This window comes from Sorghum bicolor, chromosome 1, assembly GCF_000003195.3.
Source record: "Sorghum bicolor cultivar BTx623 chromosome 1, Sorghum_bicolor_NCBIv3, whole genome shotgun sequence".
Classification (NCBI taxonomy): Eukaryota; Viridiplantae; Streptophyta; class Magnoliopsida; order Poales; family Poaceae; genus Sorghum; species Sorghum bicolor.
The window spans coordinates 62,899,212-62,960,073 of NC_012870.2; the positions used below are offsets into that span (position 1 = coordinate 62,899,212).

Here is a 60,862-nt window from a genome sequence, read left to right on the forward strand (position 1 = left end):
ACGGGGCTGCAGCACCAGCGCCTGTCTCTGACGGACGTGATGAGCGTGGCTTCCGACCAGGACCTGTCGGTGTCGCTGGTGGGGTCGAACCTGCAGGTATTCACCGTCGGGGAGCTCAAGACGGCGACGCAGGGGTTCGTGGACAGCAACTTCCTCGGCGAGGGGGGGTTCGGCCCGGTCTACCGCGGCGCCGTCGCCGAGGGCGCCAAGCCGGGGCTCCGCGCGCAGCAGATCGCCGTCAAGCTGTGGGACCCCGAGGGCACGCAGGGACACAAGGAGTGGCTGTCCGAGGTCATCTTCCTCGGCCAGCTCCGCCACCGGAACCTCGTCAAGCTCGTCGGGTACTGCAGCGAGGAGGAGCACCGGTTGCTGGTGTATGAGTACATGCCCAAAGGGAGCCTCGAGAACCACCTCTTCAAGAGTGAGTAGTTTTTTACTATTTATTTTTTGTCTATCTAATCTCTACTGCATATATGCATGCATGCCGGTTAATTAGTAATATAACAGTACTTTATACACTCGTTAAGTTTATCATCCGTTTGTTATTGATTTACGCATATATACTGCACATACTTGGTTTTAATTCTTAAATTAGTTCGTGCCTACATGCTACTGTTTTTCAGAGTACTGCGTACTGGCATAAAAATAGCATCATACTGTATACTGTATATGAACAACTAGTACTTATATATCTAGTTATTATTAGTTGGGCCATGCGTGCCATGTCAGCAGACAATGGATCGATTATATCACCGTAAATAGGCCGGCAAGCTGACAAACTAGGCTTACTTTTGGAGCCACATGCATATATATCACCTAAATGATTAGAGATCAGCATATATCTTCGCTTAGGGCTTGTTTAGATCCAAAAACTTTTAGATTTTAACACTGTAGCACTTTCGTTTTTATTTGACAAACATTGTCTAATTATGGAGTAACTAGGCTTAAAAGATTCGTCTCGCGATTTAAAGACAAACTGTGTAATTAGTTTTTATTTTTATTTATATTTAATACTTCATGCATGTGCCGTAAGATTCGATGTGACGGGGAATCTTATAAAGTTTTGGGTTTTTGGGTGCATCTAAACAAGGCCTTAGTTCTACTGCACTACTACGTATATACATTTTGGCTTGTACATGTACATGTGCACAGCTTACTGCTAGCTAGTAGACAGCTAATTGTTTTTTACCACGTTGCTGTCAACGGAAACGCGCGCGATGGGGTACGGTGGACGATCCAGGCCAGTGGGTGTGTGCTGTGCTTTAGCTAGTTATATAGCTGCTTTCTGCATCCATCCATCCATATGGCGCATCCATCGTCTACGCAATTTGCAATGTGTACGTGTGTACAACGTGCTCCAGCTAGCCCGCACTAACAAAAACAACTGATCATGGATCGGATTTCATTAGCTGGTAAACAACAACAACAAAAACACTGTCTGAAAGAGCCTACTAGGCTAGGCCTAGAAAGGGAGACCAATTGATATTGACCAAACTACCCAAGCTAGGTGGTTGACCAGTCTTGCATGAGACTGTTGACTTTGTTAATACTAATGCACTCCTAGTTGCCATGGGCCCCTTGGTTTCCTTGCGGCTTTATTAGTTTGTGGTTGAAAAGATGAACACGCGAGTGGGCGGATGCATAACGGTGAATGAATATTAATCAAAGTTTAACACTTGTTTGTACTACGTACTAGCTAGCTAGTATATGTACAGTACGCTCCAATTTCTTTCATGTCCGGCTAACTACTACACTCTGCTGGAGTGCTGGCTCGATCGAAAACCGTGCGAGTCGTCAAGTCCACAACCACCCTCGTTGAAATGACTTATCGAACGCACGGTAGATATACATAAATTCTACTATAATTAATTTATATAGAAAAAACATATCCAAATATCTCAAATGAGGTAAACTTATTTATCGATCGTGTGGATGCATGCCAATAAGATATATCAAATAACTTTATATATTTACGACCATCAAGCTAGATATAAGCTTTGGTCAAAACTAGATAAGACTGACTTAAAATAAATCCAAAATAACTTTAATTTATAACTCATTAGAATGGATGAAGTCTGTGCATATATGAGTGTAGTGCACGCTTTTGCGTTTGGCGCTGCTATAGTTTATTGGGTAGTTTAATTATGCACTACTGACCTACTGTAGATATACGTACATGCTACTATGTTAGCCGCACGGGGACATGGCAGTTGACAAAGCAATATCGATCGATCAACAATGTTAAATTGCAGCTAGCCAATCATGCTGAATATAATGGATTAGTCATATTTAGGTACTGTATTAGTTAAATTGCTGACGAATGCTGCCGTGCCTGTCTCTCGCTCTAACTGATCCCATCCATGCCGGTCCATTTGTAGTACGGTCACCGCATGTACTAATGCAAAATAAAAAAAAAAGATTTTGCTGCACCATATGCATATTGTAGCATGTTGGTTCACTTCTCTCTATTGTTTATTCTGCATGTGATATGTAACAGTTAATAGATAATGATCTTCCTTGCTGATATGCATGCGTGTGTTGCAGAGTTCCCGCCCGTGCTGTCGTGGGCAACGCGTCTCAACATCGCGGTGGGCGCCGCCAGGGGCCTCGCGTTCCTTCACAACCACGAGAAACCCGTCATCTACCGCGACTTCAAGACTTCCAACATCTTGCTCGACCCGGTACGTATTGTACCTTTTTTTTAATTTGTTATTTAATCTCCATGCTGCTATTCTCTTCTCTCCACACAAGAAATTTCTTCAGCCAACCATTTTTTTCCCTTTCTTTTTGATAGGAAAAAAAGGAAATTAAAAAGCTGTATATATACATACCCTAGCTACTTGTTCTAGCAATGACCACTGATGACTGGAGTAATATATAGGTTGACTTGGCATGAATGAATCAACAACAAACTTCAAAGCGATCAACCGTACCTATGTTGATGCGTGCCCGTAGTTGACTTGGTATGCACATCGTCGTACTACGTTCCTACTACTAGTAAACCCTTTATTACCAGCTCCGCTATGCTACTCTTTTCAACTGCGGCGGCAGCGGCGGCGCCACTTGTGGCTGTAGAAGGAGGGCTGACAAAATCAGAGCCCTCTTTTTTTCCTTTGCTTCCCACCGCACCATTGATCGTTCCACTCGTCCTTTCATACTACTTTTTTTTTGTTCCTCCAAAAAAAGGAAATTGAAAAGGGAAACCCCCAAGGAAAGTAGGCAAAACAGACAAGGATGGTTCGAGGCACACCTTTTTGAATTGCTCCTGTACTTTAGTTTCTTCATTCAATTCAAAGGCAGCAAGTCGTCTTCAGACTTCAGGTGTCATCACAGGTTTTATTTTTTTTTTAATTAAAAAAGAAAAAAATAAAGGCACATTGCCCTATTGGCCTAGCTGCAGCCCAGCAACACTTTTAGTAGTTGGGTCTAAAGATGGGCCCTATTATGCTCTAAGTTCAGCCCAGTATGCATATATACTAGGAAGAAGTCCAATTTACGTCCCTCAACTTTCGCAAAAGTCTATTTTTCATCCCTAGACTTTAAAATCGGGTAAAATACATCCCTCAATTTTTGAAACCATGCATATTACGTCCCTGACATGGTTATGAGCGGTTTTGAAGGCAGTTTTATCTTTTTTATTTTTATATATTTTGGTTGAATATTTGTAAAATTATAGTAAATCACATAAAATCGTAAATCTGATTTTGTTGGACTCCATATGAGTAGATCTACATAGTGAACATATAATAGTATGCTTTAAATTTTTATTGTAGCTTTAGAACAATTTTTCTATAATTAATTAGAATAATTCATAGCTATAGTTTGTATGGTCCAATTGTGGTGAATTTTTTTATGTTAGACTAATTATTATTTGTTTAAACTATGGTAAAAAAATTCATACTTATTAGATCATGTATAACTTAGTTATACATTTATTATAATTTAACAAGCATAAACCTAAATAAATCTATAACTAAGTAATACATGATTCAATGAGTATAAAATTTTTACTATAAATCAAACATAGAATAATTAGCTTGCCATATAAATTTCATCACAATTAGACCATAAAAAATGTAGCTATAATTAGTCTAATTAATTACAGAAAAACATAGATCTAAGAATGCATCAAAAAAATTTATACTAGAACATACTATATTATATATTCAATGTGTAGATCTACTGATCTGAAGTCCAACAAAATTGAGTTTTCTATTTTATGATTTTTATGTGATTTACTGTGATTTTTCAAAAAAATTCAGCCAAAATAAATAAAAAGAAAAAGGTAAAACCGCTTTTAAAACCAGGTCAAGGATGTAATGTGCACGGTTTAAAAGTTGAGGTATGTATTTTGTCCGGTTTTAAAGTTAAGGGATGAAAATTAGACTAAGTTGAGGGACTAAAGTAGACTTTTTCCTATATACTACATACGGAAAGATGACTAACAAACGAATTGGAAATTTCTGCAGGACTACGAGGCGAAGCTCTCGGACTTCGGGCTAGCCAAGGACGGGCCAGAAGGGGACGACACCCACGTGTCGACGCGGGTGATGGGCACGCACGGGTACGCGGCGCCGGAGTACATCCTGACGGGCCACCTGACGGCGAAGAGCGACGTGTACAGCTTCGGCGTGGTGCTGCTGGAGATCCTCTCCGGCCGCCGCGCCGTCGACAAGGCCCGCCCCAGCCGGGAGCAGCACCTGGTGGAGCACATGCGCGGGTGGCTCAAGGACCCGCACAGGCTCGCCAGGGTCATGGACCCGGCGCTCGAGGGCAAGTACCCCGCCGCGGCGGCGCACAGGGCGGCGATGGTCGCGTACCAGTGCCTCAGCGGTAGCCCCAAGAACCGACCGGACATGTCCCGCGTCGTGCAGGACCTGGAGCCGCTGCTCACGGCCACCGACGACGACGTGCCCGCGGCGGCGTGCGTGGACGAGGCGGCGAGGAAGGAGAGGACGACACGGAGAAGCGACGGCGGCGGCGGCGACCGGAGAGAGAGAGACAAGGCGCGGCGGCACGAGAAAGCGGCGGCGGCGGCGCCCAGGTCGCCGAACCCGAAGAGGGCCGTTAGGAGGCGGGCGCCGGGACAGAGCGAGGAGTTCTGGGAGTGGCACATGCCTACTGCGGCCGGAGCTGGACAGGGAAAAGCGTAGCAGCAGGGTAGTGTGGCGCGACCTAACTATAGGGTTTTTGTTTTTTTAACAGTGCTTGTTACTGCTGCTTTTTTTGTGTGTATAAAAGAGAGAGAAAAAACAAGAGAGGTGTAGTCGTATAATGGTAGATGATACAACTATTGTCTGCACTGCCTTTGTTCAGGGTTGCACTTGCACCGTACCCCTGCTGTAAGGCTGTAATTCCTTTGTTTCTTTTTTTCCGTTAATTTCTACTATTGGCTTGGCGCCTCTCTCTCTCTCGTTTTTACTCCATGCTCTTCGATGTTTTTTTAGTTTAGGCCTTGTTTAGTTTCGAAAAGTAAAAAGTTTTCGGTACCGTAGCATTTTCGTTTGTTTGTGACAAATATTATCCAATCATAGATTAACTAAGATCAAAAGATTCGTCTTGTGAATTACAGCTAAACTGTATATAAGTTTTTGTTTCCGTCTGTATTTAATGTTTCATACATGTGCCACAAGATTCGATGTGACGGAGAATCTTGAAAACTTTTTGGTTTTCAGTGTGAACTCAACAATGCCTTAGTTTTACAGTGCTACCTGAGAGACTGAGGCTTTGTTTAGTTGATTTTTTTTACAAAATGAATACTAATATTTTGTAAAAAATTTTCGAGAACTAAACACGGCCTGAGAGAGATCCTCCAAACGATTGCTAGTACTATCTTCGTCAATTCTAAGGCCGTGTTTGGAGGGGCTCCGACCGGCCCCACTGTAGTGGAAGCTGGTGGAGCTCTAAAACCATGGCTTCGTATGATTCTTCTCTATTTACGTTGTTTTGTGAAGGAGCTGGAGCCTTTTTCTTGCTACCTAAGTACTCAATCCATCCTAAATTGTAAGTTGTTTGACTTTTTCAATATAAAGTTTGACCACTCGTCTTATTCAAAGTTTTGTACAAAATATCAATTTTTTTTGTTGTCTATTGGTTTATTAATAAAAGTTCTTCAAGAATGACTTAAATTTGACTATATTTGCACAATTTTTTTGAATAAGACGAGTGGTCAAACTTGGGGTAAAAAAAGTCAAACGACTTACAATTTAGAATGGAGGGAGTACAATATTGCATAGTGTTGCCTAGCACAGAACACCTCACGTGGGAGCCGAAGTCCTTGAGAGCCAAAACAAATGGGACATAACTTCTCCCTTTGGGTTGGCCACGTTTAACGGGCTCTGGCTACAAACACTGTCTGGTGAGTAATGAGCACTAATTAAAATGATTCTCTGAGAGTAGCTTGGCAGCTTGCTGATTTTTTTTTGAGCTTCTCTGACTCCTGCTACAATAGTATTATAATTGAAAAGCTATAGTAAACTAGCTTTTAATCCTCAAATAGAACACTTCCAGTTTGATCAAATTTATGTTAAAAAAGTTTATCCGTGTCAATAAATTTGCTATGTATATTTACTCTCTCCATCCCAAATTGTAAGTCATTCCAAGAATTTTGGAGAGTCAAAGAATTTTTACGTTTGACCAAAATTATAGAGAAAAATACTAAGATTTGTAACATAAAGTGAGTATACTATGAAAATATAATTAAGAAAGAATCTAATGATACTTAGTTAGTATCATAATAATTATTATTTTATAATATAAATTTAGTCAAACTTAGAAAAGTTTGACTCTCCAAAATTCTTGGAATGACTTACAATTTGGGATGGAGGGAGTACATCATAAATTTAGTCAAACTTTAAATAATTTAATAAAACATTAATTAATAATATTGTAAATAAGTGATCAAATAACTTGGCATGCATGCGGGGAAAAAACAACTAGTATATTGTAAATAAGTGATCAAATAACTTGGCATGCATGCAGAAAAGCACTGTTAAAACCGTCCATCACATTAAATGTTTGGACACATGCACGAAGTACTAAATATAAATTATTTATGAAACTAAAAACATAATTAAAAAGTAATTTGCGAGACGAATCTTTTGAGTCTAATTAATGTATAATTGAATATTAATTATTAAATAAAACAAAAATACTACCATATCTCTTAAACCTTAACAACCTTAACCAAATACACGGCCATGCATTGCACGGTGCCTGGCGCTTGTCTTGTTTATGTTGTTGCAGTGCAGTGGGTGCTAATAGAGGCGGGCACAGGCACAGGCACAGGCACGCACAGTCAGAGGTAGGGGGCGCTTTTTGACAGTCTGGGACAAACGGTGAGCAGTGGTGCAGGTGCCCGGCCCTACTTGGTTTGCAAGAATGCTATTCTTATTTTTCGATAAGTTAAGGACTTATTTAGTTCACTCCAAAAACTAATTATTTTTTTTAATTTCCCATCACATTAAATCTTGCGATATATACATAGAGTATTAAATATAGATGAAAACAAAAACTAATTATACAGTTTGTCTGTAAATCGCGAGACAAATCTTTTAAGCCTAATTACTCTATGATTAAACAATATTTGTCAAATAAAAACAAAAATGCTACAGTGTCAAAATGTAAAAACATTTTGGATCTAAACAAGACCTAAGTAGTTGAAACTTTAACTAAATTTATACAAAAAAATATCACTCATATATAAAATAAATACCACTAGATTAGTTATGTATCAATATATTTATAATAAATTTTATTTGAAGACATAAATAATTACTTTTCAAATTTCAGTTATTTTAACTGATAAGGATCCTTAATTACTTTTTTTCCTAGATAAGAGGGAGTAATTTAGTGGTGACCGACAATTACCTGGGCCCAAATCTGAGACGCGCTAGAAAACACACGACTTTCCAAATCCTAGTTGCAAAAAGAAAACACATGAGACGCGCTTCGACTGCAACTGCACTCTGGTCTTTGGATACTGTACAAACTTGCACTGTGAGGACAAGTCAAAATTTGTATTCTAAAATGGCAAATAAAGTTGCAAACTAAAAGTAGTTTTGATGCCTACCTATATATATATATATATATAAGAGGCTTTATCTATGTATATATTTTAAATACTGTGATTTTTTTTCCATCACCATCCCTCTCGCTTCCATTCCTTTTAATCCGTCACTCTATCACATCCTCCTGTGTTCCGTCCTTGATATATACTCGATCTATCACAACTATAAAACATTTTGACAATAAATTTGACCACTCAATGTGGGAGGAGTACCTTGAAGCCCGATCGCCTATTGCTAATGCATATGGAATGAGTCTCTATATATGGAAAGGTTTTTATTCTAGGTGGTAATGTCTTGTGCGTCCAAACTCTTTGGAGAAGGCTAAGGACATGAGGGGTCAACCTTCTAGTTCCTTGAGTTGAGAGAGTCAGTTGCATCGATCTATCAAGAGAGATATATCCAGTGGAGCTTCTAGTGTTTTCCTTCTAGTTTTAAACACAAATTTGTAAAATAGAGTGGCCTGAGACCTTTATTTTTAAATATATTTTTGTAAATTAATATAAGACTACTTCAAACTAATATATTAGTAAGATTACCGATTTGCCTGTTACCAAGATTCTGGGCACTAGCATATTAGCCTCCGAAACGAAGCAGAGTGAAGAATATGATGGGCGCTCGACGTTTAGAGCGGACACACGAAATGGTGGTCTCCTACCAGCTTATTATTAGGTATGTCCCCGCCAAATGCCGCGTACATGCATACTTATTACTTTACGTTACGTACTGTTGAGCTGGACCTGCGCGCGCGGTCCGGTGAGCGTTAGCCGTGACTCGTGACTCTACGTGAGTGATCGACGCGTCAGAACTCATGAGACGGGATGCAGCCAGGGCTAAGGGCCCAAGGGAACTGGAAAGGACATCTGGGCCGCACCCACATTCCAGTCACATTCAAGCAGCGTTTGGGCGTTGTTTAGATCCATTTTTTTTTTATTTAACTACTATAACATTGTAATTGATAATTATTGTAGCCATGGACTAACTATGTTTAAAAATTAAATTACAGATGAATTATAGAATTAGTTATTTTTTTTTATCTATATTTAATGCTTTATATATGTGCCATAACATTCGATATAATGGGAAATTTTGAAAAGAGTTTTGAATTTTAGGTCTAACTATAGACAAGCCGTCCTCCCTCTCTCTTTGTTGGATCTCAAAAACGGTTTTTTTTCCCTTAAGGGCATATGTTTCACTCTCCTACCTTTTAAGAAATGTGTAAACACACATCTCAATAACTTTCGTATTGAGATATGCGTTTGCACACTTTTCAAAGCAAATCTAATAAATAGGAAAGTGAGAGCATGTGCCCTTAAGGATAAAATAAACTTTTTATCTTGAATCTTCAATTTGATCTCCGGTAAAATTTGATATTAAACGAGAAATCTTGTAAAAGTTTTTAAATTTTACGTGTGTAACTACCAGTACTAGACATGTAACCGTCCTCCCTCTCTTTGTTGGAACTCCAATCGATCTCTGGCAAAAAGTGGCAAGACCGCGTGCCCTCCCTCCTGCATGCTACAGTCATAGTGGAGTGGAGTACGTACATGCTGATGCTGGCATGCTGCATGTGCCGATCGAACGACACGTACAGGGGTACGTAGCGGTCCCGTGGTCACGTTGACGTGACCTAACTTTACGTAACGAACCAACGATCCCCGCCCGCGTACGGCGTACAGCAGACAGGCGCTGAGGACTGAGGCCGGCCGGCGAGCGAGAGGCGGCTAATTAGGTACTGCCCTGCCTCCGTCCCTTTTTAATTTGTCATTGTTGTTGTGCGTTCTACAAATTTAACTCAATTTGTAAAAAAACACGTGCAGCATTTGTATCTCCAAATAAATTTATTAAAAACTACAATCAAAGATATTTCTAATGGTACTAATTATGTAATATAAATATTAATATTTTTTAATATATAATTACCGGTAGTTGTTTTTTTGTAAGCGCAAGCGACAAGTAAAAAGTAGACGGAGGAAGTAGATTCAGTACACGCACGCACGTACGATCTGCGAACGTGAATCAGTGAATGTGATGATCCACTGATCGACCCAGCCAGTCCAGGCAGAGCACCGTAACGGGTGAACGGCCTAGCCTCAAAAAAATATATATAATCGCTTGTCTTATCGGCGATATTTTTTCTAACAGCCAATAATATTTTTCTAAAGGAGTCTTGCCACACTTTTTAACTCTATGACATGTGGAGCCTAAAAAAATCATGTCTAAACTTAGTTGTCAACCAAATACTTACCAACCTGATTAAACTTGCCTAAAATAAAGTATGATAAACTGTGGCTAGCAACCAAACAGCCCCATAATCACATTCTTTTGTGGCTGGTGCTCTGAGGATATCAGAAGAGAGCCACCGCCCTTTATATTATTTTAGTCTCATCCTAGCTAGCCCGGCCCGTATCACTGTTCCATCACTGCCAATAAAAGACAGAAACCATACATGGCCACGCTCGACTAGCTGCACCCAACTCTAGAACCTAACCTGCTAGACCTACTGTTTCTTTCAATGACTTTTGCCCTTTTCTTGTCGTCAAACAGCATCTCTTGGTCGCTTTAATCAAAAAAAAAAAAACACAGCATCGGTACGTACACGTCGTCTCCTGTAGTATATACTAGCCCCACACGTACGGCCACACGATACGCGTAATAATGTTAGCCAACACTACAAGATGTCGTGTTAGAAAAAAAAAAGAGTACAGATTACTGACTTTGAGTACTCATTTAGCATACAAGGGTCCAAGGCCCCCATTGGAACCTAAGATTAAAACTGACAAAAAATAATTTAGAAATTTAATAGAAATCAGTCTATTTTATAAGGAAAATAGAGAAAATAGAAAAAAAAATTGTAATAGTGTCATGTGGGCAAAGTAGTTTAGTCGCAAAGGCTAAGAACTTAAGAAGCTAAGGCGATCGAGGACAGCTATCCACGGAAGTGGCTCTCTGCTATCAATTAGAGGCCCACCATTAGCTGGTGCTAACTAGAATCATACTATTAGAGAGTGTTGAGAAGTGATTGGCAGCGTAATGTCTGTGTAAGCCCAATAACTGTTGGAGAATAATGAAGCAATAACAGTATTATTCCTGATTCTCCTTCAATAACAGAGCATAATTAAGGGGGGAAAACCTCACCCTAATCCTCTGGATCAAGCTACGAAGATGCGGCTACCTTTGACCTCGACGTCCTTGGTATACCTGTTTGGCTGGCTGATATTTTTGACTGATACTGACGCTAATTTGTTGTGAAAGAGAAAAAAAAAACTATTTTATACTCTGTAATTGAAAAAGGAGTGCAGATAAATTAGCCCGTGTCCCGTGGTGTAGATAGCGCGCTGGAGCTGGAAGCACGTATAGTTGGCAATGAAGCGTGTGATGACAAATCATCTACTACTTTACGATCCAAGGACCAGCATGGCTTTATAGACAAAAGCCAAGCATGGAGCAGCACATGTAGCAGCGCGACAGACGAGAGGACAGAGCACGCATGCAGCATGCAGCGATCGAGTAGTAGTAGAGGGAGTAGCTGCCGGCCGGGAGCCCGGAGCTACAGTATAGGAGGAGGAGGAGGAGGAGGAGGAGGAGGAGGAGGAGTACTCTTCCTAGCTACAGTAGCTGTGCGTTGCGACGAGCTTCTGCATTGTGCATTGCATTGCTGCATCATCCGATCCGTTTGGTTTCCCGCTCGCTCCACCTCCTCCTTCCTCGTCGTCTCCTGCCGGCTGCCACTGCCAACAAAGGGCGCGCCACGCACGGCCCGGCCGGTCCCCCCGCACTACGCAGCAGTATTCCGGAAAGAAACGAGGCGCTGCTCTTGCTGCTGCTGCTGCTCTCTCCCCTCCATCATTGCCGCCCGAAACGGCAACCCGCCACCGTCCCACTGCACTGCACTGCACTGCACTCCCCTCCATCTCCATCCATGTGCTCGCCTGCTGCACCACCTCGCTCTCGCTCCTCCACTACCGCCATTTAATCCACCTCGCCTAGCTCGCTGCTCCTTGCACACTGCTGGCTGGCTGCCTACCTAGCTACTCCTAGCTCCCTCCTCCATCATTATTCCGGCCTGCAAGCACACTTGCTCTTGCTCGATCATTAATTAGTTCGTCGCTCGATCGATCCCTCGCCCTGCACGCAGCAAGCCCCGCCCATTCTGCTACCTTCTGCCTGCGCATGCATCTCCCTCTCTTCCTTCAATTCATCAGCAAAGCCTTGCCGCGCGCCGCGTGCGTAACGTACCAGCTGCTAGTAGTGCACTAGTGCTACGCCGCCGCCGGCTCTCTCGTCGTCGTCGTCGTTGACGATCGTCGTTCGTCCAGTATATATATATATATACACCAATTAATAGGATCGGATAAGAAGAAGAAGCTACTAGCTAGAACAGATAATGGCGGCGGCGCCGAGGCCCAAGTCGCCGCCTGCCTCGCCGGACCCCTGCGGCCGCCACCGCCTCCAGCTCGCCGTCGACGCGCTCCACCGGGAGATCAGCTTCCTCGAGGTATGTATGTATGTATGTATGTACGGATCACTCAATACTAGCTAAGCTAGCTAGCTACCACCTGCATGCCATTCTTCGATTCTAGCTCGCATATATATTATGCTGCAGTGCTCGACCGATCTTTGCAGTTTGCATCACCTACCTATCCTCTTGCTGCCTTGCTCAGCTGCGTTTGCCATTTTCCTTCTCTCTCTCTCTCTCTCTCTCTCTCTTATGTGTTTCAAAAATGCATATATAAACAATCGCATTCAGAAAATGATATACAAGGATAAATAAAGTGTGCGTAGTCAACGAAGTTCAAATTTACCAGTTGCTGGTGGCTCCTCTCCATATGGGCCGGCCGGCCGAGAACTGAAACGCTATCAGCAGTAGTAGATGACACCGTTTAACTTTGAAAGCTTAATTAGTTTAATCCATCCTAGCTGTGCTAATGGTCAGCAGTTTAATCTCTCTCTGCCTCTGGGCACGTGCGGATCGTACCATGGATTTGCGCGCGTGTCAAGCCTCAACTCTGCTCTTTATATTCCGTTTGCCTACCATTTTTTTCCCACGATTCCGACTCGTCTCAGAGCTTGGATTCTTCTTCTCTTCTAACCTGCTGATGATGATATTATACTACGGGCGTGTTTAGATCCAAAATTTTTTTGGATTTTGACATTGTAGCACTTTCGTTTTTATTTAACAAACATTGTTCAATCATGGAGTAACTAGGTTTAAAAGATTCGTCTCGCGATTTACAGACAAACTGTGTAATTAGTTTTTATTTTTATCTATATTTAATACTTCATACATGTGCCGCAAGATTCGATGTGATGGGGAATCTTGTAAAGTTTTGGGTTTTTGAGTGTATCTAAACAAGGCCTACATTACTTCTCTCACACACACAATCTCAAATAAAGCACTATTACTACTACTACTAATGATTTTTTTTTGTCTATCTATCGATCTGGCTAGGGTTTAAGGGATCTAGGATCTAGTACATGGAAGAAGATACAAGGGCCGGCCCACGCTTTGATTATTGCCTTTGTGTCACCTGCGTATATCCTAAATACTACTCCGATCCTATATCCTATCATATGGCTTGGAGGCTTTCACTACAATAATATAATACTACACCCATGTAGGCGTCAGTGTGTCACTATAATGCTACATTAGCGCTAAACCATAGCAGCTGTACTTGCGAAAACATGTTTCAGATCAGCAGGCTCTTCCTCCTTCAAGGCTTCAACTCATCATGAAAAATTTCGTCCAGCCCGGCCTGGCCTTTGCTTGCCGGACACCTTCTCGTTTTAATGCCTTGTTATTATTTATGTTATATCTGAAATAATATATCAGCAGCACGCATACTGGACATAAAGTTGCTTCTCATGGTGCCACATTTCCAACTACTCATCCCTGTCCAGCAGCCTGCTCACTCATCACTTCATCAGAGCTCAGCTACCCAGCAATAAAATATTCCCGAAAACAGATGTTAATTGAACACTATTATTTACTGCCCGATGAGCCTGCAAAAACACAGCCCTGCATTGGTGCCATGCCTACGTGCCATCTCGGTATGTAAGAGTTAATTAATCTTAACTGACAAATTTATTCAAATACTCCACAACTGATGGTTCTACTTCAAACTGATCATGACCTACTAGGCTACCACACCAGCTTGTGTGTATGCGAATGCATGGCTTCCTTCCTTGATGCATATAGTACCTCCCCCCCCTTACATAATAACCTTAGGCCTTGTTTAGTTTCTAAAAATTTTTAAGGTTCTCCGTCACATTGAATCTTGCGGCACATGCATGAAGCATTATATATAGACGAAAATAAAAACTAATTACACAATTTGCCTGTAAATCGTGAGACGAATCTTTTGACCCTAGTTAGTCTATGATTGGACAATATTTGCCACAAACAAACGAAAGTGCTACAGTAGCGAAATCCAAAAAATTTCGCGAACTGAACCAGGCCTTATTAATTTGTTACAAGATTGTTTGTTTCTTCTGTTCCAACACAGCAACGAAGCATTATATCAAAAAAAAAAACGACGTTGCATTGATGCCAAAATATGCTGGCGTACGGCCGTTTGCATATGGTTGCAGACTGCAGTATCTCGTTCTATTAGAATATTGGAAAGCTCGGCCCCCAGCTGGGGTTTTCTTCAGTAAACTCAAACTTTGAATGTGCTGTGTGTTAAAAATATCCCAGACGACAACGCCTGAAAAGTTGACAGCTGAACACATGGCTTTTACTTACCAGCAGTATACAGTAGTATTTACTATTACCAATATGATATTATTATATTATATATCCTGAAACGCTCGATTTAATTTCTTTGCTGCAGGGCGAAATAAGTTCCATTGAGGGGGTCCACGCTGCCTCCAGATGCTGCAAAGAGTAAGCTCAACAAATACTCCATTATTACTACTTTGTGTACAGGGGACCTTATTACTTGCAGTGTTTTCACAAGAATGGCTGAAAATGCTAGTATCAGAAAATAATTCATGAACTTAATTTCTCTTTAATTTAAACTGCAAAACATATTCTCATCCAAATGTCCATGCATCCATCCATTGTTCTTCGGAATAGATACTGGATAACTATGGTTGGATAACTAGTTTTATAGGTTTCTATATGAGTAAATTGAATTGCTTCTCTATATATTGACCGATGACCATGTGGATCGTCGGAGAAACCAAAGATGATTCTCTGTTGATTGCCTCTCTTTAATAAATCTTTGCAGGGTTGATGAGTTTGTTGGAAGTAATCCGGATCCATTCCTAACGATGTATGAATTTTCAGGTTGTGAATTTGTCTTTAACTTAGCATGAATGCTGCATTTTTCTTATTATCTCTTTTTAAAAAGCAGTCAGCCAGAGAAAGGAAGCCATGATCAATCTCAGCAGTTTCTGAAGAAGTTCCGGTACTTCCTTTGCTCCTCACAACTCTTAATATTGTTGGTTCTTACCATTACCAGTAGCACACGCGCGCATATATAGTAATGTTATTTTGTTGTACGAGAAAAATTCTACCATCATTATCTCCTAATAATAATCCTAAAATCATTGTTAGGTAGGAGAATGTACACAGAAAGATAACAGTCTCTGTATATCGTCACAAGACATAAAACTAACACCAGCCTTGTTTACTTCTACCCAAAAACCTAAAATTTTTTAAGATTCTCCGTCACGTCGAATCTTTAGACGCATGCATGTAATATTAAATATAGACGAAAATAAAAACTAATTACATAGTTAGGTCAGAATTTACGAGACGAATCTTTTGAGTCTAGTTAGTCCATAATTAGACAATAATTACCACAAACAAACGAAAGTGTTACAGTGTCGTGAAATCTTTCCCATGAGGAACTAAACACGGCCTAAAACTGAAATGAATGACACATATATCTCTCCATTATTACTGTCTACTGTCCTATTGAGAACACAACCTGTCCATTTTCTGAAAAGTATGCAAGTGCATATTCATTCAGTTCAAGCTGTATGAAGTTTGTGATCATCTGCGAGCCTCAGTCCCACCAGCGTACGTTCTAGCAGCTTCAACGGCTCGTATCAGATCTTTGCTGTTTTTTTCCTCTGCAGCAGCCTGCACCCCTCCACTGTACTACTGCACTACAAACTTTCAGAGCAATTACCTTGTCGTTTACTACTTTAAACTGCCATGCCATCAACATCACATTATCAGCCAGAGCAATCAGTTTGTCGATCGTTGTCTGCACTAACACTTAATTGAGCATCTAAAGAGCTACTTTTCAGAACCGTCACCTCATTGTTACTATAATTGTTTCAATTATTCCTCAACATGCCGTCAGAAACCATCAGCTACTGAATATGTCCGTCAGTAAACCATGAAATGATGCTGCTGTTTGTTGCTAGCTAGCTAGCTTGCATTGGGTTTTTGGGTGAATGATTGACAATCGATCACGGAGCAGATGAAGTTGCTTACTCTTGTGCATGCATGCAGAGCAAAGAGCTGCCTGAGCTACTACCTCTCGTGGATCTGCTGCTGCGGCGGTGGCGGTGGCGGTGGCAGTGGCGGGTGGTGCCCGCCGTCGCTGCAGCTCAAGAGGCCAGCGGCGCCGAGCTGCTCCTGCGCGCCGCGGCTGAGGAAGCTCTGCTGCTGCTGTTGCTGCTGCCGGTGCCGCGTGGTGTACGCCGGCGGCGCCGGCGGCTGCGGGTGCTGCGCGCCGTGCCCGCGCTGCTCGTGCGACTGCACCTGCGCCTGCCCGCGCTGCTGCTCCTGCCCCAGGTGCAGCGCCGCGTGCTGCTGCGCCCCGCGCTGCTGCCTGTGCCTATGATGGCCACATGAGAAATTTTGTGTGCATGCTACTACCCGGAGAACCGTGGTTTTGATGATGGATGACTGGCATTTTGCAGCATGTTTTTTTTTTGTTTAGTGTCGGCGACACGAGTACTATTGCTAACTTGCTGTTCTGGTTCGTGCTGCATGCTGATTGCTGAATGGTGTCGATTCCACATTTCCACTGTGAGTAGGCCATGCCCATGCAGCTCTAGTTTTACGTACAGGACAAAAATATATGCTTAGGTTTCACTAAGATGGATTCAGACTTGAAAAGATTTTGCCAAGGGTTCCAGGTGCACCGTAGTACCGTACCACTTTGCCAAGGTGGTCACTCTTTACTTTCACACACTTTGCAAAAAAAAAAAAAGGTTGATGTAGTAGCTTGAAACCCCGTGATACCTCCAACTGAGCCAACACATTGTTACAGTACTGCTTAAGAGAGACGCAGCACGAAAAATTCTTACAAAAATTAGAAACATTAGACTTTAAATTTGGTAGATTCTAATCATTACTGTCAATAATAAATAGCCGATAAATCTATTATATTTTTCTAAAAATATTCACCTCACGGTTATTATGAAAAATACACAAACTAAATTTGTATCTAAGTTACCCACCTCTACTGTTGTGAAAGACAATTTTAAAAATAAACACCTAATTTGCATCTAAATTACTCACCTATAGCACTATGAGATATACCAAAATAACCCCAATTTGGTTTAAATTACCCACATCCATCGAAAGATAACATAATATCGATATTAACTGCCTATGTCACTTTAAAAACAAACTAAAACAATACTACTACACATATATAATTCTTCGATGTAGCAAATAAGTTTAACATCTTGAGTGACGTAGTGCAAGCCGAAACAATTGTTTATGCCAAGAATAGTCTAGAACCTAAAATCTATTTTTAATAAAATACAAAAGGTTTAATAAAAAATACAATAAGTAATAGAGTGTCAATTAACACATCGATAAAACCGCGACAACAAATAAGATCCAAATTAAAATACAAAACATAGATCCATTATATTATAGAAAGAGTGCGATAGGAACTGCCTTTTGTTTCAACTAAATATACATATTAAAGCCCCACGAATGGTGCAATGCAAATATGACAATGCATATATCTTAATCTTAATATTGTAAATATTGGAGTCTCTCAATGTGGGCTTCATGTTAATCCTCATAAGACACATTATATATATAATATCTAAATATCTAGCCATAATAGGGGTGACTGGTAAATTTATCAGAATCAGATAGAGATTATATAGTATCTAAATAGGTCTTGTATTAGAAAATGGAAACAGAGAGTAAGGATAATCAATTTTAATTATACGAACTAAGGTGTTGTTTGGTTATAGCATCATAGCGTAAAGGGAATGGAATCAAAGGTGTGGACTGTGGATGTTACCATAAGGGAGTGGAAATGAACTAATTTCATTTCCATTTCTGTTATCGTTGCCCATCAAACTTAGTTAACTCATCAAACTGATGTGAGCGCTCATATTTTTTTTGAATTTATTATGAAATCGAATGGCCATATTCTTTCAATGATAGGTGACATGATCATTAAGATCAAGCCACTTGTAATGACTATATCTTGAGATTTGCAGGTTTAGTTTTTCATATGCACTCAATAGGAATAGGATGTGTGTCAAACGTATATGATTGAAAAAAAGATACACATGTATGTTTGAGATAAGACCAAACGGAAGGACTACAGCGGTATAAGGACCTTCATGCCATCTTTGACCCAAACAAGAAGCAGCAACACACCAAGAAGCTCCAAAATCTAAAAGACCAAAACCTTGCAAATTGTTTAGCTCGTTTCTTGTTTAGATTAGAAGTATTTCCCGAAACCGGGGCTGAACAAATTAAAAGGCCATAAATCATGAAGCAGGGCTAACCGTGGGCTCATGTATGGCTGCAATTTTTCTAGCAGGGGGATGGGCCACATTTTAGGTAAATAAAGCTCATTGGCTTGTTTGTTGGGCTGAGGGCTCAAAGAATTATGGACCACAAGTAAGATCCATATTCCTTAGTAAAAAAAAACTATCTTTCTCTAACTACAAAACTTGCGTTTTTAACTTCTCTCAATATTTTAAAACCGTTTGTTTTTACATTTGTTTTTATAGTATTTATTGATATGATGCGAGAAAGTAAATTGAACTAAGCTAAAAATTTTAGGAAAGTAAATCTAACTAGAAATATTTAAAAAATCCAAAAATACAGATAAATTTTCAAAATATATCTAAATACTTTTATAGGAAAAATAACGTAATTTAGAATACTTAAATTTGGTTTTATCTTAAAAATTCATAGAAAATTGTTTGACTTGCTCTATAGTATGGTGCCGAGCTTAAAATTGTTGAATCTCTCGTTACCTATTATAGTTAGTCGATGTTGATTGTTTGACTACGTAGAAGCACTAGTGGAGCATTGTCAGAACAACATATGTGACGATTGGTCGCATCCAACATTAGAAGATACAAAGCTAGTTACGTCATTGTTCGCAGCAAGTTATCTTCGATTTAACCTACTGTTAGATCATCCCAATGCAAGAAGGTTCCTATCAAGCTCACTCACTTACCTTCACTGACTAACTGATCATATACCACGCATCTAGGCGCGATTAGGATAGCTCTACCTCTCAAAAATAGATCTAGAGCATCAGATTCACTCAGAGACACCGTAGAGTAGCTCCATCTCCCAAAAAGAGAGAATGATGTGTATTCTCTCTCTCTCTCTCTAATTGTTATTGTAATATTTGTGCTGATCAAACTTTCTTAAGTTTGACTAGGTTTATAGAAAACATTAGCAACAGTTGTATCTTCAAATAAGTTTATTAAGAAAAATAGATTGAATGCTCTATCTAATGATACCAATTATGTACCATAAATATTAATATTATGGGTATATATTTGGTCAAAACTAAGTATGTTTGACATTTTAAGAAGTGAGAACGATAGTTACAAAATGTATGAAGGGAAGTACGAGAAGAGAATCAGAGGAGTAAGGGTCTTGTTTAGTTCGTAAAATTTTTTGTTTTTGGGTACTGTAGCATTTCGTTTTTATTTGACAAACATTGTCCAATCATGGAGTAACTAGGCTCAAAAGATTCATCTGACAAATTAGAGGTAAACTGTGTAGTTAGTTTTTATTTTTGTCTATATTTAATGCTCCATACATGCGACCAAAGATTCAATGTGACGGAGAATCTTGAAAATTTTTGCGAACTAAACAAAACCTAAAAGTAACATGTGAGAGAAAAAAGAGACTCTGGTGAGTAAAAGGAAGTGCATGTGTTAGGCTATCTTCAGTGGAGTTTCATGATTCAGTTTCTAACACAGCAATATTTTGAAAACAGTGCAGAAGAGTTTTATCCTCATGAAACTCTCTCTACTCCCATGAAACTCTTATCATCTGATCTTCTCTCTCTTTATTAATATGATGCCACATCAGCCTATTTAATGTATATGAAACTCTAACGAAACTCCATTGAGACTAGCCTTAGAAAAATAGCGGTTTTGCCACCCTATGCCTACATGTCGTATAAACTTTTATTTAAAGCCAACACTGATGTATGCTTGCGTTGGGGTTGGTCTTAGAGCAGTATATTTAGATATGGTGTAGAGTTTGATCCCAGCTATGCTCAATTAAAATTCTAGGTCTGTCTTTTAAAAAAACAAAACAAGGACTAAGTTATTGCTAATTTTTCATAAAGGAGATTGTGGTGCTAATAATACATAATCTTGAACTTTGGTCAATGATTGGAGCATCTCCAAGAACTCCTTAAATCAACTTGGTATTCTTATAAATTTGGCAAAAACACAAAAAAAAACCTCTCTAACAACTCCCTAAATCAACTTTGTATTTTTCCCAATTGCGTATCCAGCCTCCTCGCGCGCGGATATTTCCGCACTGCGTACCGCGCGCGTATCACCGCTGCGCCCCACTTGCAGGAGCTCGCCGCGCCGCTCGCCGCCGCACCCTGCTTGCAGCTTGCCGCGCCGCTGCGCCCCGCTCACAGGTGCTCGCCGCGCCACCGCACGGGGACGAGCAGGAGCACGGGCCTCGCTCACAGGAGCTCGCCGCTGCGCCCCGAGAGCTGCGCCGCCGCCGTAGAGGCCTCCTTCTTGTGCTTGTAGTCACGATAGGTGTTGAGGCCTTGGTGCAGATGATTGGGGAGGGGAGAAACAAGAGCGAAGCACATGAAAGAAGCGGAGGAGCTTGCTGGAGGCCTCGCCGGCGACGGCCATGGCGGTGGGAAGATCGCCGGAGTCAGGGGAAAGTGCTGGCTGCGGGGGCTCAGTGGGCTGCGTTCACCTAATCTATTTCATTGGATTCTGGATGCTAGCTGGCTTTCCTTGTGTCGGGTGCTAGCTGTCCCATTTTTTTTAGCAAGTTGGAATAGCAAATTATTGAAGAGAATTTTTTTGATTTACTAAATAAAATAGTAACTCGCTAAAACTTAAGATTTGACAAGTAATTTTTACCTTCGCCATTATTTAAGAGCTGTTGCTGTCCAGCACGGCAGCTGTAGGCGGGCCATAGACGGATCGTGGATGTTAGTGGGCAGGGCACATGCATCAAGGTGCAGAACCAGATCGTTTTCTTAGCCCTGTAGATAACACGTTTGATTGCACCACATAAAACAATAATAATTAATAAACATACCAGCTTTAACTGTAAGTATGAACGCACACACATGTCTACCGTACAGTCTCTCTTTTTTGTCCAATTTTTTGAGCAACCTACATAAAGGCATGTAATTCTTTCTGTTCAGTGTTCACTGTAGTATATTGTCGTACTCAGTTTGAATGATACAATCAGACGCAAAACCATATGCTTCCAAAAAGTCAAATCACAAGTATAAGAGTAACAAAAACATGCCTATTTATTACACAATCATCTTAAATATCCATCACAGATAGACATAGCTTTATACTCCATCACACATAGGAAAGTAACACTGTTCCTGTGGCGAAGCCTCCAACAGCACAAGAGCGTCAGCTAATGAACACAACAAGAGCAGCTGGGTGTAATAAGAAGTTAATGCAAGATATGAGTTTGGTTCTTCGGCCAGCAGTAGCCTCAGATCCTATGCTCTTGAGGATTTCTTTGCCACCAGAAGCATGGAAATTTTCAGCACGCGTCACGAGCCGTAGTGGCAAATTCGATGCCTCGGCTGACGGCTCTCTTCTAATCGGATTTTTGATGCGTTGCGCGGCTTCTCCTCCAACGGCTTTACCCCCCCGGCTAAACTAGCCGTTACAGCGGACCATCACCGATCCAGCCAGGCGCAGGCGTGGCGGGGCCTGGGACCACCCATCCCATCCCATCATCGTCGTGTGGGGAGGGGAAGACTTGCGGGCGTTGCCGACGGGCGACGGTCCATTTCGATGCCAACTTGGCCTTGCCTCCACGGGCGGTTCTCCGTGTAGACGAGGGGCCCCTGGTCTGGTATCCTCACCGCCCTTGGCATTTCCACAGCAGATATTTTGCTCCTCCTCCGACCACAATATTTGTAGCCGCAGCCCGCAGGGGCACAGCGGTATGCTTTGACCTTTGAAGTTAAAAAGAAGAAGAAAAAAAGATAAATTGAGCTCTTATTATTTTTCCTATAAAAAAAACTGAAGGACCGAAAACGACGACTAGAGGGGGGGTGAATGGGAGCCTCAAATTTCTTTCGAAATATTCTTGACCACTGTCCTAATTTGTGAGTTGCAGGCTTTGCGGTTGTTTTAATGTCAGTGTCAAGCCTGTTCGCTTAGCTGAAAGTACTGTTCACTGATTTAATGTGAGAGAAAAACACCGCTGAATGACGAGTAGATTCGGCAGATAATTAAATTTTATCTACCTTTTCATCTCACAGTTGCTATATGTCAACCAATGAGTTTGCTCCATGTATCAACCGAATCTGAGGCTGTTGGATGAACAACATAGGCGTTGTTTGGTGTCGGATCTCATCTTCTGGCTGGTCGTCCTTGTCATCCCCAGCCCACCACCAGTCCGCTGCGGCCACCGCCAGTTCACACTAAGTCCACCGCTAGGCTCGGAGCTTGCAATTGGCGGCCAAGGACAAGGATGGCTGGTTCCTGGTAGGAAACCACCGATGAGGACGCGTGATGGGTTTAGCTCAAGGGGAAGGGAAGGAGGAGAGAAGGAATAAAGTTGGAGAGTGAGCCCACCGCAATTTGTGAACAATTTGTAATTTGTTTCTGAAATTTGTGAATAATTAATGAAAATTTTGACATATATTTATTTGATATCTACAATCCATAGAAATGATCTGTAGTCTTTTTCTAAAAAATTGCGGTCATATTAGGAGCATGGAGGAGGCGAACGCCTCGTGCGGGAGGGAGATCGGAGATAGCGATCGCACGCGAGGGAGATGCCGCCGCACACGGGGAGAGACAAAGAGGGAAGCGCGAGCTATGACTCTGCGAGGTGAGAAGAGGAGGAGCTGAGAAGGTGAGCGGCGCGACCAAGACTCTATAAGAGAGCATCGTAGGTGGAAGGGGACTACGCGGTAGGGGTGAGAAAGTGAAAGTGGCGGTGGGAGGGGGTAGAGTTAGCATGATGAGATCTTAACAAGTCGACCTGCCATCAGGGGCATGCCGTACTTGAACAGTGACCCTGTGTATCGGATTTGTGCCATGCTTTAGGCGGAGCTATCGTACTCCGGCTTCATAGATATTTGAGGCCAGGCTTCATCAGACCAACCTACCAAACATACTCTTAGGCTGTCTCCAATAGGACATGCATTTGGGAACCCAAACACAAAATAGGTTTCCAACACAATACCTATAGCCTCCAACAGAGTACCCATACAGAAAACCCATTTTGGGTATCAGGAGAGGCATAACCCAAATTTGGGTATCCTCTCTCCTCGAGACCCATTTGCAGAGAGTGTTGTCTTTTAGGTCTTGTTGTTAGAGAAGACTAAAAATAGGTATGGAACCTTTTACCTGTAGCGCTACCAAAAAAACAAATAGGTTTTGTATTTTGGGTGCATTTCGGCGTTTCACTATCCATGGAAGCCCACCTGCGGAGACAGGCAACGTCCTAATCCCGAGTGGACCACGTCGATCGGAGCACGAGAAAAACAACAGGTCTCCATGCCCGGCCGGTAACCTCACCGCCCCTGATACTAGCACCAGGCCACCATGCTGGCTGTGGCGGGGCCTCGTCTCGCTCTCGTCTTCCTTCCCACAACCGCGTGACTCGACTACTCCCACACATCATTCGCCTGACCTCCCTTCCTCCTCCAGTTAAACCACGCCAAAAACCAAACCCGCTCGCGATTCCGTGCTCCTCCCACTGATCCGCCCCCTGCCGGCCGCCATTCCCACCGCGCCTCCTCGCCCTCCTGCCTCCGCTCCCCAGCCGCTACCACCTCTTCCGGGCGGCCAGCCATGGACGAGGCCTTCGCGCGCGCGGTGGAGGACGGCCTCAAGCTCACCAAGCGCCTGGTCCTGCCCAACGGGGGCGGGTTGCCGCCGCCGCGCCCGCACCTGGCGATGGACCGGGACAACGACCCCGCCGCGGCGCTGCTGCAGCTCATGCCCGCGTCCCCCATGGCCTACGCGGTCGTCGTCGACCCGGGCGCCGTCGACAGCCCCGACGTGCCCAGCTACCAGCCCCACGTGTACGGCCGCCTCGACCCGCCCGCGCTCATCCCGCTCCAGATGCGTGAGGTCGACCTCCGCGTCGACTGCGCCGCCGCCGGCTGCGCCACCGCCGAGGTCGCCCTGCGCGCGCGCTGGTGGGTGCACTGCATCACCCGCAGCCGCGCCTGCCACTGCCGCATCGTCGTGCCCATGGGCCACCAGGTCCAGCTTAGCATCCCCGCACTCCACTCATCCTTTCCTTGCTCTTTGCGTTTCCGATCGGTTTGGGGGTTTTTTTTGCTTCCCTTTATCATCGATTGTTGCTACTAGTACTGTTCAGCTAGATTTGGATATGGTTAGGCGTTGGAATCATAAGCATTCACTTGCATCCACCGGGCACCTTGATTCGTGTTAGGTGGATGGGGGGCCCCAAATTCGCTGTCGCTTTGGACTGCGTGCTCTCCGGATCACCGCAAATCAGGACCTAACCCGGTGTCAATTATGTCTTTACTCCTGACCTACATTTGCCTGGAAGGATCATGGCTGCCATTGGGGCCATCGCCCTGCCTTTCTGTTGCCAGTGGATTCCAGCATGGTTTTGTCACAAAGCAAGACAAATTCCTTGCTTTCCCTGCTACAAGATAAGCAACGAGAAAGTTGCATCTGATTGAACTTGCTAAAGGATAGCTTGTCTTTGTACACTTGTCCAACAAAGACTTCCACTACTGGATTCTTTTGTGCTCCTCATTGTTGTACAGTATTTGGAGAATTGCTTCCACTGGAACCCGAAATTCTGCCCCGTCCCCCACCCAAAAATATTGCACGCATTCAACTGTGATTTCGAGGGACGGAAATAATGTGGACTACCTTTTATTTTGAAGTGCTACTGTATTTTTATTGGCATTAGTTTCCAATGCTTATATTTCTTTGGGCATCAATCTAAGAAAAATTTCACTAATAGGGTTCAATTCTAGGCGCTGAGGTTACTGTTGGGAAAAGATCATACAATACTCATGTAATCGATATAGAGGATAACTGTGCAGTGAAGATTGAAATCCCTGAGAGTGGGGGTCTTTTAAAACAGGAACTATTTTCCTTAACAATACCACAGGTATTTGCTACATACTTTTCCAATCGTTGCCAACTACTATCCTGTGAAGCTTGAAGCTTCTATTAGCCACATTGTTTTTTGTTGATTAGTTTCCTTTGTGTCAAGGTTGGAGGCGGAGAAGATATATTTGCCACAATCAGATGGTCACAGAAGTTGCTATATCACAACGGACAGTTTTCTGTCGAAGTACCTTTTCGTTTCCCACAGTATGTGAACCCTTTGCCGAAGGTTTTCATGAAAAAGGAGAAAATACAGTTGACTGTCAATAGTGGTGCAAGTAAAGAGGTTATATTGCAGGGAACAAGCCATCCCTTGAAGGTAATCAAGTATTTATTGCTTTTTCTTTGCAACATATAATTACCTCTCAATCCTCTGTTGTGGTTTCAGGAAAAAAATCGGCAAGGTGAGAAATTGTCTTTCCTGCACGAAGCAGTTGTTGAGAATTGGTCAACCAAAGATTTTACCTTTGCATATACCGTGAGTTATCCAATGTCTTCTCTGAGTCACCTGTACCTGTTTGATATTTTCATTTATGCCTGTTAAATTCTTCCACTTTACTTCATACTTTCAGTGGAGATGAGAATGCACTCATTTGCCCAACTCTTTTTTTGTGGTGGTGTTTATAGGTTTATTCTGGTGATTTGTCTGGTGGAGTTCTTGTGCAGCCCTCAACATTGCGTGACTATGACGACAGAGATATGTTCTGCCTTTTTCTTTTACCTGGAAATAACGCGAACAGAAAGGTAGTTCCTCTTTTTGGGTGTCATCATGTTGTCTTGACATCACGAATAAAACACTTGTTAGTGGATACAATCTGATGGTTAAAAATGGTTGGTTATATTTTTGCTGAGGTGAAAATTGGGAGGTAAAACCGTAAAAGGCTGTAGCAAGTTGAATGGAAAATTAGCTCTTTTATATTTTCTATTTTGCAAATAACTCTAAATTCCTGGTGCTATTAATTTACATTATTTCTCAGACATTGATATCTTTTTAATCTTAGCATGAAATCTTTTGTTTCTTGGCCACTATTGAAGATGTAGTGACTCTATTTAATGGTATTAACAATATTGATTTAACATGAAAATAATATATATTTTGTGACCCCTTTTTATATTCATAAAAGTTCGTTTTATGGTAATTTATCTCATTTGAGTAATCTGATAGGTCTTCAGAAAGGCTGTTGTTTATATCATTGATACAAGTGGAAGCATGCAAGGAAAGCCTCTTGAGAGTGTTAAGAATGCCATGTCCACTACTCTCTCTGATCTTATGCAAGGAGATTACTTCAACATAATAACATTTAATGATGAGCTTCACTCATTCTCATCACGTTTGGAGCAAGTAAATGAAAGAACAATTGGAAATGCTATTGAATGGATGAACCTAAACTTTGTCGCTCAGGGTGGCACTGACATGATGCATCCTTTGAGTGAGGTATGAAGACAATAAAAAGTTATCATTCGTCATATGTTTAATGTCACAATTGTTCATGTTTTCCCTCTTTTTTTGGTTATAAGGCAATGGCTTTGCTGTCAAGTTCTCATGATGTCCTTCCACAAATCTATTTTGTTACTGATGGGTCAGTTGATGATGAAAGGAATATCTGCCATACTTTGAAAACTCAGCTTATTAAAAGTGGATCGAAGTCTCCTCGAATTTCTACTTTTGGGCTAGGTAATATCTTGTACCATAACTGGTTGTGTATCAATGTTTTCAGGTCGTCCGATTAATCGCGATTATTAATCGTCCTGGTCGGTCAGGAGTGCTCGATTAGGAGGTCCGACCCGACCAGGTCGACCAGAAACCTGGTCGTCCGATTAGTCGTCCACTTATCGCGATTAATCGTCCGATTAGGACATGGACGACCAGGTTGTGTGCTCTGTTTTTGGGCTTTTTTGACTGGGCAGATATGTGGGGGGTATGGAGATGCTGTTGGTTGTCCCAGTTCTCCAGAAATAGTTAAGAAGGAGATGTTGGTTTACATCAAAAAGAGTTGAAGATGAAGAGGAATGTTGGTTTACAGTAATGCAGTCTTGATGCTTACTTTATTGTGTATAATATAGTGTATATATAGAGGTATATATATAGGTCGACCAGCTGATATGCCTGGACGACCAGGGGGACGACCAGGGTCGATTAATCGACCTGGTCGCTGATTAATCGCGATTAATCGCCTGGTCGGTCCCAGGTCGACCAGGATCGACCAGCCGACCAGAAAACATTGTTGTGTATTGCTCAACTGATCCAACTACTACTAAAAAAACATATCAAGCTATACCATGTAGGAAAATTCTCTGTTGTTTTTTTAGAGTCATGTATGTATCCTTTAGTCCAACATCTTTCTATGGAGATATTTGCCTTTTAAGTTAATTGCTTTTGAACCACTCAACTTTGCTAAGGGTACTCCTTAAATCCTGTGAAAGAACTAAATTGTGACTGTATTGTTTCTTGTTCTGTGTAGTATGTGGTGGGCATAAAATTTGATTTTCTTACATAACTGCTGATTTACTTGTCAGATAAATTTTCTAATTGTTATCCATAACGCTGGAAACAACATATTAGGTTCATATTGCAACCACTATTTCTTGAGGATGTTGGCATCAATTGGTAAGGGTCACTATGCTGCTGCACTTGATACAGGTATGGACATGTTTCTCCCTTTTATCTCAGAAGCCAAATGCCCCCCTCCTGTTCTGCACAGTATATATTGATGGAATTCAAGTATTGCATTATGCTCTTATATTTTTAGTCCCAACTTATAGACTTATATTGATGGAATTCAAGCCATGGATGAAAGTACTGTTTGCTGATTTATTGTGAGAGAAAACACTACTGAATGGCTGGCAGATTCGATAGATAAGCTCAAGCGAACAGGCTTGCCTAGATAATCCAGCTCATGCCTTTTCAGTTACCCTGGCCTGCTGATATAAGTACTCCTTCTGTCCGGAAAGGATGCAACTCTCACTTCGCAAGACAAAATTAGTGACCACGCGAAATTACACATCTATCCCTTCTTTGTGCTCTCCCAGTCCCATGCACCAGCCTTCTTTGCCAATCACCAGCCACCCCATCGCATCCCAAGGTTTCTCAAATCCCCTCCCTGTGCTCTCTGCCCACCACCACCACCACCTCATGCAGCCCTCTCCATGGCATTGGGAGAGGTCCCTGGTGGCTGGTGGTTGCTGCCTCCGCGCTGATCGAGACCACTGGCGAGGGCCGGCGCAGCACCTGCATTGGATGAGGAGTTGTGGCCGTCACGCAAGGAACACGCCCGCCGGCGAGGAGCGGTGCCAGCTCCTTCACGACGACCTTGGGTTCAGCAAGGTGGGGCGCAGGGTTCAGTGAGGCAGGCGTCTGGATTCGCCATGGCCTGGGTCATAGGTGTTTGCACACGAACACGTCACCGTGTGCCCAACCAGGCCGAGTGAACAAGCAAATTTGAGTGTCAACAATAGGCACCTCTGCCAGTGGGTCATGGAGGCCTCGTTTCCCCGCTGGCCGCCGTGCTTGGTCCACCTTACTGCAGGCGTTGTACGGGGGAGTTGCCCGGAGGCAGAGAGGCGCTAGATCTAGACGGCAATGGCTGAATGGGCGAGGAGTGTGGTAGGTCGATAAGACTGATTGTGCAACTGTGCTGGGGAAGTTGATTTGTTTACTCGATGGGCCCACACAAAGCTGGTGTAATTCTGAAGTTCATGTTTATTTCATGGCAGAATTGCACTCTTTTACGGACACCGTTCCCAGCCTAGAATTGCACCCTTTTCTGGACAGATGGAGTAGAAAGCAACATGATGCATATCTCAGATACCATCTTGGTTCCTTGTAGATCATAAGTCAAGACAAACTTCATTCAATTGATCATGAAAATTGTTGCTCTTGCGTGATCTAAAGTTAGCCTAATTCAAGTTGCCAGGACTAAAAGGCTTTTTTTTGTTGTTGCTACATGATCAAAAGTTAGGATTTGCTACGATAAAATGTTTTTTGTTTCATTTGTTGCCAAAATTAGTATCATGCTTATTCATATAATAGCCCTTCTGATATCTTTTATTGTATTTCCATTGAGTCCAGCAACTCTGGGTTCAAAACAAAAGGCATTATGGATTCCTATTGAATAAAACTAATGCATATTAAATATGTTGACTGAAATATATCATAAAGGGATTTGAAGAGGTTAATCAAATTTTGTAAAGCTGAACTTTCTTTGTTCTGAATTTTACCATCTCAGGATCAATTGAGGGTCGAATGCTTCAATGGTTCCAGAAAGCCTCGAGCACTATAGTGTCAAATGTTTCCATTGATGGCATAAAACATATTCAAGGTTTTGAAGTGAGTAATTTTTAGTGTACTTCACGTATCTGTTGCTGCCTGTGAAAGAGCAACCCATGTAATTACCTTTTCTATTGTCCTGATGATAATGTTATATCTACTATACAATCTGATATGGCCTCCTTTCAAAGTAGCTGTTCAGCTACCTTGTGCACACAATAAGAAACAAACTGTCCACATCAATTGATATATTGGGCCAGAACAGAGGATAAAGAATTAAAGATGGATCTACTATTGAAATGATGAATCCTATAGCTTAGGCCATTGTCATTGTAACAAGCAAGTTGATTCTGTACCTTAGCCGTTAGTCGCCCTATCTGGTTATACAGCTATGTTTCTTACTTTCAAGTTTTTCTTTTCCAATCAGGTGGATTCTGAATATATTCCAGACATTTCAGCAAAATATCCATTGTGTGTTTCTGGAAGGTACAATGGCAAGCTTCCGGAGACACTTATCGCCAAGGGTCACTTGGCTGACACGAGTGAAATATCTATTGAATTGAAAGTCCAACATATAAAGGATATACCTCTTGATAAAGTAAGATACTCAATGCTCTTTATGTAGTTATTTTCAGTTGATTTTTATTACAGTTACTCTGAGCTGCTGATGTACACCAGTCAATGAAATAGAGGGTAGTGGAGGTATCAGAGTAACTTTGATGGTCAATTATTTTAAATTACTGATACAGATACCTTGTACAAAATAAGAATGAAGTTATCTACCTTAAGGCTGAATTCTATTGCATACAGCACAACCAGATATGTTGGAAGTTGCTTACCCATCTGTTTTGTGCATCATTCCAATTCCAAGTGTCCAATTAAGGAGTAGTGCAGTGTGAGCACTAAACAAGGTAGCCAAACAAAACATGTAAATGCAATTTGTTAATTTGACTTAACTTGTTTGAACCATTGCCTCTCCTGCCAGCTGGCACACTTAGACATACAACCAAAGTTCCATGATTTGCATGATTATGACTATATTACTGGTGTACAAGGTCATAGTACCAAATTGTTCCCTATTTGAAGTATTTTATGGGACAGTTGCATATTGCCTTTGTCTCATTCAATTTGCACTTATGCCACTGAATAAATGCATAATTGCAAATGCAGCATTGCAATTGCATGTAATTGACTGCACTTCCATCATAACTTGTGCCATTTGGGTAGAGTTTCTTTACTATGAGAAAGACTCAAATGATTTGTCCATTGTAAAGCGAAGCTGAAATCTCAAATAAATATAGTCACCCACACGATGCTTAAAATATTAACCACATTGCTTATTATTAAATTGCCAGCTATTGTTGGTAAATGAGTTCATGGTAATGACCTCAAAGCTTTGGATACCACTCCTGTCCTCCAATGGCTCCACCTTTTGAAACAAAGCCCAATGTCTGAACTAATAAACTTTCTTGGAGATTATTCACATAAAACATGTATAGCCCAGCATAGAGCAGCTACCTGAACAAAAAAATCTTTAATTTTGCTTAAGTCCCACACCTAATAAGACAATCCACCAGCATGTGTGCAATACTTGTAGGTGGACTTGTACCTAGAGCAATCTTTAGGTTTGGACAATATGCCAAACTGATCTAGCAAAATGGCAACTGAAGAAAGTTGTTGAATACTTGAATAGTTTCTTTGTGGTCGCAAAAGCAACACCCTCGCCTTCCATTCCAACACTTCTGACCATGGTGATACTTTTCTTATCCCATTATATTCGTACAAAATTGTAACTAAACCCATGGCACAGCAGAGCATAAACAAGGCCTGTTTATTTCAGCAATATATTTGTAGTCATCCGTTTTTGGTAGGAAAAATCACTAAATATTGGTCACAAATGCACTGAATATGCAATTTTTTTTACGAAGGCATTTCTTTTAGAGTTGTTGAAGGGATTAATCCCGGTCTTAAGCAATGCCCAAGTCCTTTAAACAGTTTACATCATCCTGGATGGAAAGACCACTGACCAACCAACTCAAAGCCATTCTAGACACTCCAGCGAATCAAAACCCCAAACAACTAGTAACTAATCAAACCAGGAACCAAAATACTAGCAGGCACAACCCCAAACTACCCTCACAGGCAGATTAACTGAATGGGTGAACACCGCTTTGTCTTTCAGATGCAGCCCCATCTGTTATGAAAGCAATTGCTCCAATTACACGCTGAATATTGGATTGATGTGTTTGTTGCTGAAGTCTGTAGTCATGAAAGTATTTGCATATCGTTGATTAAAAAAGGATTCAATATTCACTAGCCACTTCAATTTTTGCTAAACCCCTCGATGTGTCACTGACAATTTGGATTTGAGACAAAAGTCAGTGCCACAATGGATGGCATATCCATCCTCAGCTTGAAATATTGTTTGCAGTGACCTATAAGAAATTAATTATCCCTTGAACTAAACAAATACTCTTGGTCTACTTACATTTTTTTTCCTAGTCTACCCCAACTTGTTTGGGACTAAAAGGTTGTGTTGTTGTATTTGCTGATTCCACTCTCAGGTATTGGCAAAGCAACAGATGGATCTTCTCACAGCAAAATCATGGCTTATGGAGAATAAAGAGCTTGAGCGCAAGGTAATTTAATTCATTATCACTTTGTATGATATATGTTCTTTCTTTATGAAATTATACACAGCTTTTTCTCGAACACGCAAGAGAGCTGTGTTTAGATACACATATGTCCTTCATATTAGAGAGAAAAAATATGCTAGAATCACAATCACCTCAGCTAGTGGCTGAACACTGAAGGTCCTTAAATGAAGCACGTAAACCTTTAGTATGACTGTTGATGTGCTTGTTTTAGGCCAGTGCTTTGTGTCTATATTGAAAATAAATTATTTGAACTGTGAAAGAATGACCAAAACGACGAGATGGTAACTGAATGTTATTAATTTACGAGTGGCGAATTTATCTGTTTTGATGATGGTTTGACAAGCCTTGCATTTACCTATGAAACAAGCATATCACATGAGACTGGAAGAAAGAATGTCACAATTTGTGCTCGTAGTTTCATACATCGCTTTCTTTTCTGCCATTGCCTTTTGTAAGGAATTACGAGTACTCAACTACTGATCCTTTGAGATAGTCCTTGGAATCAGTATCTGATGTTGCAACTTTGCCACTACTGTATCGATTAGCTGTTCCTATATTTTTTTTTCTCGTGTCAAGAGTGAAATAAGGTCACTGCACTACAAGAATACATCATGGCTACTTTTGCCGACATTTAGGGTTGCTGCAGTCTAACTCTCTTCGTTTTCTGTGCACTTAAAAATAATGTTTTTATAACATTGTATCCTCTTTGCTCTAATTTACAGGTTGTGAAATTAAGCATACAAAATAGCCTTCCTTCTGAGTACACACGCATGGTACTACTTCAAACCAGCTTGGACAAAATAGATCCAGCACAACAGGTTGAAGTTTTTTTTTCAACAAAACTTATATTTCTATAACTAAATTTTGATCGCTGTTGTCAATCCAAGTTAATTAAGACTGTAAAGTGTAAGATCAGAGCAACATACATTTTCATTGGTACATTTGGAAGATGGACTTTGATGTTACATGAAACTATATTATCCCAAGAGTTCCAGAGACAACTTTTATACTGAGACTTAAAACACACTGCTTGAACCAATCTGATGTCTTAAGCTAGCCAAAACATGTATTTAAACAAGAAAGCCCCCACAATCTGTGACTAATATTGCTGCATTTGATCAGGCGAAGAATAAACCAACAAAACAAAGCAGCCCAGATGAGCTACCAGCTATGCCGCTTGGTGGCCTAGCACTCGGATTTGGTGATGTCGCGGCAACAAGGGAGAACCTGACAACAGGATTCGGAGACATGAAAGCACCGGAGAAGTTTGTGATATTCGAGAAGGCCGTTGGCTGCTGCAGCCGCGTGGCGGATTGCTGCTGCTGCATGTGCTTCATCAAGGCGTGCAGCAAGATGAACGACCAGTGTGCCATTGTCATGGCGCAGGCCTGCGCTGCCCTCGCGTGCCTGGGATGCTTCGAGTGCTGCTCAGAGTTGTGCTGCGGCGGGTCGAACTGAGTCACATGAGCAAGTCGGTGTGATTGTGTTGTACATTAATGTAAATACTTAATGTACACTATTTATTAATGTACAGAATAGGCATCACGTGTTTATCTAACTTGACTTTGATCAATAAAAGCATCTGTTGTCCGTAAGTACATCTTTCTAGAATGAACTATATATAAGTTGTATGCAGCGTCGATGTAATTCAAATCACTGTATTAAGAGATATGACTGAAAGTACTGTTTGTTTTTATGAGGATATGGCTCAATCCCAGAATAGATGGGGAAGAGTACATAAACTATGTACACGTTTTCTTTCCACATTCGTTAGCTTTATGCAATTCTTCAGATGCTTTGGGTGCGCACTAGTGATCATCGTCCTTCTTTGTTCTTTTGATTTCCACATCAGTCTCAACCACGGCGGTTTTCCCTTCCTCGCCACCATCGTGCACCTTCTGTTCGACTTCAACCTCTGCGTTGACTTCAACAGGTTTGCCATCCACCACATTCTCAGTTATGTGCTCCTCCACATCAACTTCAGGTTCTTTCTTATCCCCTGGCTTCAGCGAGATATGATGGAACTTCTCTTGAATCTTCCCAACGCCTTTTTCGACGCCTTTCTCCACAGGCCCAATCGCTTGCGAGATTGTAAGGGCAACATCCTTGACAACCTGAAGTAGTCAGTAGTAATATGTTAAACATGAAGAATTCTGAATTCAGGTGCCAAGCTATTGAAATTCAGAAGCCATCAGTTTACATGATGGCCGCCGACGAGGACAACATCCTGCACGCTCTCCTTGATGCTTGTCCCTGGAGCTTCAACATGGGTCTCCTGCTGCTCAATGGTAGTTGGTGTACTGCTTGTATCATCGTTGACATCTAACTTCGCCTCCATTTTACTTTCCTCGCACGTGACTTCCCCATGATCAGGATCATCCGGTACAGGGATGTGCTGGTATGGCTCCACAGTGAAGACATAGGCGTGCGCTACAGCTGCGATAGCCATCTACTACCAGAAAGGGATTAGAGTTTTACCCCCCAAGTAACGAGGAAGAGACGGTTCGCCAGGAGGTGACAAGATTACCTCAATGCAAATGAGGAAGTCCTGTAGTGCATTCTGCACTTTTCCCTCTTTGGGCAGGAGTCCAGTTTGGCAAATGATTGCAATGCCAACTCCTTGCCACCAAGTGGCAAATACAATGGCCTTAAAGCTTATGAACTTGGCTAGTGGCCTTATTGCCTGTAGTTTTTCATGTGTTGCATTGTAAAATTTTACAAGACAATACAATGCCCATGTCTGGCTGAAATTTATGACAACAGCAATATAAGGATATCTGCATATAAAAGCATAACATGTTAGAAAACAACATAATAGTGAAACATAATTATTTGCACGCAGAAAGAAGTAAAATACTGAAGAGTTTCTTTTGTTTAGTAGAAGATAGAAAGAAGTTTATAAATCTGATGCAATAAAAAGCTCATTTTGGGTCTCCTCAAGCTCAGCTGTTTTGCTAATTTCGATAATCAAAAAAGGTGAAAAAGACAGTAACCCGTAATTCCACTTGAATTCACCATCTCCATAGGCTCCAAAAGGCTCCAAGATCAACGCCAAGAAAGCACATAGTGTCTTCAGAATCATCTGCAATTTTGTCAAAACAAAGTTATGGCATGCCATTATCTGCCAGTGTCGGGTGAGGGAACATATTCTCATTATAAAATAGCTCACATATTGCACAAGACCGAATTTTATAATCGTGTACAAGTTCTCTCCCAGAGCATTAGGGTCGCAAAAGAAACTGTACACTCTGCTTCGGTTATGAGCATGTGTCTTGTCTTGACTCTCTAGCAACTGCTCGCTCAGGTCGTCCCTTCTTCTGTTCTCAAGCAAATGGAACACTTGTTGTTCCCCGCCTGAAGTATAATGTAACAACAAATGAGTGCAACTGATAATCCAGAGAGCTGACAGAGTGGGAGCATAAATATGTAGCTGATCATCACAAGATTACAATGATTCCTCTGAAGAACGAAAAAGATTACAACATGCTGATGCAGATTACTATGCAGTTTTACCAAGGCAAGCGACCAGGTATCGTCCAAAGGCATACAGAGCAAAGGCTTCATAACAATTCCGCAATATATCACAAGCCAGAGAGAGCTTTGAATTCCACAGCGAAATTATCTGAAAAGAATTGGAAACTGGAATGGGATATCAATTCATGTCAGTACCTTTGCATTTGCATTATAAGGAAAATTAAAGGAGATCCTAAATCAAAGCATCCGAACTGCTCTGAAAGGACTAATCTTGACAACCTCACGTCCAGTCACCCACACCACTACTTGAAGCCAGTTAGTGAAACACCATTCGACCATTCATGTGTTGTTCGTGAAGTAGTGAAGAACTACACTGATATATTCTTAAGATAGTTCTCTATTGATGCGAAATGATGACTACTTCTAGTAATAGCATTTCTCTGCCTCGACTGGGCATCAGAACAAGCGGAGCTAGTGCTTACAGATTCAGAAGCATAAACAGGCACCATGAACAGCACAGCTATGATCCACTTCTGCTCCTGCAGGACTTCAGCAGCAGGGTAAGTACAAATGTTCAGCACGGATAACAACAAACAAGCCATAAACATCAGTTACACTTATTACACACCAGGGGATCACAACTGTTCATGGAATTAATGTAATGTAATGTGGCGTAATAAAACTAAAAACATCAGTTACTTACGGCTGGATCGTTGTAGGATCTGAGGTGCTGCAGGATGAGCCAGAGCGAGATGAGGAGCGCGACAAGCGCAAACGCGGCGCCAGTGAGCACCGCGGGGCCGTGGATGTTGCCGTACAACTCCCGGAAGCTAGAGGACGATCCATCGGATGCCGCCGCTTCATTCCACATCTAATCCAAGGACCAAAGGCTCTCTCTGCAGCAGCAGCTTCTCTTGGCTGCAGCCTGCAGCACGGCACAGGGGAAGGAGGACTCGAGTGACACTTGCGGAAAGATTTGAGTGGCGGCGGCGGCGGCAAATGGAAAAATAATTCTGCAGAAGGAACGGAACACGGAAGCAACGGCGAAAGAGGAGCCAATCGGAGGTGGGGCGGAGATCTCCCGTCCACCACCCCGCACTGCAGCTGCAGGGATGGAGGAGGGAGGACACGACGGCGGCGAGAAGGAAGGAGGGAAAGACGCCTGGCTGGGGATGGACGCGTGGAGCACTCCGCGCGCGGGACAGTGGCCACGCCGGAAAAATGGTCGGATCGGATACGTCGACAGGCGGCGACAGCTGACCATTCCGTTCCGCATCGTAATTGTAACTCTGCTGTTTTATCAAGGTTCAGTCTGCCTGTAATAAAGTATTGATGGCTCACTTAGGCCACTCACAATGCAGACTCTATCATAGAGTCTAAAATTATTTATTACCTCGAACAATGTGGACTTAGAGTCTAAATAAGACTTGGAGTCTTGTTTTTTCTACCTCTTTCTTCAATAAATATGCTGTCACATCAGCAAAATACCATAAATAATATGTAATTAATTGTTTTGGACTCTGTGATAGAGTCTTGCATTGTGAGTGCCCTTATAGTATAACTCTAATTTCCAAAGAAAAAAAAGCTACACATTTCGCTTCTGAATTGCGGAATGAAAATTATCACAAAGCTCCTTGTCAACAGATTACAAGTCTACATCATGGGACTTTTCATCAAAATCAATATGGTTTTATCAAATCAAAGACTATACACAGCAATGTGATTATGTGTTGTATGAGAATGATATGTTTGAACTTTGTGTGACCTTTAGGTCAGCTTTTTGGCGAGCGCGCCACATTGACACTGTAACGTTTGTTATTGATGATTTATGTAAAGAAGAGAAACCTCTTTTCTAAATAAAAAAATTAAGTACTATATAAGATTGCCTTGCTTGCCTTTTGAATACCTTCTGCCATCACTCCAAGAAAGAACTTATCATTCTTAAGCTCAACTTTGAGAAGGCATTTGACAAGATTGAGCATAAGGTTATGATATGGATCAAAGGTTCTGGACCCAAGTGGATGAGATGGATGAAAATGATTTTTTTGATCTAGCACCTCTTCAATTCTTCTCAATGGAACACCTAAAAAAACCTTCCAATATAGAAGAGGAGTAAGACATGGGGACCCTCTCTCCCCACTCCTATTTTTTTGTTTTGGCTACAGACCTCCTGCAATATATGTAGCCACAAGATTTCCCAATTACCCAACATGCAGACGAAACTCTCATTATAATAAAAGCCTATGTAAGGGAGCTTTTTACCCTAAAAGCTTTACTCAACTTTGCTGAATCTATAGAGGCTGGAGAGTAAATTACGCAAAGTCAACAATGACCCCCATTAATGTTACTCCTGACAAATTAGAACTGTGGCGGCTACCTTTGGATGTGCCCAAGGTACTCTACCTTTCACTTACCTAGGGCCTTCCACTGGGCTTAACAAAAACCACAGCTGATTGATTTTCAACCCCTTGTTACAAAATGTGAACAAAGACTTAATTATCTCCACTTCAGGTTTCTTTTCTCAAGCCGAGCATCTTCATTTGGTTAATGTGGTTTTCTCTTCTCTACCGACCTTTTATATGTGTACCTTCAAACTGCATGCCGATGTAATTGAGCAAATTGATAAATACCATAAGCATTGTCTTTGTCATGGGGTAGATATCAACAATAAAACTCTCACAAAAGTTACATGGTCAGTAGTTTGCACTCCAAACCCTGAAGGTGGTCTAGGTGTTCTAAATCTAAGAACACAAAATGAAGCCTTTCTGTTGAAGCACCTCCACAAGTTTTTCAACAAGGTAGATACCAAAAGCATTACACTAACAACAGACTCCCCAGTCACATTATGAAAGGTTCCTTATGGTGGAGCGATATCTTGAGACTTTTAAACACTTATAAAGGGCCACCTAAACTATTGTTCAGAATGGTATACACTATCCTTTTATGGGAGGACTTATGGAATGACAAAGTTCTCAATCAATTTTATCCTGAATTCTTTGCAAAGAACGAAAAGATTTCCATCTTCAAGGCAAAAAATCCAAATAGTCTGCAGCTACTCTTTCATCTGCCTTTGTCTATCATAGCCTTTGCGCAACTATAACTTTTGTCTTTAGATCTTCAAAATCTCCACCTTACACATGATAATGACAAGTGGACTTACATTTGGGGTTCAACAAACTTTTCAGTTGCCAAAGCATATAAAACTCTCTCTGGTCATTTTCTCCCTAGTCATTTACCAACACACCAAGCTTTCAAGTGGTTGCTTCTCACTTCAGCCGAAGCACAAAGTCTTTTCTTGGCTTCTTTCTCATGGACGAACTTAGTACACGTGAACCTTTGAAAGGTCCAAATGGCTAGAGGGGGGGTGAATAGCCTATTTAAAATTTCTACAAACTTCACTAAGCAAGTGAGTTAGTAAAACAAAAGGCGAAGCTATTTTAGCACTAGCACAACTAAGCTATGCAAGCCACCTATACAAGTCTAGTACAAGGCTAAACACTAAAGCACAACAACAAGAGAAGGCTAGTTACACTCCTAAACAAGAAGACTAAACTAAACAAGCTAAACAACTAGCTAGGTATACAATTAAGTAAAGGAGTGGAGAGTGATTGTTATACCAACGTTGTAGAGTAGAGATATATCCAACCAATCACTCACAATCACAAGAGAATCCTCGACAAGAGATGACACAAGATTTTTTACCGAGGTTCACTTGCTTCCCGGCAAGCTACTCCTCGTTGTGGCGATACACCCACTTGATGGATCACGAGCTAATTGGCAATCCAAAGCCAAACCCTCAGCGGGTGCCGCACATCCACTCACAAGATGGGGATCCTCCAAGCCACGAGCAATCCACTAGAGTAGCCAATTGCGATCTCCCGCGGGGAAGGCTCAAGAACCCCTCACAAGTCACTTGGTGAGGCTCGAAACAATCTCCAATCACGAGCTCAACACCACCGCTGCTCCAAGCCGTCTAGGGCGTCGGGAAACACCCAAGAGTAACAAGAAATCCGTAGCAAACTCAAGAATCAAGTGCCACTAAATGCAACTCTCAAAGCAATGCACTTGAATCTCACTCAATCTTACTAGGATGAGCAATCAAGCAAGGAGATGAGTGGAGGGAGTATTCTCTAGCTCAATGTATGCCTCAAGTATTCAAATGTGCAAGAGTTAACCTCCCAAAGCCGGCCACCAACTATTTAAAAGCCCCTCAAAGAAACTAGCTGTTGGCTGTTTTCACTGGGCTGAAAACGGGGGCACCGGACGCTACTAAGTGAGCACCGGACGCTGGACTCCCTGCGTCCGGTGCACTGGAGTTGGCCACGTGTCCTCTTTGAAACTCGCGTGTCAGATCCTAACGGCTACCTGCAACACACCGGACGCTCTGCAAGTCCACACCGGACGGTCCGGTGCTCACCGGACTCGTGCGCAGAGAGGGTGTCAAACTCGCGACCTCACCGGACGCTGGGCACCGGACGGTCCGGTGCTCACCGGACTCGTGCGCAGAGAGGGTTGCAAAAAAAAACTCCTCACACCGGACGCTCTCAGAGTGCGTCCGGTGCTCAACCCTTGCAGGGTCAAGCACACCGGACGCTGAGGCAGGCGTCCGGTGCCTCCGCACTCAGCGTCCGGTGAGTGTTTCTCAGAGAGAAAACACTCCCGTGACTTCTCAAAATTTCCCACCGGCGCAATAGAAAATATACACTTATTTTTCTCAAAAGCGCTAAATCCCGCCTCGCAAGCTCGGCGGGAGGGAGAGAGGAACCCACACTCCTCTCAACCCTAGGAAATCCACCTCCTTTGTAAAGTGCTAACACCAACAAGTGTCCACCACCAAAGTGCACGTGTGTTAGCTTTTCACAAACATTTTCACCAAAGGAGTTAAGTTAGCACTTTACTAGATCCTAATGCATATGCTCAAGATGTAGACCTAGTAGCACTTGGTTCGAGAGATGACCGTGATTTCCCCTCTTGATAGTCGGCTATCTATCCTAAACCCGGTCAATCACTTCTCTACTCATCTTAGACCGGCAAAAGTAAAACCCTATGTTTATACCTTTGCCTTGATAACTTTGCTCCTCGTCTATCACCATGATCTTCACTTCATGCTTCATCCCTTTGTGATCATGTGGCCACCTTTCCATGCCATCATGCACCTTCATCACATGTGTTGCTATGCCTAACTCAAATCACTTAAACACAAGGCATTAGCAACTAGGTGTCATTAATTACCAAAACCAAACTTAGGCTTTCAACCTTAAAGCACAAAAATATGGTTCTCTAGTCTTATAATTGTGTACATTGCACATCTTCAGTTGAGGAATCTGCTGCACACCTCTTCCTTCACTACAATTTTGTGACAACTTGTTGGCGCTCTCTCAATCTACAACTTGATGGGCTTCAAGAGCCAAAAGACACCTTTAGATCCTTCAAGCATCAACTCCAAGTATTGTTCTTCATGGAAGTGATTAGCCTCTTGTGTTGGAGCATCTGGATGTCAAGAAACAATCTTGTTTTTAGATGAATAACACCAACCCTTCAGAATTACAAATAATTTTTTAGAAAAGAATTCACTTTGATTATTCATCGAGCAAAAGGCAAACACTTCCCTCTAATTCCCCACTGGCTGAAAGCCTATTTTTCGTCTCCTTCTTTGTTTCCTGACTCCCTTAACAAGTTGCTTTTCTTCACACACACACACACACACACACACCTAGTAGGGGGCAAACCCCCTGATTCTTTCAAGAGGAAATATTGAACAACAATATGAAGACTTCTATCTTGACTTGGGTGTAAAGTAACATTTTCCTATATCACAAGCTCATGTAGCTTTGTTACATTGGTTTGACTGTGGCTTGTGTCTTCTCCACAAATTGCTAAACACCAACTGATAGGCGCACAAACAAGATGATAACTGGGGCCAAGGAAATGTAAGTGATGCATGACATGACTGTGAAACACTCAAATGCCCTGCTCGATTACTGGTGTCTTAGAATTGGAGATGATGGTGTATGCCAATCATAGCAAAGGCATGATCATTGGGATTAGCAACATGAACTTGATTAGGTTCAATGTGGCATCACTGCGCACCAGCAACAACAGAGAGGGTGTATACTACAAAGCAATACAACATGTTTCTGAGCATAGGGTAAGGAATGCAATGTTACAGCTACGACGTTGTATTATGTCAATCGGCATGCTCCATATATAACTAACTTCGTGGAAATCCTAGAGCAACATTGTCTTTTTCGGACGTCTAGCCCTAAGCTGGTCCTTTCCCCATAGTAAAAATTATCAAAATACTTTTAGTCTCAAGCCGCTCCTTTCCTTATTGTGCTTACATTTCGCCATTTTTCAACGTGCTCTTTCATCATAGCCCTAAGCTTGATGAGTCGTTCTTTCCCCGTCTTCCTCGCTGAAAAGTTTTAGCATCACCATCAACGTTGATAAGGAAAAGAAAACATCTAAATAGACGCATCGATTCCAACAATCATGACTCAACTTCGATGACATTCATTCCTAGTGAAGGAACGTTTCTAGCAGCCGAGGTTATGGTTAAATCATGAAAAGCATATCGACTCTTGATATTTTACATAAAATTTGTCCATCGATTATATTGCTCGATGGCGCATGTGTGGCAAGCTCACGAGCAATGCAATGGATAGTGTTTAGCTCATTTTTCTTCATGACAATAGTTTGTTCTCATCAGATTGTAGTAATGAAGAATTAACCTCAATATATCCTGTGAAGGTCGCACGCAAAGAACAGAGCACATTGGAGCCAGGGTGTCTCTTGAGCCCCGACATGGGCTACGTGGCCACATGTTCTGATGTTCAAGTAGCTTGTCTAAAAGTTATGATGCTCTTGCAGTATCTCAGATAGGAGTACTATATTTGGCTTTAAATTGTACTTATTATATATATTCTTTGTGTTCTCCTACGTGGAAGGTTCTCCATGGTTTGAACCTAGTAGGGTCGATTGTGACCGAATCGAAGTTGCCAAATTCCAAGGCGGACTAGTTAGTTTACTTGCGTTGATAGAATGACAGTACCTTTTCGTTTCTGATAGTACTGTATATGTATATATGTTAAGGAAGGGAACGAAAGGTTGCCATTAGTCCAGCAAGTTACCTTGATTGCTCATCATTAAGCTTAAGCACTCCTGGTCACAGCCGCATGCAAGCGCTCTTAATCAAATGTACACTCAAGTACCCCCCATCTCATGCACTGGTTGGCAATATATATTGTAGTACCAGATCGATGTGGTACTGACGATGATGCAAATTAATAATTCTACCAGATGTCTAGGCTCCAAATTATTCTAGGACAAAGTTTATTTGGTACTCCATCCGTCCTAAATTATAAGTCATTACAAGAATCTTGGAGGATCAAAGCATCTCAAGTTTGACTAAAATTATAGAAAAAAATTATAAAAATTTATGACATCAAATGATATTTAGTTAGTATTGTAAATGTTATTATCTTATTATATAAATTTGGTCAAACTTGATGTTTTGACTCTCTAAAATTCTTGGAATAACTTATAATTTGAGATGGAGGGAGTACATTTTTAAAAATAATAATAACGCACACATAATTCTTTGGTAAGATTATAAACGCCAAGGGCATCAAAACAACTATTTATGTCGAGTGCCAGATTTTCCAGATTCCACATTATTTGACATTTCCAAGAGGCAGCATTATTCGTTAATTAGTTACAAGAATTTCCAAAGGATTTTGTTGCATTTTGTTGAGCAACCAGCTGGTACAAGATATACTCCGCTGCATATGCCTGAATTTGGCGAACCGAGGTGCTTCAGAATGTCTAGGATTTGACATGCCCTAAATTCCGATAGGCTGTCTCTTTTGTAAACAATGGTGTGGTGGCGGTGGTTGCTGCGTGTTTTGGTCAAAAGGGCTGTGCGTGCGTGCATCAGCGCATGCGTCAATAGCGCACCGGGGAAATCACTAGTGTCTCTACACAGCATGTGCCCGAATCTTGACGCAACATGCATGCATCTTCGTGCAGTGGCTACCTCATCGATAGGAGTATATATCAAACAACGTATCACTCGTAAACTAATCACTCGATCGCGCTTATCACAGCTAGACAAAAAAGGTGCCGATCTGGAAGCTGTTAGAATGATCCATCTCACATGCATTGCACAATTTCCCTCCTGTGTGTCACAACTCGGGAGAGGCGCCCATATGGAAGATGGTTTGACTCCTAATCTACCGCCGCACACAGAAAAGCAGCTGTACTCCTCGCATTTCTTTTTTCTAAAAAAAGTTGTACTAACGTTGGCACGCCCCCAGCTGGTTGGGTTCCACCGTTCCCGCTATACTTTCGTAATATACTTATTTATAGATGAAAATATTGATATTAATTAATATATTTTTAGTGAAGTTTAAAAAAATTGATTTTTGGAAACTGAAATGTGCATTTATTTGTAGACGAAGGAATGAAGTATGTTTTTGCCAGAGCATACCGTTTGTTTGGTGAAGTTTCACTATGGACTTCTTAGGCCTTGTTTAGTTTGCAAAAATTTTCAAGATTTCCCGTCACATCGAATCTTTGGTCGCATGCATGGAGGATTAAATATAAATAAAAATAAAAACTAATTAAACAGTTTATCTGTAATTTGTGAGATGAATCTTTTGAGCCTAGTTACTTCGTGATTGGACAATGTTTGTCAAATAAAAACAAAAGTGCTATAGTAGCCAAAAACCACAAATTTTGCAAACTAAACAAGGCCTTAGTTCTCTGATGATTCCGGTGTGAGTATGTGTGTGTGGTGGGGGAGGGGGTAGTAGAATGGGGAGCAAGCGAGTTTGAAGTAATTTTGGTGAGGATTGAATAAGGAGTAGTGAGAAGTAACTTTTTAGCTTCCAACTCCTAGTATAAATAGAGAAGTGATTCTTATTTACCTCCAACATAATCCATGCAAATTTTTATTGTTTGGTTGAGGAGTGATTCTCTCAAAGAAGGTGCTCTATGGGCACTGTCAAATGGCCCCAGTAATTAAAGATAAAGATAGAGATAAAGAGTGAAAATACTATAATAAGTACACTCTAGGTATTCTCAACGATCATGTATTGTGGAATGTTTTCTCGTGGAGGCTAGGGACAAGTGTTATAGGATGAAGGGACTAGTTCAAAGTACAGGTGATCTCCAAAAATCTAAGCCTTTGAGGCCCCGAGAGAACCATAGCACTAGAAGTTCGTCGCCGAAGAAAGAGTAGGCCTTTGGGAAAGCCAATGAGGAACTTTATTAACTAAATATAAATATCATATATGAAAAAAAATCAATAATTCAATTATATTAAGAATGTAATATCACTTACTAAGCTACATAACGTAACCAAAAGTAACTAATTTTGAACATTTTGCAATGCTACTAAAATATATAATCATTTAGGTGAACCATTTTTATGCAAAAAGTACATGAACGACCCCCCCCCACACACACACAATAGGAGAGGGCATTGTTTTCTAATCCACCATAGTCAAGACGTAAACCAGATCTCTAACTTAAATTGGAGTTAGGTTTTGATCTAAACGATCTCCATACAACTATATCTTGGTAGATGTGATGTACCAAATGGGATCCCAATTTGATCTCTAACTCATTCAGTATTTTATCACAATGGGAAAATCACATTCTTAGAAAACCTAATGCAACTTAGCAACTAAATCTAAATACCTATGGATTATGGAGGATGTTACTACCTCGTTCGGAGCACTTAGGGAAGTGGATTCCCCTAAATGTTCTATCCTTCAAGTGAGGTTCTTTCGTGCTGGTATTCTAGAAGGTACCACTAGGGTTTGTAGTTTGGTTCTTGGGGGAACATAGGGAATAAAGATTGATAAACAATATACAATAAAATGTACTCATTTTGTCCACCAATATAAGCTATATTTCGAATATATGTTTCGAATATAGGGTACAAAGTTTGATGAAAGAATTGTAATATTGTTAGATGATACATCTAGAACATTTGTTTATTGTAAAAAAAAGAGAAGCTATAAATATTGGCTTTGTTTCGATCACTCATCGAATCACCAGATTATGTGTTATGTAATATTTTGAAAAAAATTTTATATCTACATTTAATTGTTCATAACCTTCATTCATAGTAAGTAATTGTCATAGTTGTGCTAAACACACCACAAATTATCATCCATCATTGTTTTTTACACTAATAGCCACTGATTACAGATAACAACATGAACAACTAATTATCACTAATAATTAAGGACAAACTATTTGAATCCCAATGCACCATATGTATGTTGTATGATAATGTCTGCACACCTTTGGGCATGGGCAATTGATTATTTTTTCCATTAATTTTTTAATCCTCAATTTGCACTGATGTGTCAACAACATGTAAGGTTGGTTTCATAGCAATTGATAATAGAAAAAAAGGAGAAACTATATGTGAAAGTCATCTAGTAGAGACCTTTAATTTGCTATTAAAATAGTCCCATCCATTCCGAATTATAAGACATTTTGGCTTTCTTGATATATTGCTTTATGCTTACTATATATCTAGACATAGCGCTTACTCTAAGTGCATAAGAAAAACTATGGAAAAAATAAAACACCATGTAATTTGGAACAAAGGGAGTAAGGCTGAGCTAAGGACTATTTTGGGCTTAAGGTAAGGCTCCGGGTTCGGCTTTTGCGGATTAGGCTTATTTTTTTAGGCCAGCGGCACATGAACATGTCTGAAAAGCATGGAATCACTACCCTAGCTCTTCTGTAATCACAATCAAATACACGCTCTGGTCCCAATTTTATATCACCAAAGTACGCCCAAGACAAAATATGATAGTTAATTGGCAGCATGTGCTTTCTTAAACTCAAAGCAAATCTGTCTATTCCATTTGCCACTAGTAGAATTTAGTGTAAGTACACGCTGCTGCAAGTAGCAGCATCCACACTAATTGCCAATTGTATACATCAAGTATGACTAGCGATGACATGCTAATCTCCTGCTATTTAAGCTTAATCCTCCCCTAGCCAGGGGACCAAACTACCTCACTCAATCTCTCTCTCTCACTCACTCACTCTGAGCTCTCACACTATCTAGCTCCCGATTGGCCTGGTGAGAACATACTCAAAACTGCCTCTCTCTGGGACCAACCAGAGAACCCCTGAATCTAAGTCCTATATATCGCCATAGCCCAGTGGCTTCTACTGCTCCCAACTGCATTTCTTTGCAACGTTGCTCAAGGTCGTCGTTGGTGGTGAATCTAACCTCACAGATTCTTGGAACCAGACATCGTCAATGGGGGTAAGTAAACATCACTGGCATTACTATAAGGAAGTTCAACAAGAACTGGGCTCATGACCAATCGCACGAACGAAAATTCTTACAGTTCTGTAATTCTCTTGGTTGTTGCATGGCTGGTTGCAGATCATCAACTGGATGCAGAACAGATTCCATGGGAAGACCGAGAACAGAATCTTTGACGGCGGCGCAACTGCCACCAGTTCATATAGAGGTAACTTGCACTTGCAGCTTGTGTTGTGTGATCACTGTTCAGCACTGGAGTGGAGCTGTTGCCGTGCTAAACGTGCGTACATTTCCTGCACTCGAGCTAGGCGCTGGAGCCCAAGAGAGACAAGAGACGATCATTCGTGAACCAGAGAAGCATCTCGACGCCGAGCCATGGCCTCAGGCGCCGGCGGGGCTCCTCTCCATCGGCACGCTCGGCAGCGAGGAGCCTCCGCCGCCGGCAGCGCAGGACCTGCCGGAGTTCACCGTGGAGGAGGTGAAGAAGCTCCAGGACGCGCTGGCCATGCTCCTGCGGCGCGCCAAGTCCAAGTCCAGCGCCCGCGGCTCCGCGGCCGGCGAGGACAGGCCGCCGCTGGACAGGTTCCTCAACTGCCCGTCCTGCCTGGAGGTGGACAGGCGGGTCCAGACGACGGCCAAGCACGGCGAGTGCGGCGGTGGCCAGGAAGGCGAAGGAGACCTCTCGCCGGACACCAAGATCATACTGACCAGGGCCAGAGACCTGCTCGACAGCGGCGGCGGCATCAAGCAGAGGTCGTTCAAGTTCCTGCTCAAGAAGATGTTCGCCTGCAATGGCGGCTTCTCGGCGGCGCCGCCTCGGAGCTTGAAGGACCCAGTGGAGTCAAGAATGGAGAAGGTATGCGTGTCACGTGTGCGAATGATCAATTCGACCATGTCTAGCTCTGCTTCATGCAACCATGTCTAGTCTAGCTAGTGTCTCTGAACAATGCCCTCTGGTGGACTATCTTTGCAGTTCTTCCGAACGGTGATCGGGAAGAAGATGAATGCCAGCTCGGGCAACAGGTCGTCAACGTCGAGGAAGTACTTCTTGGAGGATGGAACCAGCAAGGGGAAGAGGCGAGGTGCTCGTCGTTGTGGTTGCCAAGAGGAGGAGGAGGAGAGGGAAGAGAGCTGCAAATGGGACAGAACAGATTCTGAATGTAAGTTCATTATCCTGGAGTGCTACTCATCGATCACGATGTCACAATTCTGTGTCTGAAGATGAAATTCTCTCTTCTCTTTTTTCTTCTTGTGCAGTCATTGTTTTGGAGATATGAAAGTGACAATATCATGGTGGATTAGTGATGAGGCGACTAGAATCAAGAAAATGCCAATGGTCAAAGTCAATCAGGGGTCCTTGAGATGGAGAAACCAAATGCCCCCCTGCAAGCCAAGATATGAGTTGCTTGCACTGTGGAAACTGTCCAATCTTTCTTCTTCCTCTTTTTTTTTTCCTTTTTGGATGAGACAAGAATCTCATTCTCCCCCTATGTGGGCATGTAAATACATTTTGTGCCACGTATAGTTGGACTAGGTAAATTTTCAATAGTATTTTTATACAGTTCGGTTTTCATGTAGCCTTGGTAACCCAACAAAAATAGCCTATATACGAGTTCAATGGTTAATTTACACTCATCCCTATGCCTCACCATGTAATATACTCTCTTAGTCCTTATTTGGATGTAGTCGAATCGCACCAATCCACGTAGAATGTTGGCGTGGATTATAGTAGAATTTGAACTAAATTCCACTCAACACATGTGGATTAAGGTGAATTTGACACTATCTAAACAAGGCCTTAGTGGATTGTTTGAAATATAAAGGAATTTTGTTTGAGGAACGGTATTACTTTCTTATGTAAATATTTTTTTACATTCGCAAAAAAAAGAGTAAATATTTTTACATAATCTCTACTATAATTGAAAACTTCTCCAAGCTAATTCCTTCCTTCAAGATCAACGACTCGTAGCTAACTTACTATAAATGCAACGGCTAAGATTAAAAGTTTGATGAGGCTTCCACTCTCCCTCACCTATGCTCACGCGGCCCTCATGATCGCGTCGCCTGCCCTAGCCGCCGGCCCTACGACACTGTGCCCTCGCCAGTCATAGCCGCGGCCATGCCCACCTTGACTTATCGCCCGCCCACCGACGACCTCAATACATCGCACGTCAAAGAAAAAGACGATGATCGACGATTGTTGCCGTCTCCACCGTGATCCTTCAAGGAGAACTGGAGAAGGGCGTGGAGAGCAACGACTACAACATCCACGTCCTCGCGCCCTTGTGCTCGCTTGACGTGATGCCGGCGTCGCCGGTGTCTCCGTGGTCCACGCGATGCGGAGGCATGCAGGCAGGGAGGCCAGACTGTCGGATCGGCGACTGCCAGCTCCACGCAGGTAGATATACATCCATGTATATCTATATATATGTTCATCGATCTATAGATCTATCTATGCTTTATTCGCTTGCCCCTGCTGCATGTTTATAACCTGGCCGCCGCCGGCGTCCGTTGCTCCATCCATGTCCAGACGTATACGAGTGCACATACACGCCTGTTGCGAGTATGCAGCATTTGTGGACTTGATGAATTCTCTATGGCGGTTCTTCGCTGAAACCCAGAGGCGGCTGTTGAGGAGGTGAGCTTTTCTGCCATCCAAAAATTCTGAATCCAGATCTTCTAAGCTGCAAAGTGAGGATTCCATAGCAGAAATTTGGTTATGTAATTATGATCAGGTGATTATCAGATTCGGTAATTAGATAAGTGTTAGTTCTTCTCTTCTTCAGTTCTATAGCTAAGGCAGTTATTTCTAGATTGACACCTGAGTAATCATTGAATATCCCATGAATCATAGTGTTTTTTCTTATGTGCCTTTAGAACCCCAGATCTCCTCATCTGCTCTATTATTTTGTTTAATTGATTCTTGTCGTATGTTCACTACTTATGTAGATTGGTCTGGACAAAAGGTTCACATGGAAAAACCATTTTACTTTGGGGAACAGGTCTGTATTTAGCAATAGCATGAACCCTGCACTCCATGTTGCATGCTTGTGTATCGGCCGGTTTTGTTAGAAGTTTCAGTCGCACGGTAAATATTGATATTTCAGCTATTAATGATATGATTTTATTTGTTTGTATAAATTTAATTTTTAATATCCATAGGTCCATAACAACAACAAAATCTTCTCTCAAAAAAAATAACAACAACAAAATCACAGGTTGAAGTATTCTGATGACGACTTGAACTTGCTACTAAAGCTAAGCAAATGCTGAAGTCAGGAACTAGGCTGATTGTATACTAATGGTAATTCATCTCAGAAAGGTTTACCACAGTTTTTTTCTTAGATACCATTGAATAAAATTCTTTTAGAGACAGATGCACCTGATGCATTACTAAGATTGAACAATGTTTCTCTATCACCAGTCCCTGTTCATAGTTTAGATGCAGAGACTGAAAAGCATCATATAGATTCAGAGTCACAGGTTGCTAATGCATCAAATGAGTCCTTGAACCCTCTAGAAAATATCCATATCGTAAGTTTTTTTTTCTTGGATGGTCTTGTCTAAAATTTCTTTCTAGATGCTTTTTCTTGACTTATTTCGTTTAAGTGTTCATGTACTTTTTAAACAAGAAAGTAGTCTTCGAGGCTGTGTAATTTGAAAAGCATAATTGTATATTAATAATAATGAAGTCCTTGACAGTCTTGAAGCACAAAGAGATGTGCTTAAGACCCATAACAGGTACAATCTTCAATATGTATATTTTATCTTTATATCATACACCTGTCTGAAAATGTCTGAGTGAAGTTCTTATATGTTTTGTTGAATCTGGTTGTTTTTAGTTCTGTTGAATCTAAAGAAGTTCCTGAGAATTCTAACATGGAAGAGGCTATAACTGAGGCTAGGCGTGGACATTGGCCTATGCAACGGGCAAAGAAGGCGGGTGCGGCGTGGCGGCTGCTGGCGACGCTAGCTGATGTGCTACGGAGGTGACAGAGATGGAGACACGCCTGCGGTGGAGATGACCCACAATGGCGATGAACTAAGAAAATGTGAATGCTTACAGCCCCCATGGCGAGCTGCGTATGATGGCGAGCGACATTGGCCATCTGACGCAAGACAGTCCTTATCAATGTTAAGTTTGAAATTTAGGAAAAAAAAATAGAATCTGAGATAAAATTCATCTCAAAGATATAGCCGTAGCGTTAGCACGGGCAATATACTAGTGAGAATAATGGGCTCCTCAAATTTTATGGCTCTATTCTCTCAAGTCATTTTCTAGATTACGTGTATAAAAACTTGAATCATTAATTTAATTATCATATGTGCATTGAGGTTTAGCTTCTATAAATTGTACGGATAATATTGTCTTAAAGTTTATTATCATTTGATACTCCATTCATTTCTTCAGGCCGTGTGAGTGTGGGGGTGAAGGGCTTTAAGCTTCTAGCAGAGAGATTAAACTAGAGAAAATAAACCTGTGTGCTGGCATGGATTTCGTCCTCCCAAAATACCAGGCCTCGCAAACAGCGGCCATGCATCTTTCCATCTTGTAGAATTTTCCAGACGTACTATACCCAGAAAAAAAAAAATCAAAACCACTTACAATTTGAAAATGAAGGGAGGACTAGCCAAGGTCTTATTTAAATTCAGAGTGTAAAGACTGTTACTTTGGGGGTGTCACATGCGAGTATTCAAATATTAATAATAAAATAAATTACAGACGTTCTCGGTACTCTGCGAGACGAATTTATGAAACCTAATTAGTTCACCATTAGCACATATTTACTATAGCACTGCATTGTCAAATTATGGATTAATTATGCTTAAAAGATTCGTCTTACAAAGTAGTCATAATTTATATATTAGTTATTTTTAAGTCTATATTTAATACTCTATACATATGTCAAATATTTTATGGGATATGGAGTAAACTTTAGGAAGAGTAACTAAACAAGGTTTTTGGAGAAATTTTGGGAGTAGAATTTTACAATGCGGATGTCAATTCACTGTACAAGCTAGTACGGCAGCATCGATACTAGAGCAATTGGTGTTGCACTGTTGCCAGAAGAGGAAATCTGATTCCCATTGGCAATGGCATCGGAGGCAAGTTCCCGGCACTTCAGGTTTCAGGTTTGCCAAAAGGAGGGCAAACAAGTGCATCCCAAGCAACGGTTGTATACTTTATGGAATTAAAAAAAAAAACTCACACACATCGTGGCTATATCTGAGCCAAACATGGCTATGTATAATAACCATATACTAGTAAATTCCAGTCTAGTCAACGGGAACTCGAAGTGAAGCTTATCTTAGTCTATGATCAAGAGGCTGACCTGAGACCACATTGCAACTACCATTAATTATCTCAGTCACTTATTATACTTGCTTATTGTCTAAGGGCACTCCCAGTGCTAGAAACTAGATATAGTTTCTATACCCATTAATTTCTATAGACATTATATATAGAAACTATAGTCCCAATGGATAGTTTCTATAGAATATTTTTATATCCAATCACATTCATTCTCTTTCCATTCTTAGCCAATCATATCACTTCATGTCTTGGATTTTATGTAGACATGGTTTCTATCTTAGACCCAGTTTCTATGATTTTTAATCTCTCTCTCTTCAATAACTACATTGCCACATCAGCAAAATGCTTAGGTGGCACTGTAATTAATGCCTATAGAAATCACAATAGTTTCTGCATTGGGAGTGCTCTAAGGCCATCCTCAATAGGAGTTTCATGACACAGTTTCCAACACATCAATATTTTGGAAACAGTGCATGAGTTTCATGGGGATGAAACTCTCTCTACTCTCATGAAACTCTTATCATCTCTCTCTTCATTAATATAGCGCCACATCAGCATATTTAATGTGCATGAAACTCTAATGAAACTCCCATTGAGACTGGTCTAAGAAACAGAAATGTTCCTCATGATCCAGAGGCTTTAAGCCTTTAATGCTGCTCGAATCAGTTTCAACTTATGGACTCGTTAAATTAAAGCTTAGGGATACATGTCGGAAATTCTGTGGAGCTCCAGCTCCAGGACATTGCAAACGGAAGCTTAACGTACAAATAAGCCTCTGATAAATAGAGAAGGGCTCAAATTTGAGAAAACACACAACACAAGCACAAACTAAATCTCAAGCTAGGCCAAATTTTACAGCAACGAGGACACACGGTCCCGTGAACAAGATCCATTTGGGCCTTCCACGGCTGCTCCGGCCCAAATATAGCGCATGGGCCTGGTCTGCCTAGAGCGCTCGGCCCATGTTTAGGAGCGTGCCCTCAGTCCGTTCTGCGCCTCTTCCTAATCTACCGCGAGCGCCGGCGGCGGCTAGTGCTACTGCGAGGGGAGAGGAAGCGGAAAGGGCGGCGGCGGCGGCGGCGCTCGTGGTCAGAGATCCAACCTCCGGACCCGCGATGGGGCGGCGGATCCTCAACGACGCTCTGCGCACGATGGTCAACGCAGACCGGCGGGGGAACGCGACGGCGCTTCTCCAGCCCATCTCCGGCGTCATGGTCTCCTTCCTCAACATCATGAAGCACCGAGGTAGGTATTCCGCCGCTTACTAGGTAGCAGCCACAGCCTCCTTCCTTATCAGCTAGCATGCTGTCGCCTCTCCCCTTCCCCCAATCTCATCTCGTCGTCCGATTTACCAAGGAGCACACCAGGGTTTGATGCCGCTTCTAATTGATTTTTTGTTTTTGGTTTGTGGAGTCATCCCATGCTTCATAAGGTGATGCTTCGTAAGTTCATTCCATGAATTTTAAAGGAATCAACTCGTTCCTCATGCATATACTAATTATTAGCTTATGAGGAATGAGGTGGCGATGGATCACCTCATTCCATTCCACAAACCAAATACAAAAAGTGAGGAGTGGGAAGAAGATGAATCACCTCATTCCTCAAACCAAACACACCCAATAAGTCGTTTAACAGAGTAACCAATCCATTTCTAGGAGGAGCACATGTAATGTTGACTTGCGAGTGACGTGTTGCTAGGGGTTAAGGCGAAAAGGGAACTGATCCCCTCATGTTGACATCGAAGTTTGCTTCTTCAGTACTGTGTGTTCCTTATATGTCGATAGTTTATCACACCGCACCTCAGCTTGAAATTCAGGTCCAATGCGTGGGTTGGCAAGCGGCATTATGCACTTTGCCTTCATTTGTCAACAGAACTCAATGGGCACAAATTGACATCGAGTAATGGCTTATGCGTGCTGCCAGCAAGTTGATTTTCTAAAATTTTTAGCTGTACAGTTTGATGTTCTAAACAAATGGGCTTATGAATTTTGTTCATGCTTTGCAGGGTATATCAAAAACTTCGAGGTCATTGATCCGCACAGAGTTGGGAAAATTAATGTGGAGCTTCATGGACGTATTAAAGATTGCAAAGCTCTTACTTACAGGCAAGACCTCAGAGCTAAGGAAATAGAACAATACAGAGTTCGGATGCTCCCAACGCGGCAGGTATTTTGTTTACTCATATCTATGGACATTACATGTCCTGTTGGTTCCTTTATTCTTTTTATTTTATTGGCTTCCTCGAAAAAGTACTACAATCTCTGTTTCAGTTTTGACTTGGAAGTTGGGCAAAAGCACATAATCTGATAGTGTCATGTCAGAGTCAGACAACTAACTGATATGGCTGCCTATTGTGTATGCTGTTTTTGATACTCCATGCAATGTGCTATCCAGTATGCTAGTTTTGCATATAATCCTATCACCCTTGGATGATTATATCCTCCCAGTTTAGTTCCAGAACTGGAGCATACTCCATTCAGATTTTCCTCACCTGTTCCCATACAATGTGCTGTACAGTTGGGTAGGTGTGTATATAAACCTATACTTGGACCTTTATGTCGGCTCAGATTAGCTGTAGATCTGGAGCATACATTTGACATGTAGTCAACATGGTATCACTAACACATTTCCTGTTTATTTGGTCTGATTTTCTTTGCAGTGGGGCTATGTTGTGATTACTACTCCAAATGGTGTTTTGGATCATGAGGAAGCAATCAGGCAGAACGTGGGTGGGCAGGTCCTTGGTTATTTCCATTGATTGACAAGGAGCACCATTTTCTAATCCTGAATGAGGCAACGGGTTGTGCCCATCTGGCATTATTACACTGTTGTTATTACTGAACCCATTCTGTTTGCATTTGGGAGCTGTTTTGCTTTCGTTCATGGCCATGCAAGAAATGAAATAACATGTTAAAAGTACGGCTTACAACACTAGGAAAATTGTTAAACAGAAACACAGAAAGTTTCTTTTGAACTGATTTCTAGTAAATCTGTTCTGCACCACATATTCAGAGGTACAAGGGTGTTGCTAAATTGAGATTCTATGATCCTGCTACGAAAGCATAGCTCAGTCCTTGTCAGGTTGTCATGATAGCTTTCCTGAGACCTTTCCTGCAGGGAGCGTTGAGCACACATTGGTAGTTTGGTCAGTGTCTGAGCTGTGTTTCAGATCTTATTTGCAGCACTGCTTGTAGCCTCTTTTTGTTTAGAAAAATAATATTGATGGATCTGTTTGATGAATGGTGAATGTGACAGATGTCTGAAAGAAACCAATGTCGCTGGTTTTGTAGAGTAGCTGTAAATGTGTTCAATGTATTGGCTGGGTTACCATGTGAATGTGTTGTCTGGATACGAACTTGTCATTTTTTTTATTATACGAACTTTTTATTCTTGGTGTGATGCTGTGCACTGCATGCTGGAGTTGTTCTCCTGGGAATTTCCATGAATTTGTGTGGTTACCACTTACCAGGTAGATGTTATGTTGTTGATTGATGCTTAAATAATAAAATAAATTGGCTGCGTGTAACTTGGTGGATATTTTTTTTTCACCCCCGGAGGAACTGAACTTGCATCTAAAAAATTACCCAAGTTGAATACTGGTGTTCTTCTTGGCTAACATTTCTATTTAGAGTTGAAGAAGAAAGGGACAGACGTGCTGCTTGAAGAAACCAGGCGACAAGCGCCTAGAGTTAGGTATCTGAATCCACAGGGGTTCACAGTTCACTAGCCTAGACTTTATAAATTATATACCTACATTCTAGTCAATGGAAACTCAAAAATAACTCTTTAGACTAGGCTGCTCCGAGATCACATTGTACCATTAACTCAATCATTACATTCTCTGGCTCCAGCACCATGCTAATACGATCAGGCTCCTAGTTCATTTCACGATAGAGAGAAGACTACTATGAGCTACAAGAAGTTTGCCAAATAGACCATTATACTTGCTCCTTGTCTGATAAATAGGACTTCCCATGATTGTGAAGATTTATTAGGATAAGTTTGTTTAAAAATCCTGTGTAAAACTCTAATGTCTGTAACTAATTACAAAACATTTGTGCTGTTGAGCATTTTTTTTAAAAGTCAAACCAATGGGCACCAAGCAGCACTGCAGGCATGGAGCACATGCTGCTCACAAGTATGCTGCCTACAGACGACCTAGCAACAATTGTAAGAACTATCAAGCAAACCAAATTGCAAATTGTACATGGGCTGTACATTTCTTATACACCTAGTGCCAAATTATCACAAAAAATGCAATAAAGATTTCCAAACTAAGTTCCCAAGTTAACATCGGCTCTGAAGGCTTCCTTTATACATAACTCGAGCAACGTTCCACAGAAACATCCAACACAAATCATCTTTCAGGCAACAAATGCAGTCATTTTTACAGCAAACCAGTCCAAAGGAAAACACATATAATTCCTGGTATCTATCATGAGCGGTGCAGAAAGTAATGAGAACTAGAATAAGGTACTCCACTTCACTTTGGTTCCTTCATGATCCAGTTTTCTGCAACAAAATAATCTCATCAGTATTCCAGCAGAAGTCCAAAACTAGATTCAGATAGAATATCAGTGGTGATCCTTGTCATAAATTCACAAAATTAGAGCGAAGGATCTGTAAGACAACCTAATAAACTTCGCAGATGCTATTGTATTGATAAGTAACAAAGAAACTAAGGCAGCATACAGAACTGAATAACAGACTGGCTATGGGTAGCTCTAGAATCAAGCAGTACACAACTACCGTGCCTACTGCTAGGAACTATTTAAACCACTAAGGATTGGCAAGATCGATGACTCAACTGAACAAGACAAACACAAATACACAATCCCACTAGCAGTCTAGCACATACAGATGCATTAAGAACAGTCCATTGGAGTACATTACTTAATCCAACGGAAAACGTTCATGATGTGCATACAGCCTAGCGAAGTACTTAGAGAAAAAAAATGCAAAACAAAATGATGACTGAGGCCCCGGTGCAGCTGTAAGATCTTAACAGTAGTACCAATCATCTTTCTCCAAAGGTTGGCTATCGGCATGTCTATTGGCCACTTTGGCCAAACTAGTCATCCACCAAAAAGAAAAGGTGGAGTATGTGGTTTCAGATCCCAAGTCTCAGAACTCATACCAATGGCATTAATGCTGCTTGAATCAGCTTCGACTTATGGACTTCTTAAAGCTTAGAAAGACATGTGGGAGATTATGTGGAACTGTCACTGAATGTTTAAGGCCCATTCAAACCAGAGCAGAGAAAACAAAGATTCAACCCAAAGATATGGGGCTCCTGGCCCTTGGAAACAGAAGCTAACGTACAAAGAAGCCTCTGGCAAATGTGTTATTGGCTAAGTGGAGAGGGGTTCAAATTTGAGAGAACAGACAAACAAGCCCAAACTGAATCTAAAGCTAGGACAAATATGCTCCTAAACTATTGGTTGTGTGAGCTTATTCAGTTCACAGCCATATAAATTGTCAGGAAACTACTGGCCTGTATCTGAATAATAATAATGACTAGTCAACTACTGGTCTGTATCTGAATAATAATAATGACTGCCATAAAAGGATAAAATAAGTAATTAAACAGGGTGCCTCATTCTAGACACAAACAATGTCCAAGACAACTTACAGATTTTGTTGAAGGCTACAATGTCACAGCTTTGGATGTACTCATTGGCAGGTTCAGTGCAGAGATGATCCTCTATCAGACTGTCGACAGAAACAAGGTCATCCACAATGGTCATCATAATTTGCATCTTCTTGATGCCATATCCAACTGGAACAAGTTTTGCTGCAAAAGATGGGATCTCAAGTTTAGAAAAGAAAGAAACCAAATTTAACAAGACATGAGAAGTTTTGTTAGCACTTATTTGAGAAGTAGAATATTATGGAAGAAAAGAGTGGCATACATGCACCCCAGAGCAGTCCCTCCATCTTCACACTTCTAACAGCTTCCTCTAGCTTTTGCATTTCAGTTTCATCGTCCCATGGCTTGACATCCAGAAGAATTGACGACTTCCCAGCTAAAATAAGAGAAGGTCACAGTTAGCAATAAAATTTCTCAGATCATATAACCTAACTTCAACAATTTGCTTAATGGCTAAATGAGCGTATATGCAACTGAATGCAATAAAAGCATTCATTAAATGATATGAGGGTGCAAATTTGGCTAAAAGGTTAGCTGATTTTTGCACCCAACTGCATGAAGTTTTAGAGATACTAATTATAGTTAGAGATCACAAGGCCACAGGCTTCCTTATTCTAGTTCTTTTCAATGTAAGGAACCCGATAAATAAGGACAGACATACACTCTTTCTTCTTGCCGGAAGCCTTAACAGCTGCTGCACGTGCATCCGTTGCTGCATGCTCTTCTTCGGTCTCCTTACCAAATAGGTCAACATCATCATCTTCATCAACCGCCGGTGCCTGAAATTACAGCCTGCCTCAGACAGGGGAGATGGAAATAAATTGTTACATAGTAACCATATGAAATTGCTCATTGTCCGTACGTATCACAAAATTGTCTGTCAATTCAGTATAGAGCCTGAAAACAAACAGTTAATTTGACCACCAAAACAATAGCTATATAGCCGCTCTGTAACCTTTTGTTCAGCAACTCCAGGAGCTGAAGACACAGAACAAGTTGCCTCAACCCTGACACCATTACCCTCTGCTGTGATTCCACTGCATTATCAAATAAGTGTACCCTTAGGCACATGATAGAAGAAATGAAACTGCAGGTCTGGATATCAACGGTAGCTCAAGTACACACCAGGACCTTAGGAGAGCACTGATATGATCATACCACCTCGTAACATTGACATAGCTTGATGGGGGAGAAGATGAAAGTGCAGGGAAGACAGCCATGTCATCCTTTGAAGCTTGGTACCTAAATCACGTGAGATATAATAGAATGCAAGCCCAAAGCCCAATTGAGGCAAATATGACAAATCCAGCAACGATTGATCAACACGCGTTATAAATCACATACGCAGTCATGTAACTGCGGGTGAGAAGGTGGTCATTAAGCTTTTGGAGGCCGGCCTTGGAGTTGACATTTGACAAAACTACCGCCATCTTGCGTTGTATCAGGTGTGGAGAAGAAAAATACCTAAGAGTAAGTGACCAAATTCAACACCACAACGAGGTCGACCATCATTGCACATGTATAAAGCAAGTAGGCTGTTTTGAAAATAAGTTGTACGTACCGTGTAATTAGAATATGTTGTATCGTGTAATCATATACGGAGTATGTAGGAAATTTAAAAGATCAGTAACTACTAAAAGAAACCGGAAAGTGACCCAAATTTCTTGCCCACGACTACGACGCATGAGACATATAACATGCCGTACAAGTAAAGGATATATAACATGCCGCGTTGAGACGAATGTTAAGAGAGCATTCATGGCTTGCCATCAAGATCCGATCCAGATGTGAGATTGAATAACGCATCAACAGTCTTCTTACCGTCAAGCAGCGAAGGACGTCGGTCGATCGTAGGGGAGGCTGCACTGGAGACGGGCAGACACTCTGCTTTTGTTTAGTTGGCTTGTGAGATAGAACTTCTCGTTAAGGGCCATCCTTAGGTTGAAGGATGCATGGGCTTTGACATCTCGGCCCATTTATGAGTTTGTTCCATCACTTTGGTGTACATAGTATACACTCGTTTCTCTAGAAAAAAGGGGGCTTACACACTCGTCATCTATCTATACTATAATCTTGCTCTTGGTCCAATATTCTTCCTCCTGGGTTTGATATTCTTCTTCTAGAGTTTTTGTATCTAGTTATCCAAAATCATCAATTCTTGAACTCGTTTTATGTTTTTGTATTGTGGATTGTTAAAATAAGCACAAAAAAACAATGTTTATTCACAAACCACCCATAAAAGGGTATTTCAATGGGATATTGGCTCTTTCTCTTGTTCTTGATGATATTATATTTTTTTGAGTGAAACTGGAGGGGTTTGCATCCCTATAGGAAAATTTATTTAATGAAAGCGAGGTTTACAGATAAAGAAAAGAAAAGAAGGTAAACTAGCTAAAAAAGTCATCTAGGATAAAAAAAGTTAAGAAAGAAAATACAGCTCAACATCGAGCAGAACCAAGCTAGGAGAGATTGCTTATCCATTGCTCTAAAACTGTTTGGAACCTTCTCTTGACTCTCAGAGAGAGGCAACCCATTTCACCCCTGAAACTATCCTTTGATTACTGCAGGTTTGGAGGTATTTGACGAAA

General features: G+C 41.6%; 7 protein-coding genes and 1 long non-coding RNA gene across 9 annotated transcripts in view; 6 read left to right on the top strand and 2 right to left on the bottom strand.

Moving 5' to 3' along the window:
• LOC8077059 (serine/threonine-protein kinase RIPK) overlaps positions 1-5,414 on the top strand; it is a 5,816-nt gene extending 402 nt beyond the window's left edge. Inside the window, exons 1-3 of the mRNA XM_002465106.2 lie at positions 1-421; positions 2,545-2,681; positions 4,470-5,414. The exon at positions 1-421 is cut by the window's left edge and continues 402 nt beyond it. Of these exons, the coding sequence (XP_002465151.1) occupies positions 1-421; positions 2,545-2,681; positions 4,470-5,153 (1,242 nt within the window). The 3' untranslated portion in view covers positions 5,154-5,414. The remainder of the gene's footprint in view (positions 422-2,544; positions 2,682-4,469) is intronic.
• LOC8080425 (guanine nucleotide-binding protein subunit gamma 3) lies at positions 11,645-17,365 on the top strand. The gene is made up of 5 exons (XM_002465107.2): positions 11,645-12,564; positions 14,900-14,952; positions 15,299-15,343; positions 15,425-15,478; positions 16,537-17,365. Exons 1-5 carry the CDS (start codon positions 12,454-12,456, stop codon positions 16,868-16,870), a joined length of 597 nt encoding a protein of 198 aa, XP_002465152.1. The 5' UTR covers positions 11,645-12,453; the 3' UTR covers positions 16,871-17,365.
• On the top strand, positions 24,106-34,203 carry LOC8080426. Its single transcript, XM_002465108.2, has 13 exons — positions 24,106-24,722; positions 25,462-25,611; positions 25,717-25,929; positions 25,999-26,088; positions 26,238-26,354; positions 26,776-27,045; positions 27,129-27,285; positions 28,174-28,251; positions 29,837-29,937; positions 30,305-30,475; positions 32,442-32,516; positions 33,257-33,352; positions 33,657-34,203. The coding sequence occupies exons 1-13, from the start codon at positions 24,306-24,308 to the stop codon at positions 33,990-33,992; spliced, it is 2,271 nt and encodes a 756-aa protein (XP_002465153.1). The 5' UTR covers positions 24,106-24,305; the 3' UTR covers positions 33,993-34,203.
• LOC8080427 (protein LAZ1 homolog 2) lies at positions 34,157-37,274 on the bottom strand. Of its 2 annotated transcripts, none has more exons than XM_002467660.2 (8): positions 36,712-37,274; positions 36,491-36,547; positions 36,048-36,156; positions 35,704-35,888; positions 35,528-35,616; positions 35,062-35,311; positions 34,735-34,983; positions 34,157-34,648 (listed from the first exon to the last, which is right to left on the bottom strand). In XM_002467660.2, exons 1-8 carry the CDS (start codon positions 36,877-36,879, stop codon positions 34,343-34,345), a joined length of 1,413 nt encoding a protein of 470 aa, XP_002467705.1. In that variant the 5' UTR covers positions 36,880-37,274; the 3' UTR covers positions 34,157-34,342. The 2 variants fall into 2 exon arrangements, with proteins under 2 accessions (XP_002467705.1, XP_021316147.1); XM_021460472.1 differs by having other exon boundaries at positions 36,491-36,555; positions 36,712-36,810.
• LOC8077060 lies at positions 46,963-49,033 on the top strand. The gene is made up of 5 exons (XM_002465109.2): positions 46,963-47,307; positions 47,431-47,518; positions 47,619-48,166; positions 48,284-48,470; positions 48,568-49,033. The coding sequence occupies exons 1-5, from the start codon at positions 47,302-47,304 to the stop codon at positions 48,585-48,587; spliced, it is 849 nt and encodes a 282-aa protein (XP_002465154.1). The 5' UTR covers positions 46,963-47,301; the 3' UTR covers positions 48,588-49,033.
• Positions 49,462-51,658, top strand: LOC110431964. Its single transcript, XR_002449421.1, has 3 exons — positions 49,462-49,708; positions 49,841-49,948; positions 50,260-51,658. It is a non-coding gene; the product is annotated as an uncharacterized LOC110431964 (long non-coding RNA).
• LOC8080429 (40S ribosomal protein S15a-5) lies at positions 53,619-55,998 on the top strand. The gene is made up of 3 exons (XM_002465111.2): positions 53,619-53,869; positions 54,630-54,790; positions 55,284-55,998. Exons 1-3 carry the CDS (start codon positions 53,740-53,742, stop codon positions 55,380-55,382), a joined length of 390 nt encoding a protein of 129 aa, XP_002465156.1. The 5' UTR covers positions 53,619-53,739; the 3' UTR covers positions 55,383-55,998.
• Positions 56,891-59,704, bottom strand: LOC8080430 (elongation factor 1-delta 2). The gene is made up of 7 exons (XM_002467661.2): positions 59,619-59,704; positions 59,400-59,516; positions 59,230-59,311; positions 58,936-59,053; positions 58,537-58,650; positions 58,257-58,418; positions 56,891-57,136 (listed from the first exon to the last, which is right to left on the bottom strand). Coding segments are annotated over exons 1-7 (681 nt in total). The 3' UTR covers positions 56,891-57,134.

Coding starts and splice junctions, on each gene's coding strand:
- LOC8080429 (XM_002465111.2), top strand. CDS start 53,740: ATGGGGCGGCGGATCCTCAACGACGCTCTGCGCACGATGGTCAACGCA. Junction 53,870..54,629: donor CAACATCATGAAGCACCGAG/GTAGGTATTCCG, acceptor CATGCTTTGCAG/GGTATATCAAAAACTTCGAG. Junction 54,791..55,283: donor GGATGCTCCCAACGCGGCAG/GTATTTTGTTTA, acceptor TTTTCTTTGCAG/TGGGGCTATGTTGTGATTAC.
- LOC8080425 (XM_002465107.2), top strand. CDS start 12,454: ATGGCGGCGGCGCCGAGGCCCAAGTCGCCGCCTGCCTCGCCGGACCCC. Junction 12,565..14,899: donor GGGAGATCAGCTTCCTCGAG/GTATGTATGTAT, acceptor TCTTTGCTGCAG/GGCGAAATAAGTTCCATTGA. Junction 15,479..16,536: donor CAGTTTCTGAAGAAGTTCCG/GTACTTCCTTTG, acceptor GCATGCATGCAG/AGCAAAGAGCTGCCTGAGCT.
- LOC8080426 (XM_002465108.2), top strand. CDS start 24,306: ATGGACGAGGCCTTCGCGCGCGCGGTGGAGGACGGCCTCAAGCTCACC. Junction 28,252..29,836: donor TGCTGCTGCACTTGATACAG/GTATGGACATGT, acceptor TTACCATCTCAG/GATCAATTGAGGGTCGAATG. Junction 29,938..30,304: donor AACATATTCAAGGTTTTGAA/GTGAGTAATTTT, acceptor TTTTCCAATCAG/GTGGATTCTGAATATATTCC.
- LOC8077060 (XM_002465109.2), top strand. Junction 47,519..47,618: donor TGCCACCAGTTCATATAGAG/GTAACTTGCACT, acceptor CACTCGAGCTAG/GCGCTGGAGCCCAAGAGAGA. Junction 48,167..48,283: donor TGGAGTCAAGAATGGAGAAG/GTATGCGTGTCA, acceptor CTATCTTTGCAG/TTCTTCCGAACGGTGATCGG.
- LOC8080427 (XM_002467660.2), bottom strand. CDS start 36,879: ATGTGGAATGAAGCGGCGGCATCCGATGGATCGTCCTCTAGCTTCCGG. Junction 35,889..36,047: donor ATACCTGGTCGCTTGCCTTG/GTAAAACTGCAT, acceptor ATTATACTTCAG/GCGGGGAACAACAAGTGTTC. Junction 35,617..35,703: donor AATTCGGTCTTGTGCAATAT/GTGAGCTATTTT, acceptor ACAAAATTGCAG/ATGATTCTGAAGACACTATG.
- LOC8080430 (XM_002467661.2), bottom strand. CDS start 59,704: ATGGCGGTAGTTTTGTCAAATGTCAACTCCAAGGCCGGCCTCCAAAAG. Junction 59,517..59,618: donor ACCCGCAGTTACATGACTGC/GTATGTGATTTA, acceptor CACGTGATTTAG/GTACCAAGCTTCAAAGGATG. Junction 59,312..59,399: donor AGTGCTCTCCTAAGGTCCTG/GTGTGTACTTGA, acceptor TTGATAATGCAG/TGGAATCACAGCAGAGGGTA.